The following is a 72089-nucleotide window of genomic DNA, read 5'->3' on the forward strand; positions in this document are numbered from 1 at the left end:
CAGAGACTCTAGAAGGAAGCAAATCATCTTCCTTCTTTTTTTTTTTTTCTAATTCTGCCTGTACAGCTGGCTGGTCACCTACGGCTGGCAGTCACAAATACACCACTCTGCTGTGCTTTCTCACAGGGATGATTGCATTCTTCATGGTGAGTTACTCAAAATGCACAAAATTTTTCTTTACCTTGGTGATAAGGATACATTCCCTACTTTAGACAATCATATTCAAGGATATGTTGACAAAAATTAATCTTCCTACACATATCCGGTCTTTCCCCATGCTATAACTAGTCTGAAGTCCTCCTTTTTCCTAGCAACAGTAATATTTTCAGGCTAAATTCTGCTCCTGTTGCTATGGGTGCATGTATCCAAGAGGTGTTTCGTGTTCATCATGTTTTTTAACAAGGAAACTGATCCTTGGGTTTCAAAGTGTGCCTAGGAGTCAGCAGTTGCCACTTGCTCATGGTCAGAAGTTATTGTATAAGACAGCTGGAGTCAATGGAAAGTCACATTGCTTTTTCGTGGTACTGTGTGTACATTACGCTTTTTGTGCGAGCAGGAATAACTCTGCTCAAGAAGGTGATGTGAACAGCTTTGCATTTAAAAATGTACTGACTCTCTTTTACGAAGGCATCCTTCCTATTTTGCCATTTTCTGTAATTTTTGGTGGAAGTTTGGAGTGTGAGACATCTGGTGCCTTGCAGAGGGTGTTTTTCCAGATTATTATGCTCAGCTTTTGATTTTTTCTTTCTGATGTATTTTTTGTCTATGAACAAATATAATAGCAGATGATGTGTGAAAAATACGTTAGTGGCATTTGTAGAGTAAACAACTTTAGAAATTAAGAAAATTCTATTGCTGTTTTCATCTGTAATGTTTTCCTGAATTTTTATCAGTGTTTTTTTATCCTAAAATTTGCATGACTGAAGCAAGGCATAGTACCCTGTGGCGACTTTTCCTAATCCAAAATAAATAACACTATCAAATTAAAATTCCCAACTGTGTTTATTCCATGTACCAGCTTTCAGTAAACCTCTCCATTAACCTGGCTTTTTAGCTCAGTAGGGAAGGTAATTGAGTGGAAGTACTTGTGTCTATACTGTTTCTAAACCAAATAATCTATGATACAGATTTGGTGAATCTATTTGGGTAGCTTCATAACACAGTACACTCCCACAAATATAAACGTGCTAGGAGCAGCCTTTCCCTGTTGAAACAGAGTTCCTGTAGATGGTCATCTTTGTGAGGAAGAGGGAGTTTTGTGGCGGGAGGTGGTACAGAGACACATGTACTGCTGATAGGCTCTCTTATGCTTATCCAGTGGTCTTTCAGTAAACCAAGCACAGCAGCTTTTTTCCCTCTGGCTGGAAGCATGCAGATGACATTTTTGCCACTGAGGCAGGTGTTATAGGAACAGATTGCGATCACACTCGACATGGGACTTAACACAGTTCCTCAGAGCAAACAGAAACTATAGGAGTCATTTGCAGGGAGTATCTTGATGGCAGAAATACCATGTGCAAGTCAAAGAAAAGGGGTAAGCCACTGCTGTCATTCACACATTCATGTACCTGGGCATAGATGATTATTTTTATGTAAATCAAAGTCTTTCCATTGATTTTAATGAACAAGTGATGACGTGGCCTTGTATCTAACAAATGCCAGTTCTTCTTACAGTGATCAGAATGTGAGAGGCCAGTACAGAAATTATTAATAAAATGATTAAGTGGAAAGATACACTCTCATTTTTGTCTATTAAAAGCTCACAGAATCGTAGAATCATAGAATATCCCGAGTTGGAAGGGACCCACAAGGATCATCAAGTCCAACTCCTGGCAAGGCACAGGTCTACCCAAAAGTTTAGACCATGTGATTAAGTGAACAGTCCAATCGCTTCTTAAGTTAAGACAGGCTTGGTGCAGTGACTATGTCACTGGGGAGCCTGTTCCAGTGTGCAACCACCCCCTCGGTGAAGAACCTCTTCTTGATGTCCAGCCTAAACTTCCCCTGCCTCAGCTTAACACTGTTCCCATGGGTCCTATCGCTGCTGATAACAGAGAACAGGTCACCTGCCTCTCCACTCCCCCTCGCGAGGAAGTTGTAGACCGCGGTGAGGTCTCCCCTCAGCCTCCTCTTCTCCAGGCTGAACAGGCCCAGTGACCTCAGCCGTTCCTCATACATCTTCCCCTCTAGGCCCTTCACCATCTTTGTTGCCCTCCTCTGGACACTCTCAAACAGTTTAATGTCCTTTTTGTACTGTGGTGCCCAGAACTGCACACAGTACTCGAGGTGAGGCCGCACCAGCGTGGAGTAGAGCGGGACAATCACTTCCCTCAACCGACTAGCAATGCAGTGCTTGATGCACCCCAGGATACGGTTGGCCCTCCTGGCTGCCAGGGCACACTGCTGGCTCATATTCAACTTACTGTCAACCACAACCCCCAGATCCCTCTCTGCGGGGCTGCTCTCCAACGTCTCATCGTCCAGACTGTATGTATAGCCAGGGTTGCCGCGTCCCAGGTGCAGGACCCAGCACTTGCTTTTGTTAAACTTCATGTGGTTGGTGATTGCCCGGATCTCCAATCTGTCCAGATCTCTCTGCAAGGCCTTTCCACCCTCACCCGAGTCCACAACTCCTCCAAGTTTGGTGTCATCCGCAAATCTGCTCAAAACACCTTCTAGTCCTACATCCGAAACATTTATAAAAACGTTGAAGAGGACTGGCCCTAAAATGGAGCCTTGAGGGACCACACTGGTGACCATCTGCCAGCCAGATGTGGCCCCATTTACCACAACCCTTTGAGCCCTGCCCGTCAGCCAATTGCTCACCCATCATATGATGCTTTTGTTAAGTTGTACGCTGGACATTTTGTCCAGTAGGATCCTATGGGAAACCGTGTCAAAAGCTTTGCTGAAGTCCAAAAAGATCACATCAGCTGGTTTCCCTTGATCGACTAGATGGGTGATCTTCTCATAAAAGGAAATCAAATTTGTTAGGCAGGACCTACCCCTCATGAACCCATGTTGGCTGGGACCTATGACTGCATTGTCCCCCAGGTGCGCTTCAATAACTTCAAGGATCATCCTCTCCATAATTTTACCAGGCACTGAGGTGAGACTGACAGGCCGGTAATTGCTATGGTCTTCTTTCTTACCCTTCTTAAAAACTGGCACAACATTTGCCAGCTTCCAGTCTACCGGGACCTCTCCAGATTCCCAAGATCGTTGAAAAATAATTGAGAGAGGTCCCACGATGACGTCTGCCAGCTCTTTAAGCACCCTGGGATGAATCCCATCCAGACTCATGGACTTGTATGGATCCAGGTGGAGCAGCAAATCCCGTACACGTTCAGGGTTGGTTGGGAGTTTGTCATTCCCACCGTCATGGTCCTCCAGCTCAGGGCACCCTGGGTCCCGAAGCCCATCATCAATGTTGAAGACAGAGGCGAAGAAGGCGTTAAACGTCTCTGCTTTGCCTATGTCATTGTCTGTGAGGAGATCTTCCCCATCAAGTAGCGGACCTATGTTTTCTTTGGTTCTCCTTTTTCTGTTCACATATCTAAAAAAAACTTTTTTATTGTCTCCCACAGACATGGCCAGCTTCAACTCTAGTTGGGCTTTGGCCACACAAATTTTCCCCTACAAACACGAACAGCATCCCTGTATTCCTTCCTCGTTGCCTGACCCTCCTTCCAGCAGCTGTATACTTTCTTTTTTCGCCTCAGCTCCGGTAAAAGATCCCAGGTCAGCCAGGCTGGCCTTCTGCCCCGCCTGCCTGACTTCTGATATTTTGGAATCACCTGATCTTGTGCTTTTAGGAGGCAGTGCTTAAAGATTGACGAGCAGTGATGGAAGCCAATGCCTTCAAAAGCGGTTTCCCAGGGGACCTTGCTGACTAGTTCCCTGAGCAGCCTGAAGACTGTTTTCCCCATATCCAGGGCTGAAGTTTTGGTGGCAGTTTTCCTTCTGTCACCATAAATTCCAAACTCAACCACTTCATGGTCACTATGACTGAGATGGCCGCCAATTGCCACGTCTCCCACAAGACCCTCTCTGTTCTCCAGCAACAGATCTAGGAGGACACCTTTCCTAGTTGGCTCCCTTAGCACCTGCACCAAGAAGTTATCATCTAGGTGCTTTATGAACCTCCTGGACTTGCTCATGTCGGCTGTGTGGTGATCCCAGTTGGCGTCTGGCAAGTTGAAATCCCCCATAAGGAGAAGGGAAGTTGATCTCAAGGCATCTCTTAGTTCTGCAAAGAATAATTCATCAGCGTTGTTGTCCTGGCCAGGTGGTCTGTAATAGACTCCCACAACGACATCCCCTTTATTTGTTCGTCCCTTAATCCTTACCCAGAGGCTCTCAACTTTGCCATTGCCAACTTGAAGTTCCACACAGTCCAGCCCATGCTTCACATACATCGCCACCCCGCCACTTCGCCTACCCTGCCTGTCCCTCCTGAAGAGCCTGTAACCATCTATTGCAACGCACCAGCCACAGGACTCATCCCACCAGGTTTCGCTTATGCCGATGATGTCGTAGCTGTGGGACTGGGCCACGACTTCTAGCTCATCCATTTTATTCCTCATACTGTGTGTGTTTGTGTAGAAGCACTTCAAATGTGCCACCCTACACGCAGCACTTTGTGGAGCCGACCAAAGGACCTCACTAGCACACAGTCTCTCTGATTCTAGCGCACCATCCCTTAGCTCATCACAGGTGTGCCTGGTTTTTTCCGTTTCCCCCTTCGACTCTAGTTTAAAGCCCTATCTATCAGCCCTGCCAACTCCTGAGCAAAAATCCTTATCCCTCTCTGAGAGAGGCGCGTTCCGTCTGGTGCCAGCAGGCCCGGTGTCGCGTAGACCTTCCCGTGATCGAAAAACCCGAAATTCTGCCGGTTGCACCAGTGTCGAAGCCACGTATTAATGTGATGAGTCTGCTTGTCAGCATCGATCCCCCCTATCACAAGGACAGAGGCAAACACAACCTGTGCCCCTGATCCTTTAAGCAGTCGCCCCAAAGCCCTAAAGTCCCTTTTAATCGCTCTCAGACTTCTCGTTTCTACCTCGTCATTACCAGCCTGAAAGACCATTAGTGTATAGTAGTCGGTGGGCCGTACCAGGCACATGACTTTCTTAGCAAAGTTTCTCACCCGAGCCCCAGGGAGGCAACAGACTTCCCTGTGGGTTGGGTCTGGTCGGCATACTGGGCCCTCTGTCCCTTTCAAAAGGGAGTCCCCCATGACAATAACCCTTCTTTCTTTTTTGACAGCAGATGTAGCAATGCGGGGGGTAGGTTGCCTTGCCTTAGGCACCCTCTCCAACTGGGGCGGGCTTTCGTCTACATCGTTGTTCTGACTGTCGTGTTCTAGACCCTCATACCTGTTATATAAGGGTGGATGGGAAGGTGAGGTGGTCAGGGACAGGGCTCGCCTACACCCCAAACAGGAACCTGCCTCCATTCCCCTCCTTGGCCTAGGTCTCCTCCTACTGCCTGGCAGGATGAGGGAACTTTTGTCTTCTGCGTAGCAGGAGACACCTGTGCTGTGGCAGGCTCGTGAGTCTGTCTCAGAGAGGGTAGAGTACACCTCCACCAGTCAATTTCCCTCTCTGACTCCCTGATGCTCCTGAGCCTGCTCACCTCCTCCCAAAGCTCCGCTACCTGGCTGAGCAGCTCTTCAACCTGGGCACACCTCCCACAGGCATACCCCTCACCGCTGCTGTTGGATACCAACAGAAGACTTGGGCACACCCTTCAGCCCAAGACCTGGACAGCTGTGTGTTTCCCTGAGCCCTCCATCTGAGTAGCCACATCAGTGACTGTGGCTGGAGAGGTTGCAAGAGATGTAGAGGCCATGGTTTTCTGCCTGGTTAATACCATGGCCAGGTTCCTCGCAAGCAGGTTACAAGTGCTGATGGGAAAGACCGCTGCAAAAGAGCAGCGAGGGGCCCTCCCTGCTTGCCCTGCCTGTGCGAACTGCTGCGCAAAGTGCCGCGCCACACCCTTCTGATGCTCCACGCCCTGTTTGCCCATCATGTTCGCCGTGCTCCTGGTCACTTGCGGTCCCTAGGGGCTGCTTTTGAAAGGCTGGGGAGGGGGCACTGCTGGCTCCGCTTACGCCTCATCAGCCTCCCTCGCTAGGGCTGCCGGGTCCTGGCAGCTCTCTCAGCTGCTTTGAGTGGCCTCGATGCTGAAGAAAAGCCCTGCCCACCTCGATCCCCCGCTCCGCTGCAGAACGCGTCTGCCCCGGAGCTGATCGCCTCGGCAAGTGGCTGTCTCTTTTTTAAATAAAAAGATGCTGAATCTTAAATCTGTGTTACCAACACCACCTGACTTTTCTGTATCTACTTTTTTTCTGTGCTTATCAACGGAAGGATTACTGTAGCATTTTATGGGAAGTGAAATAAAATTCCAAATAGGAAATGATATTCTGTTATTAATGTTTCTTTTTCTTTTTTTTTTTTTTAGGTCATAATTTCTACTTAGATTTATCTTTCTTCAAAATAATGTTGCTCATACTTCCCACTTAAATAATTTTAAAGAGTATGTATAATGCTTTAATTCTGTAATTTTCATTATTTTGCATATTGAAGCTATCAAGATCAGAGGCCAGACTTATTCCTACTTCATATTAGTACCATATGTTCTGAAGAACATTTGAGTTACATTTCTGTACTGATAGTCTATCCTGTACTTACTTATTCTTTAAACCTTCAGTGGTAAAATTCAGCATCAAAAATGCTTAATTGGAGGCATATGTATATGTATATGTGTGTATATATATATACATTGTGATATGTAAAGTCATTGAAGTTTGAATATAAAATAACCACAGCGAAGACAGACAGTTTGGTCTGATTTCCTCCTGTTAGGGCTTGGAAATTCCCAGGGCAATAATAATACATCTATTCAGTACATTTATTTAAATGGTTGACTTTCCTGTGTGTGACCTATTTTTTAAGAATGTGAAACAAATTTGTCCCTCTGCCTCTGAAATAGAGTTCTGATTCTGTTCCCAGATTTTCTGAGATTAAAAAAAAGTTTCCTGTGACAGTTCAGTTCTGCATGTGTGTATAAGGCTTATCTTGTCTCTTCCTTGATTTATGCCAGACATTTCTCCCTCAGGAAAGCCTTCCCAAACAGCTGCTGCCAGGTCTGAGGGACTAAGGCCAGTAACTTTCACAATTACTTCTTGTTTCACAAGCTCAATAGCTCAGGATAACTCAAAAGTACAGTAAGCACTAGCAGACGTGTTCAACTTTGAATTATGTTGTCTTATCTATTCTTTTTGAGATTTTTTTTTTCATTTTACAAGTTAATTATTCTGATAAAACCTGCTCTTTATAAGTCCAATTTAATTAGGTTGTCTCTCAGAACTCACTGTAGAGAAATAGCCCCCCAGATAAAGATTTTCAGCTTTTTAGGATGCAGTCACTGGCTGCTGATTTTACAGTTGATAGTCTGTGTTGGGAAGAGAAAGCAGAAACAGGTACTTTACACTTTATGATGAAGTGGTCAGGTAGGTAAAAACAAAACCTGAACTCTGCAAATATTTTTTACTTCTCTTAAAATTATTACTCTGTCAGTAGTAGGCATTTATATTAGCAAAGCTCAGTGGACATAGTAGCAAATAGATATTTGTCTTTGTGCAAACTTAGGATTTCTGAAACATGCATATGTTGACTGAGGAAAGAAGCTGTTCATATTTACCCGTCAATCAAAGGTGTTGCCTTTTCAGGTGAAGGTAGCATAAGCCTATAAAGTGATGGAAGTAATTATAAAAATAACATTTTTTAACTACAGCTGTTCCTTTTGGCTAGAGGGAATGATTGTCTCTTTGGTGATATCTTCCAAGCTTTTCTTCCTATATATGCCTGCTGAAACACCAATGACCTACAAGTAGTCAAATCACTCCAACTTTCTAATTGCAAATCCACATCCTTTTGTAGTAAGAATACAGCTTTTCAAGCATTGAGAGAGGCACAGCTTTGAATAAGCATGAGAAGCAACTGTTAAGCAGAAATCTTTTGTGCACATCTTACTACTTGGAAAAATGCTCTGCATAATTCTGGGTTTTTATGTGTTTTCTTCTCATCCTTTGTGGTTAAAGCCTCAGATTAAACAGGTGGTTTTTAAATGTTGGGGTTTTGGTTCTGGCTGTGATTGTTACATTTGTCAGTTGTCTTCTTCAATGTCTTCTTCTAATTTAATTACAGATCCAGGAATAACATGGTCTTTTGTAATTTTTCTGTAAATAGACATCACTTCTGGAAAGCTGAGGTTTCTGAATGTTCTGATATTACTTGAACATTTGTTTGAAAGTTTATTGTGCTGCAGTTAGAAGTACCACAGTATGTTTTGGGTTTTGTTTTTTCTCAAAAATTTGGAATTAAAATTGCTGCTTAAATTTGTTGGACCAGAAAAATAGTCTTTGATCAGTTAACAGTCACTCTGAAGGTCCCTTCTTTTAGATGGAATAGCACCCATAGTTCTCATACTTTTGCATACACTGATTGAAACTAGAAGGAAGATCATACATCTAGGAGGAGTGACTGCCTTTATTATGCCATTGCGACAGATGTTCAGGCTTTTTATGAACACAAAAACACATTCATATAGACCTCTGGTTTGCCCAAGTATGCACTTTAATAAATTTAAAACTTTTTTGCATGCACACAAAAAGAATGTATGATATCTTGTTCACAATATAATGCGGAATAATTATGGTAATAAAAGGGTATTGCTGTGAGAACCCCTGCCAATATTATTTTCCTTCCAGATTCAGAGTCTTTTCGAAGTTTACTGTGGCTACATTCTCAGCTTCTGAGCGCTAGAATATCTACATGGATCTGGCCTATTCTTTCATGAAGAGTGTTTTAATTACTTCAGATACTCTTGAAACTTATTCCATAGCCATCAAGATTCAGAATTTTGAAAACATTTTGGATTTCCCCAATTCTAACCCAGACTACAAGCTCCCGATGTTTTTTTTTTTTTTTAAAAAAAAAAAAAAAAAAAAAAAAAAAAACAGCTATAGAGCAGGTATTATTAAAAAGTTAATGTCATCATTTTTTATTGCCAAATAAAAAAAAAAAAAAAAAGGAATTGAACTAATGTACTTCTGTCTTACTGGTGAGACACTCTGCTATATATCACTTGTTTTCTTTAAAAAAAAAAAAAAAGCCACTTTTGCAGACTTTTCCATCTAAGTAAATTATTAACCTTGTTAATTATTAACCTAAGTTTACCTTGCAAAAAAAGTTAACAAAATGAAAGTATTTATTTTATTTTATTTTATTTTATTTTATTTTATTTTATTTATTTTTAAATCTCTAGTGTTTTAACTAGTAAATTACTTTATGTACAGAAGCATGGAGGTGTATTATGTGTATCTAGAATTCAGTGAACCTTTTGCACTCTTGGGTTTCAGCCACTTCCAATAGCCTTTAGATTAATTAATTATGTAATTAGTTCTTAATTATTTTTTTTCAGACAAAGTCCTTGTCGGTGTGTTATGCTTGAATTCCTACCAATTGCTAACCTCTTGTCTAATCTTTTAGTGTTTCCTCAGTCAAGACAACTTGGCAATTACTGAAGAACGTGTCTCTTAGTGACTGGGATGAAGTGTCACTGACAGCCCTATGGGCTTCAGTAAGCCTTTACTGAAGTCAGAAAGCCTATACTTGGTTACTCGGTAGGGCTTGAAACCAGCATTGGTAAACTGACTAGGCCAAATGGGGCAGATGGGGATTATTTCATACACAATGCCATCGCAGTACTTGTGGAATAGCTGGAGGCAAACTGGTGTCTCTCTTGGAGTTCTCTAGAGCCTATTTTATTTATTTTATTTATTTTATTTTATTTTATTTTATTTTATTTTATTTTATTTTATTTTATTTTATTTTATTTTATTTTATTTTATTTTATTTTATTTATTTATTTTTAGGCAGAGACTTGAGAAATCCACATGCCAAGCCTGTTGAAAGTCAGAGAAAAATCACCTTAGCTCAAACCCTAGTAGTTTATTGTGCTTCCTTACATATCCAATTAGGTTCGATGTTTTTGCCGTTTAAATATTGAATGCCAAACACACTCCCCTGTTCTGCATAAGCACCGGGTGTGTGCTGCTGCTGAGCCCTGTGCAGGGTTACGAATGCTGTGGGAAGGTGAGGAATGCTGTTGTTCGTATTTTCCTAGTGATTCTGCAGGTTCAAACTAGGAGTGGCTTGAGACACCCACAGGTGTGGTATGGTAACACAGCATGGTAACACACAGTTTTCTCGCATCAACAAAGACTTTTTTGTAGTGATACAACATGCGCTCTGGTATTCCAGCTCTGCAGAGCACTGAAAGTATTCCCATAGCCAATAATTTAATGAGATCCAGATACTTTTAACGTAAGTTTTCTAAAATAGGAAACACATAGTAAGGCTCATAGAAAAAAAAAAAAAAAAAAAAAAGATGTAGACATAAATTTTTATTACAATGCTTTTTTATTAAAGGTTTTAACCACCTGAATATAATTTATTTGTGTACTTGCTATTTAAGTGTATTGTTTTCATTGAACAGAAAAGTAAAACAATAATTTTGGATTTTAAAAATATAAATGGGGGATAAAATCTGTATCAGATTCCAAGGTGTGAAAACCACATTCCTCTTGCTTTTAAAAATTAGGAAAAGAGATTTAAGTGATCTTCCCTAGCTTCCATAACATCTGCAATAGTACAATAGGCCTTTTGCTTAGTGATTTCAAATCAAACCTTGGGAATAAACCTCACTGCTCTCAGCCATCCTCTTCATAACAGTCCCTTTTCAGCACAGGTTTTGCAAATCTGTTCTGCTGTATGTGCAAGCCCAACATAAAGAAGGAAAAAAAAATATTTTAAAGAATTACATAATTAATATTATTAATATTATTAATATTATTAATAATTTTTTTAAATTTAAATATCCAGACTAGCACTAATAATGCAGTTAAAATTCAGCAACTTTGTATGCTGTTGTAAATTTCATAGGTCCTGGTTTTATTAGAGATAGCCTGGGAAACCATGTTTCTAGTTTTCCACCAAATTTTATGGAAATCAGCACTGTCACAGCCAGTATCATCAGCAGATCAACTCCAAAGTTTATTCTTTGAAAAGTTACTGGTGTCTGATTTGTTCTTGTCACCCCGTGTTACTACTAGTTTAGGAAAATGGAAGTTTTACAAAATAGCCTGCCTTTTTAACAAACACCTGACATTGCATCTCTAAGGCATAACTGACCTACTCTGAGGCGTTAGCCACTGTTCAGCAAAAATATATTTTCTACCTTTCAACCTGAAGCAAGACATCTTGTTATGTATGAACATTTGCTGAACTCAGAGTCTTTTCGAAGAATGGCAATTACCTCAAAAATGTATACATTTGTAGAGAAGAAAATGGTCTTTGGTAGATAATTTATTGGCCAGTTAAAAAACAAGCATCACTTAAATACGCTGTATTCAGTTTCTAAAAAAAAGTAATACAATAGAACTTCCATGATATTGGCTTTTTGAGAAACTCCAAAATAGTCATCAAGTGACGAAAACATGCACACACAAAAACTAATATGAGCTGGTAAGAGTCCACACTGGCTTTTTCAATCCACAACAGTGAAGGTCAATTATGAAGTCTACCTGGTTCATATCCTTTCTGGATTTCATAAATCCAATATTAAGTTGACCTCTGTGCATTTCCTATTCTCTGTATTCAAAAATATCAATAACAATGAAGTTCTGTAACATGCTACAAAGAAATACGTCTGGTACCTGACCTTTGAACATAGCAGTGTGTTCATTGTGATCAGTTTGGGTAAGGGGAGGACAGAGGTTTGTCAGACCGACAGATGGATTTTCTGAGGTCCCAGAAAAACAAGGAGACCGGTGGTGTGCTCCAAGCCTTTGTGACAGGACATAACTGCTGCAGATTCCATGAGCATCAGCTGGAAGTCTGCTGGCTGCTGGTATCTGAGCAGCCTCGTGGTGCACTGATGGTCTTCATCCTGCAGAACACCAGGGCACAGCTTCTGGCAGCCCAGTGCCATGAAGCTGATGTCACCAGGTGCCAGGGAGCCAGGTGACCCAATGCACTGCAGAGCCAGCCTGATTATTTCCTTGCTAATTTAGGATTAGTCTTCTTCTCGCTGTCAACATTCCCCTGGCAGAAAAAAAAAAAAAAAAAAAAGAGAGTGTTGGTAGGTGGGGAGCCTCATACCTAATTGCTCTACAATTATGTTTTTTAAGGAGATATATTAATATTTATTATAAAAAAATTTATTCTTTTATTCTTGCTGCTCTAGTTGAGACTTTGTCACAATTTTCACGATGAAACCATGATTTTAGGGATTTAAAACTTTTTTTCCAGCTATCAATATTTGCTTCAGGCTGCAATTTGGCATAACAGTGTTCTAAGCTAAGAAAAAATGTATTGACAAAAAAATTTAAACATCTAGTCTCCTTTCCTTTGATTTATTTTCACGAAATGCAAAAACAATACCCATTTTTGTGTGATCGGTGATATGTGGTATGTGATAATATATGTGTATCATATGTGATATGACACCTATGTGAATTGCTGATGCTTTTTTGCAATTCATGACTTCAAATACTGATGGTGTATTAATCCATCATGGAGTTCAAGTGACCTTTCTAAATAAGACTAATTAATTCTTTTGTTTCTGAAAATGGTAGGAACTTCTTAACTGATCCTTATAAACTAAAAATCTTTTTTTTTTATACATCCATGATCATCTTTTGATCTTTCTGAAGCTCCAAAAACTGAATGAGAAATTCTATCAGAAACCTTTCATACTAAAAGTATTGCAGATCTGTCATTCTCCAGTCAGAAAATCACACAAATTTTGTACTAAAATTTCTGTTTATAGGTTTTAATCAAAAGCATGGTAGCTGAAGTGGGTTTCTCTTTGTCTCTTATAGACAGACGGTGACTTCTTTTTACCAATCTTCTCTTAGGTAGAATTCAGTAGTTCCCATTAAAAAAAAAAATTGTGACAAAGGTTGCAAGGCTCTTTAATGAAATGTCAAATTTCAATGAAATGTCATTGAAGAGATTGTTATTTGCTCTGGGATGCTGTGACGTGTTGTTTCTCTGGGCTCATCCATGCTATTACAATAGAATGTCTTAGCAGCTCAATAGCAGACTCTATCTGCTGTGCATATGTAGTCTGAATATCCCCACTCTTCCTTTTCTAAAACTGTTTCCAGTTAAAATTAGGGTATTAATTCTTTTTCTTCTTTATCTAACTAATTATTTTGAAGTCAGATTCATAACTCACTATTTGCTTTATTAATTTTCTATAAAAAAATAGATATGGAGATTGATGTAAAGTTATTGTCAACTAAAATAAAACATTATTATTAACTTGCTTAGCAAACTAATTTGTTCTTGATGTATTTACAAGCAATGTCCATGAAAATCTTCCACAAGTACTGTCTGATGCTATCAACTGATGCTATCAAATACCAGTGTTTTATCTATGAAGAGTGACAGAATTCCTGAGGTGCTGAAAATGCAGATGGTCTTCATATGTTATTAATAAAATCAGAGGTTTCCTCCCATGAACTATCATGAATACAAAACTCATGGATATAACACAAAACACATACAATTTGCATATGTGACAACTCCACTTGTAACTGAACAGACACTTGACCGGACAATACTGAAAGATACAGATTTTCATTTATTTTTACTGTGATCAAATGCCACCTTAAAACTGGCATGAATTCTTGAAAGGGAGTCATGTAGCAATTACTAGCTTCCCTTTCACCAAGCTGGGGGTGTTATGGATAACTTCACAGATATGGTATCCCAACTGGTGTCTCACAACCTTTAATTTGTAGGGAAGAAAAACTGTATTTTCATGATTATTTCAGGCTGACACAATAGTCACCTCTGCTGAAAGGTTTAGATCATTACCCATTTAGAGATCAAGTTAATGAAATGGTTGTGGAGAGAAAAAGTCTATTTGATTTAAGCATCATCTCCATTATATATATAATATATATATATATACATGGAATTAATAGTGTGATTAATAGTGAGGTGGGGTGAGAGAAAGCTAACATCAAGTTTAGTGACTTTTTTTTTTTTTGCTAGGATTTACAATTAAAATAAAACTCAGTGTGTTACTCTTTCTTCCATATTTATTACAGCATGAATGAACATTCATCAGTGTTCTTGAATTGCCAGGAAGATAGCTAATCATACATTTCTTCATTCTTTCCAGCAGCCATGCAAGATGGTACTCAACTGGAAAAGATAGCTAATCATATATTTCTTCATTCTTTCCAGCAGCCGTGCAAGATGGTACTCAACTGGAAATAAACTTAAAAATTATAAAGTGCTCTCTGATTAGTGGGAATTAATGTGAATTGAGAGCTTAAGAGCCGTCCAACAGATTGCAGTACAAAATGTTTTCAAATTGAACCTGATGTCTGACTGGAGAAAAAGACATGATGGATGGTAAGCCTCGTAGTGCCTTTGCAGTAGGATCTTCCAGTCTTGGAGACGTAGGAGATGTCTGTCTTGTTTTCTCTCCTTCCCTGGGGCTTTAGGAGAGACCTCAGGTGTAGATTCCCAAACTGTGTGTCATACCCAGAAGGGCTTTTGAGGACAGAGCCCTGGAGATCCTAGCTCAGCTGTGTGTATATTCCTGCATCATGAGAGGCTTCAGAGTTTAGATTACCTATGGTAGTCAGACAAACTGGACTACCTTGTTTATTGCAGTTCACATTTGTAAGAAGAAAATAAGAGAAGACAAAGCTAAACTTGAATTGACTTTGGCCACTGTGGTGTTTTTAATGTGCCGATATTAAGGCACTTTTAAGTATGTCAACAACAAGAGGAGGTCTGAAATAATATTGGATGGATATTTGATGGAGATGGTCAAAATGCTTCCTGAAAACACACCATGTAAAAGTCTGTCATTTGCTTTCAGAGTCTTTTTGTAGCTAGGCTTTTGTCCGGAATTAAGTGCTCCCCTGAGCTCAGTTCTGGAAAAGCTGCCAATTGGACAGGCCAATGTGTGAGATTAAAGAAATATGTTATTGCCTTGTACTACAGTTCTTGGTGAAAAAAACATTAAAAGTAAATCAACAGGGACTAGAAAAGCGTTCATGAAAATACACCCCAGAGTATTAAGCTTGTAATAGATTTTCTTTTCCTAACAACTTTGTATTACACGTGCAAAATGATCATACTAAATTCTGTGACAGATTTTATTTCATTTGCAGCACACATACTTATGACTTAATGGTGTAGTTAACATGGGTGTATTCACATGCCTTAAGCCACCGGCTGCACAGCAGAGGTCATCATATTTTACAGCTGAGCTTGATCAATCCCTGGATTGCCATCGTGGCCCACTGGTGTGCAAGGCAGCGGCTGGTGGAGCTGAAGGCTACTCTGCTCTCAGCCTGGGATCAGCTGAGAAGGATGCAAGCAGGAGAGGACGTGAGCCTCTGGCACATCAGCTACCCTCCAGAACATCTTCATACCTGCCCTGCCCCATGTGAAATGGCAGCAGCTGAGCCTGGGAGGGGATGGTATGAACTTGTTCAGGGGTGCCTGGGGCTGGCAGCAGGCATGGGAAGTGGAAAGCTGGCGTGGTGCAATTACATGTCTTGCCCTGCCTGGAGCTTACACCTGTGAGTTCCACCACTGGCCCATGTGCAAAGAAGAGCGAGGGCCCTTCCTAATCCCTGCTCACCTTGCTCTCCAAACACACTGTTTGGTTAGGTCAACCAGCCCTACCACTGACATGTGGGTTACTTCACTCGAAACTGCTAATCACTTTTGGCATCATTTCTGCCCGTTGGGGTCCAAGTGAGTGGGATTAGGGAGATTCATTTTCCTTACGGACAACTACAAAACCCCCATTTTTTTCCATTTCTTCTTGTTTTCTTTTGTTCAGCTACTTATTTTTTTTTCTTTCTTCTATCAACTTATTTTGCCAATTAATAAAAGAAAAGTCAAATAGTATTCAGAGTGATTTTATTTTGCAGGTCCTCCATTATTTTCCATCTGTGAAAGAAAACACAGAGAAAGAACATTCTGATCCCCCCCAAAATAGTTATTACTTATTCTTTTGCATTTAATACAAACAATCAGGGTGAAAAGATTATAAAATACAATATATACAGAATTTAATAAAAATATAGGTGACCATATTTGTATATACATTGTAATATGGATACAAGGAAAATATGATTTTATTCATGCAGGTATAAGAGGCACATCGCATATGCACATAATGATACAAAATGCCAAATTACTTTTTTATTATCACTATATATTTTATATTATGTGTGTATGTGTCTATACATATATAGATAGATCTGTACAGTGTTCAGTAGCATAGCAAAATAGCTAGAGAGGTAACACATACACATCTTTGTTTTTATAGTATCCTTAGTTTTTCATAGATGATACATTTCATGATACATTTCATTACTACTTGGGGAACTGAGCTCTTTTTGCAAATTCTTATCACTTTAAATGTCTTTTCTGCTTCCAATTTCTGTCTTCTGTTCAGTATAAAATTTGTCTTCAGAGGATACTCTTATTCTTAAAACAGATGAATGTACAGCAAGAGGAACAAAGCTATTTAATAAATTAATCATAAAAAGATGGTTAATTGTCAGACATCATTAGACAATATGTTTGATCTGAGACATTTTTTTCCATGAGATTGTCTTTTTTTTTTTTTTTTCATTAAAAATTTAAATCCCTCCAAAAGAAGGAAAAGATCAAGGTCAGAATTAAAACTTTCATTCAAAATGCAAATGCTGTCTGACCTTTCTGTGCATTCAGTTTGTATCAGGGTAATTTCAGTGACTCAGTTTTACTGTATTTGTTTCAGGATGAAGATGCTGAAGGCGCAGGTGATCCAGGTGGTGGGCTATCTTCACTTGCATATTTCTTTCCCCTCTCCACTGTTTTTAACATAATTTAAATTAAAAGAAATATATTAAATGATAGTCCAAAGGCATGTTAAGGACATAGTTCTGCATATCTAGTACATTGAAATGAGATCTTTCACTTTGTCAGTTGTGATGACTTGCAGCCAGCAACTGATAACTGAGTTTATGTTACATATTTAAGACTGCCAAAAATTAAAGTACCTAGGTGAGCTTTCTAAGTTTATTAGAAGTAGCTGTATTAGTGCTCAAATGATGGGGACTAGTGTATTTTATAAATTGCTACCTACAACATTAAATATCTACAGGAACTAAGGTGTGTCCAAGCCATCTCCTATTTTCTTCCTTTGAATCATGGTATCATCCATTCATGTACTAGCAAATATTGATACCTGATTACAGCTCTCCTTGCTGTTTCTTCAGGTGACAGCACAGAGCCTTAAGGAGCACTGCTGTGTCACACAGCCCAGGGTGGTGTGACAGGTGACATCCAACACTGTGCAGCCCAGGAATGGCAGCCCTGGGCTGGCCTGCCAGGAGACCCAACTCCTTCTTCTCAGTATGTCTCTTGATCAGGTTCTGTTGGTCTGGGGACAACTGACAGTACAGACATAAGTTTGGACAAATACTACTGCTTCTACGACCCCTCTCAAGATGCTGAATTTGCCAGAATATTTAGTCCCTTTTCCTTGCTTGGCATTATTTTCTACCTGCCTTGAGTCCACTCTGAATATTTGTGTAAGAAGAATTTGCCCATTCTTCCTTTTGATTCATTTCTTTCCAGTGTTGTCATTTTCCATTTTTCTCCAAGTCAAACTGCCCTTTTTTCCTGGGTCCTTTAATTGCTCTCTCACTTGTTGCAGAAGGTCTTAAAAACATTTTCTCAGGCCTAGCTGGGGAAGAGGAAAAATTGTTCTGGGGTATCATCATCCTGATTTGCTGAAGTACTGGCATGGAAAGCAACAGATTTCTGAGAGATTTGATTTTATTTCATTTCATTTTATTTTATTTTATTTTATTTTATTTTATTTTATTTTATTTTAAATTAAAGATCCTTTTTGTTTATTGAGCACAGGTAAAGGCCAACAGTATGTAATTGTTTGTGAAAGAGTGTGGTAGTGATTTCCCAACTTTGCAAGTTTGTGGCATTACAGTAGTGTTGTGACTGCACTGAAATATATATGTATACATATATGTATAAAGTAATGGACAGATTTTAGCTTGCATTAGTCCAATTGCTGAACTTTTACTGAGCAAAAGTACCCAAGCCAGTCTGATTAAAAGAGTTGTTTGGATATATTTATATATTTGTTGACACACTGATATATTTACAATACAGTTCAATTGTCTTCTGCTTGAGAATAATTTAACATAACATTTAGATCCTACTGTTTAATAAATCTCAGAGAAATGTTTGCTAAACTCCATGCAGAAATTAACTCTCATTCACTGCAGGGCACTATGTTGCAAATGAAAGTGCTATCATATGCTAGGTGCATGGGCCACAAAGCACACAAAGCATTTTTCAGCACTAGAAATTCAGGTCTTTTTTTTTTTTTTTTTTTTTTCCCCAAATGAGAATATAATCAGTCTTGCTAGCCATTCTGCTTTTTATTTTATTTTACTGAGCCATATTACACACCCAGCATTGTTTCCATATGCTGTTAAATTTCAAGCGGGAATGAGGGGTAATGGTGTATAAAGTGTAAGATTCCTGGCAGAATGCTTAACATCTGTTAAAATAAAATCAATAGCATTTTGAGATGCATGTATACATTTATCAACTATAGGATTTGGAAACTAGCTTTACTCAGGAAGCTGGTGAGGCTACATATGGAGGTCTGTTTGCAGTTCTTCACATTCAACTGTGGAAGAGCTAATACTGTGAAGAGGAAAATAAAGCATATGGCAGTGAGAGATACAGGGACCAGAAGATAATGGATCTTTGCAAAAGCTATAGAAAGTACAGTGACTAGATGTTTCTTGAGAAAGTATGAAACACAGCAGAATCTCAATGAGGTAACAGTACACAAGACTAAGTGGATAGCTGTAAAGCTGGAATGGGCAAGTGCTAAGTAAAGGAAGGAAAAAAAAAGACATTAGGCAACATAGGGTGTAGCAGAAGAGGTGAAACTATTAAGATCAGCAACAGAAATGTCATTTCAAAAGCTTGACAGTGGTAGACGGGCATAGATATTAATAAAGATATAGAACAAGAGAAACGAAAGTGAAAAGGTTTGCTGTGTTTTCCTATTATCCATTAACATTTCCTTCCCTTTGTGGAGAATCTATACGAAAAATATATCTAAAAAATATTTGTATACTAATTGACACATTGAGAAAAACAAAACAGATAAAGACTAATTGTTGAGAACTGCTGTTGAGTTTTGATTTAAAGCAAATTTTATCCCTGAACTCTACAAAACTGCTGTGTCAGTGTTTCTTCTAAGAGGGTGTCAATGGTCTTCTTCTGAGGTCTCTGTATGATTTTCCCACCACTTTTTTTTGAGAAAAACTGCATGTGTTGCCTCTTGGCTTCCTTCTGGCATAGGTGTCTGCACCTAACCATAAAGCAAATGGTGGTCTGCCAGTTTCCTGGTATCTTCTCTCGTGGTTGTTTAAATGCATTATTTCACCTCTGAAAATTTCATATGGCTTAGTTTTAAGAAGCTTAAGCAGCAGAAAACGTTGTTACTTCTGCGTGATCAATATGGCATGGCACAATCTTGTGCTCATTGATGCACACAGACACATTTATGTCCAGGTGCTTCCAGCCAGAGTGCTGTGGTCTCAGAATTCAGGGTTTTGGTTTCCTCTTCCCATGGAGGCCTTTTCTCCCAGCAGTGTTTCTCAGCAGCCTTTAAGTGCATGTTAGGGTTTGTCACAGCATGTCAGTGATTGTCATAACATGTCCCTCAGATGGACTAAGGCTGCTGTGGAGTCAGGACTGTGAAAAGAGTATTTGTCTGGACGGTGGCAGACACTTCTGATCCTTATATGCTGTAGATAGTTCCTAGAAGAACCCACACGTTTGCCAGGACAGACCTGGGATACTGCTTCATTCTTAAAGAAATTCCTTTTTTCTAAAAAAAAAAAGCCAATTTACTTCTGAAAACAACCTCTTCAAAATGATGATATATTACCACACAAGTGGTCTGAATGACAGAATCAGTAAATTCTCTTTCCCTAATCTTCTAAGTATAAAATAGGCCTCTAGCAAACAGAGTTTTTGTTGCTGGTGGTTTCTGGTTTTTATCCAAATTCTGATGCCAAGTGTCCTTGTGTTTTCTTTTGTCATTGTCTGCATCCTTCTTTTGATCTCCTAATTTGTTAAAAGAACTTTGGTACCTTGTGTGAATGCCCAGTGAAATATAGTTTAGCTGACTCCCTGGCTGTGCAGAAACAGAGAAGTATTCATCCTGTTTGCCTGCTTGCAGCCTGTTAAATAAAATTGAACTTAATTGTCCTTTGGTGTAGAACTTTAATTTAGGATAGTTAGCACAAAGAGCGTTGTGGGCTTAAAACGGTTTCCAAAGAGAACAGTGCAAATCTTAGCCATGGAGGAATGAAGCATTAAGGGCTTGCATGAGATGAGTCAAAACTGTGTTTTTGGAGACATGGACAGTCAAATGTGTGAGCTACAGAGACTGTTACAATCCAAAAATAAAGGAGAAACCCCAGCTGCTCAGGGGTATCACTGTTGTTGAGGACAGGAGTCTTCTTTTCCTATGCCAAAGAGAAAGACTACATAACTCTGTGCGTGGAGCTTCACAATTTTGTGATAGTTGCTCTGGTTTCTCTTGCAATTAAAGCTTCTGAAGGATCACAGATTGTCCCCTTTCTCCCTCTGCATGGCTTTTTTCTATCTCAGGCAAGATGCTATTGAATTATTGACACCCTGTATGGTAACACTTCTGTCACAAAACTCAACAAGTCCATTTCTCTTCTCCATTTTCGTTGCTGCTTCTCATGAGTTATTTTAGCAAAGATAGACAACACTAGATAAGAAGTGGAGAATCAGGCCAGAAATTGCCATCACGTGACACAAACATAAAGATATGTCATCAGGCAAGCAAACTTTACAGCTTCTGTTAGCAGGAATATAGACCAGAAAGTAGTTTTCTGTAGTCTGTGCCACAAGCCATGGTGGTAATTCTGGCTCCTTTTGTTTTGAAGGTATGTCACTGAACAGAGTCAAGTTAAAAAAAACTGTGGCACTTTTCCCCTGTTTCTCATTGTGCTTTATACAGCGTTCAGTGTGTTAGCTAGCTGGTAATCAGATTCCAGCTGAGGCATCATGTAAACTGCATGCTGATTATTTTATGCCTGACATGGTAGAACTAATTATTGTCTAAAGCAAGAATATACTCCATTTTTTTCATTTCCTGTTAGCTTTTGGTTATTGTTTGCATGGCTTTGAGGTTCAGCAAACAAGCTGCTTAGCAAGAAAGGATAAAATTGCTTGATTAGACATGTCAGCATTGAAGAGTAAGAAAAATTCCAGGCTATCAATTAGCTGATCTTGAAAGTGATAGTGATATATGATACTTAAAACAAACAAACAAATAAACAAAAAACACATAATTTTGAAATCTACTAATCTATAATTTCATGGGCTTTTCTACTGTATGCTAAAATTTTATGTATGCAATACATAATGAAGGCTACTATTTGCATCTCACTTTTTAGGGCTGAGTCTAAGCAGTACATCACTGAGTTATTTCATGCCTCATTTTGGTTTAGAAACCAGATATATCTAAAGTAGAGAGTGCAGGTCTGGGAGACGGGTCTGCCAGGACTCCTTCTGAGCGGGCCATCAAAAAGATTCATAAAACAAGGTGGCAGTCTTTTACTTTCTTTCACTTTTGTGCATGAGCTTCACTGGAAATGGGAAGATACTTAAAGATTACAAAATGAGAAAAAAGTACGCATTTAATATGTTGTGAGAACTCATCAAAGGCAGCAAGACATAGGCAACTTTTTTTGTGGAAATGACAATCTGTAAATATCAAGGTTTACTTTTTTTTCCCACTTGTTTATGTACATCACTTCAGTATTCTGTGATGCAGGCTGAGATATATCTATATATTAAGAAGCATGATATGCACTGGAGCCCTCTTTTCAGCCAATATTTCTTTGGTTAAGTAACTACAAAAGAAAAAATTAACCAGGCTGGGTGAATACTGGCTGACTGCTAACATTTTTGTTGATGAAGATTTTTATTTGACTTTCAAATTACTTTAAAATAAATAAATAAATAAATAAATAAATGTTGTGCTTTTGTGTGTTTCTTTATTCTTTTTAACTGCAGGTTGAGCCAGCACGTACTGATGCTGAACTGGAAGGTTCCTCCCTTGGTGAGGTTGTCTGTCCTCTAACAGCATTTTGCCACAAGTTCTGGTGTGTCTGCTTTCTCACTGGTTTTCTGCCACTTTGGGGCGAATTTGGCTGCAGGCTTCCTCCATATCATTACTGGCTCTTTAAAAAGAGGACTGTATAGATTTCCTGGTGCTTTAATTGTATTTTGCAGGTTGTAACTCTGCAGGGAGTTGAGTGATGCAGGAAGAGCATCTTTGCTTTCCCCAGGTAACTCTTAAATTCCTTGATCACTCCTTCTCTTGACTACTGCATGGTTTGGGATGTATCATGCATGGTGGATCTCATAAAGGCTGCAAGGACAAAAGACCCCTCTCTCTCTAAAACAGAGAGAACTGGAAAAGGTTACTTGAAGGGCACCAAGGAAAAGGTAACTGACTTTGGACTTCACTTCTGAAACCTTTGGTGCAGTGACCTGTTTGTTCTTCTCACTGGCAACTTGACATAACCAGGGAGCAGGCTTTCCCAGCCATGAGATAAACAATGAACAGGACCATTTTAACAAAATAGTAAACAGTGTTTCTCAAGGCAATCAATTCTGTATTACATAGGGGTCCTTTTTGTATTATTCTTGCAGCATAGAAAGACCTTTCATTTGCATGACCCGAGTTATTCAAAGCTAGTAGATACTTAGTCATAGGCAGGACCAGGTGACCTTTTTTTATTTTTTATTTTTTTGAGCTGTTTTTGTGACCCACAGCTAGCAGTAGTGAAGCACATATTCAACCAGTTCTGAGTTAATCTAGACCAAGAAGATACGAATAAGCTGATATTTGCAGATATTTTGTTCCACATGCTCCTCTTCTGTACAGCAAACTAGAAGAAATTAGTCCTATTGTTTTTCTTTAGCCAGACACGTTAAAACAGGCTTTGACATATTGTACCTGTTTATTAAATTTTCTGAGACAGTAGGGTTAAGATGAGAACTATATTACAGAAACTAATCATGCCTCCCCAGCAGCCCCGGTGTTTGACTTACAACATTTAAAAAACAATGAGCCTTTTCTTTCATCCTAAAATGAGCGATAATGGAATGTTATTTTTTATAATGATCTCCTGCTTAGAACACCTGCAGTGTGAGCTGACTATAGGCATTGATGAGTCAGAGTACAATTCATCTGCAATTACTATTTAAAATGATTGTAAATCAGTTAGCTGTACAGCCAAACTACCTAGACTTTCCATCCTCTTACTAGAGTTTAATTTAATTAGCAATAATATCCAGGATTATTCTGATTTCTGGGATTTTGTGGGTCTCCAGAACCATTTAGGCCAATTTTGAAACAGTTCTCAGTTAGTACGTCTTTTTGTTATTGCAGCAACTCAGAAAATGTACAAGGTTTTGCAGGAGTGTTTTGTTTTGTTTTGTTTTAGTAACACATGTATCACATTTTTATTAATCTTTTGTCTGTATGCCTCTATTTCATTTCTAAAAATACAATAAACTCTCCACCAACTTTTCACTAGAATGGAAACATCACAGAAAAATAAGTAAAGAAATAGCATTCTCTGAGTTATGCAATGGCTTATATGTAAAGAAAATCAAGGAGTTTGATGGAACATTTCTTTCTCGTTTATTTACTTATTTTTATTTCATGACTGCTATCTACTTTTATTTCAGCCAGCCAAGATTGAATATAAAAGCATAGAATCATTAAGGTTGGAAAAGACCTTCAAGGTCATCTGGTCCAACCATTCCCCTACCACGAATACCACCCACTAAACCATGTCCCTAAGCACCATGTCCAACCTTTCCTTAAACACCCTTAGGGACTGTGACCTCCCTAGGCAACCTGCACCAATGCCTGACTACTCTTTCTGAGAAGAAATGTCTCCTAATTTCCAACCTAAACCTCTCGTGGTGCAACTTGAGGCCATTCCCTCTTGCCCTATCAGTAATTATCTGTAAGAAGAGGCTGATCCCCAGCGCCCCACAAGTTCCTTTCGGGTAGTTGTAGGGAGCAATAAATTCTCCCCTAAGCCTTCTCTTCTCCAGACTAAACAACCCTAGTTCCCTTAGCTACTCCTTATAGGACTTTTGTTCCAGACCCTTCACCAGCTCCGCAGCCCTTCTCTGGACACACTTTCTTGTCTTTCCTGTAGTGAGGGCGTTAACAAAACCAAACAAACAAACAAAAAGTTTATTTTCATAAAATACATCTTGTGGGTGATACCTTTTGCTATGAAAGATGGTAAGAGGTTTTGAATATATACTTACTCTTCACACACACACACTAAAAAAAAAGAAGTTTCAGAATGATCTTCACCAGGTCTGTGTTAGGACCCAAGAGGCAATAATTAGCTGTGATTGCCCTGACAAGCCTCAGCTGGGATGTTTATACCTGTCCCAAACTTCCACCCATCTCTCATTCATCATGATAAAAAACATTAGCTCAGTCCTTGACTGAGTTGTACTGTATGTTTACCTGTTTTCTGCCCTGGTCTTCTTTCATACATGAACTCTAGACATGTATTGTAGCCTTTTTTCACGTTCTGTCTCTGGTTGTGTCTTCAGCTACACCTGACTGGATATCTTGGAGGGACCTGGTTCAGCCCCTACGTTTTGTGGTCTTCACAGAAGTAAATTCTATAATGGAGAACATTGAATGAGACAGATATTTGATTGAAAGCATTGCTGTGGAAATTGAGAGCTTATGACTATTTAAAACCAAGAAAGATGTGATCTGAAGCTTGTTAGTTCCTGAAAATTCATAATAGTTTGTTCCCCTGGGATCATAAGGGGGAAAATCTAGAAGACGGAGAAGCTACGTATTGTTGGAGACCTCTGCTGTGATAGGTGTCTCATAATAGTTCTCTTCTGTTGCTACTCTGTTGCTAATGCTGTAGAGGTTGTTATAGCAGTTAGTCTTTGCACACAAGAGTACAAGGGCTGACTGAAAACTTTCCTAGAAAAGGTGTATATATGATGAAAGAATTCAGTAGCATGTTATCTGAACTATTCTAGTGAAACTGAGGGAGTGAAAAACAAATGCAAACTGCTTATACTGTGGTCTTTAAAACTGGGGTTCTTACTCTTGTTTGGAACATTGTGAAAGGGCATATCCTCCTGGGCAAGCTCCAGAAGTGTGGGACCCATTAACGGACAGTGGGGTGGATGGAGAACTGGCTGGGTGGCAGAGCTTGGAGGATGCCGAGTCTAGTTGGAGGCCTGTGGTTAGTGGTGTCCCCCAGGGGTCAGTACTGGGTCAAGTCCTGTTCAACTTATCATCGGTGACCCAGACGAAGGGACAGACTGCACCCTCAGCAAGTTTGTGGACAATACAAAGCTTTCCGGAGTGGCTGACGCACCTGAGGCCTGTGTGGCCATTCAGAGGGACCTGGACAGGCTGGAGAGTTGGGCGGAGAGGAACCTCATGAGGGTCAACAAGTGCAAGTGCAGGGTCCTCCCCACATGGGGGGGAACAACCCCAGGCACCAGTACAGGTTGGGGGCTTACCTGCTGGAGAACAGTTCTGAGGAGAGGGACCTGGGCGTCATGGTGGAAAACAAGTTAACCATGAGCCAGCAGTGTGCCCTTGTGGCCAAGAAGGCCAATGGGATCCTGACCTGCATCAGGAGGAGTGTGGACAGCAGGTCCAGAGAGGTGATCCTCCCCCTCTGCTCAGCCCTGGTGAGGCCACACCTGGAGCATTGTGTGCAATCCTGGGCTCCCCAGTACAAGAGGGACATAGATGTTCTACAGCAGGCCCAGCGTAGAGCCACAGAGATGATTAAGGGATTGGAGCATCTGTCCTATGAGGAAAGACTAAGCGAGCTGGGCCTGTTTAGCCTAGAGAAGAGGAGACTGAGAGGGGATCTTATCAACCTCTACAAATACCAGAGGGGACAATGTAAAGTGGATGGGGCCAAACTCTTCTCAGTGGTGGCCAGTGATAGGACAAGGGGTAATGGGTATAAATTGAACCACAGGAGGTTTCATCACGAGGAAGAACTTCTTTAAGGTTTGGGTGACAGAGCACTGGAACAGGCTGCCCAGAGAGGCTGTGGAGTCTCCTTTTTTGGAGATATTCAAAACCCACCTGGATGCCATCCTCTGTAACATGCTCTAGGTGACCCTGCTTGAGCAGGGGGATTGGACTAGATGATCTCTGGAGGTCTCCCTTCTAACTTCAACCATTCTGTGCTTCTGTAATTTTGTGATTCTGTGACTCTGTGAAAGCCATCAACCTCAAGCTATCACAATTTTTACTAAGTTGACTTTATGCTAATAAGTATATGAGAATTAAAAAAAAAAAAAAAAAAAAAAAGTTGTTTTTGTGGGCATCTGATCCTAAAACTTAATATTTCTCAACTTCTGTAAATTAATTAGCTAAGCAAGCACATTCTGTCAGTTGGTTTTGGTTCAAAACAATGATCATTTTAAGAAAAGGTAGAACTGTTCCTAAACTCTTTTCCAAAAATGGAGGTGTTGATAGCGATGAAACATATTCAGTGTGAAAGGCTGATTCTGCTCATCTACCCCAAATTTGATTGTTCTTTTTCTGGTACTCGTGACAAAGTGTATTTAATGAAAATAAACTTTTTTTTTTTTTTATCACCTAAAAACAGTAGTAATGGATCAGAAACTAACAATGTTAATGATTTTGAAAGAATCATAACAATTTCATAATATAAACCTCTCTGAATTTTTGATAATGAGGTGGGAAAACTACTGGAAGCAATCTGTAGGTTATAAGCTTTTAGTTGCAGGTCCAGTGACCTTGTGTCATTGTAATGTAGCAGAATCTGTCCATGAATGGGAGCTCAATCTCTCTGTTGATAAAACTAGAAGAAGATATGGGAAGATATGGAAGTATTTAGAAGTTGCAAATTACAGGGAAGGAAATAGTGTAAAGAAATGTTCATAAAGGCATGAAATTGTCATTGCCAAAACTGGTAAGTTTTTTCCATTTATGAATTTGAGTGGCTCACGTGGCCACAATGTTGGCCTCCAGTTGAGAAGTGAAAATGTGGAATCTCTGAGGAACTCCGGTGGTTATAATCATCTGTGATATCCTGAAGCATAAAACTAAGATTGGTTTACATTGGTACAAAGCCTAACTTTAATTTCTGTAAAGGCCTGGGGAGAGAGAATGACCTTTTTAAAAATCTCCCTATGACTGAACACATCAAAGGATAATAGTCTGGTAATTCTAGAACATGTTCTACTGAAAGTCCCACTTTAGAAATGTTCACTTCTTTCTTGCATACATGACTCTGCAGAGAATTGAGCTCATAATGAAGCCAGCAAGAAGGAGCTCTGAAGAAGTCACCAGTGCTTCGCTGGATGAAGAGATACTTTATTATTATTATTATTAATATTATTATTGTTATTGTTATTATTATTAGTGTCTAATGAAGCAGGCTGTTTGATGAGAAGTGGAATTAATACATCTGTGTCCTGTGATTGAGGGTTTTTGAAAAAAAAGTTGAGCTGTAAGTTTTCCTGTGAGCGAGCAGTAATGAATCTTTATTCTTCTACCTGACCTCTCTTCACAAAAATTTTAGGGAGCAAATCTGTGTGACAGCTGTATCATTTAGTCACATTTGACTCAACACGGATTGAAATAACTGAAAAGAACAAGTACAAGCACAGACATGTGACTGCATGCCAGAGGCTTCTGTGAGAGACCATGCAGAGCAGCCCATACTCTTCACCTCTAAGCAGGCCAGTGGTGTGCTGGACTCGTGGATTTACCAAAGAGGCAGATGTTTGCTGTCAGTGTTAAATCTCTCTGATGAAGGACAGTGTAGCAACAAGAAGTTCAATGTCAGTCCTTTGCTTGACATGTACAAAAAATAATTAAGAAATCCTTGTTCTAAGAGCCTAGTCTTGCCTGGTGCAGGCAGTACTGGAAGGCTGGAGAGGACTTCACCCTTCTATAATCCCTCTCTCCTGCTCCTCCCCACGTTTCTGCAGCAGCTTCTTGGGTTTTCACATCTGAGTATCAGTCAGCAAACCCTCCACAGGACATGGAGTTAACACTGTGCTGCCTGGTGGGTCAGCCCCTCTGATGGTCAAGACAGAGTACCCTATGGGGCACCTTGTGGCCGTTCTCACCCGTAGTCCTCTCTGCCTTCTAAAGTGGTGCAAATGCACATATTGTGTCACTTCTTCCACCTGTTAAGGTAGTGGGACACACAAGAATTTCTTTGTACACATCTACAAGGTCATGCATGTATTTCAGCCTCTGATTGCTTTTTTTGTTTGCTTCTTTCTGTGTCATTAGAGGGGGTTATTTTTTATGAAGTCATAAGTAATTTTTAGGGTGCTACTTTTGCCTGTTAGATATAGTTATATAAAAGCATTATACTGTTCTTCACTGACACCAACAGAAATAAATGGATAATTGATTTGTATAGGTGCTGTATCTCCAGTTGTCATGGAACGTTATCATCTGTTCTTTTTTTAAAGATGAAATGTGTATCTTATTCAAATGCAGCCAGACAATGAGAAACAAATGGTCTCTGAATAGTATTATGCAGCAGATTTCCCTGCCTGCTTTAGCTAGTCTCTGTAAGGGCAATGCCTTTTTGCACAGCAGTGTCTGTGAAATAATGTTGCTGAACAGCACATGAACAGACGATGGCTTGCCAGGGTGATACAAATAGAAACCCAGCTCTGAGGTTATGGATTGGGGTTTATGGCCCTAGATGCCCATTTCTGTGATGTTAGAAATTCTAAACGTTAGACAAGATAGATACCATAAAAGAATTATAAAACAGAGGGGTTTCCATGGTCTGTTATGGTGGCTGGTGAATAAATAAGTTGCAGGAGAGTTGATTCAGAGGACCAGGCAAGTTTGTGTTTTGTCACTTTCTTACTTCCCTGCTTGTAGGTCCCTGCCAGCACAGTGTGTGCCATACATTTGTCCACTGGACCAGATTTCTGTAAAAAGGCTTTGAAATATTTGAAAGCTACTGAGCTACTGTAAAGCACTGAGAAGACCATGATGGAACTGTCATTTGAGGGATGAGAAGTTGCATTTACAACAGAACAGAGGAAAAAAAAATAGCAAGGAACGGAGGAACAAAACATTTAATTAAGGCATATCTTAGAAACAGTCATGCACAGAGAAGTAATAAGTAACAGCAGGAAAACATGCATATTCATATGCACCCCATAGGCATGGTACATGCCTTGGTCTGTCCAGTGGTTAGTTAGCTATATCATAGCTCTATTAGTTAGCTATATCGTAGCACTTCTTATGTGAAGTCCTATTGTAGTTAGTCCTTGTTCTTCCAAAGTTAATGATGCTCTTCCAAGAACTTGATTTGTGTGAAAAACAAACAAACAATAATAATAATAATAATAATAATAATAATTTTAAAAAGACAATAAGTAGTTCATTTGTTTTCACTCTCAGAGCTGCTCAATTAGTACAGCAACCTGAACCAAGTTAGTGTTTTTTTTGCTTTTCATGCCTCAATTTCTGTATCCCTCCACCCCATCGGATGAAGACACTGGAAGGCAATAGTTTTTACAGACAGTGCTGTGACAAGTCTATCTTCAGTTTTAATGTAATTAAATACTTTGCAAATAGGAGAACAGGAAAACATTTGAGGTAGATATTAGCTACTGGATCTAGCTTTAGGGACAGGAAGGAATAAAAAATATAAAAAATATAAAAAATATAAAAAAATAAAAAAAACTTATCTCTATTACAAAAACTGCTCTGTCAAATATGGCAGTTACCAAGTTCCTTAATTTAAATGAACATAAGTAATAAGTACAGCCATTATAAAGGGAGCAATAAATCAAGGTATCAGCCTCTGGTGACAGCCCAGGGAGGGTCCAGGGTGGAGTCTCCCTTGTCTCTGTCGTGGCTCCCCTTCCTGCTGCTCTGTGCTGCTGCGCTCCCTCATGTTCCTGGAGGTGAGCCCTGAGTCCCCAAGACCTTCATTGTTGTAGCACTTCCTTCTACATTAGCAAAAGCTGTCAAGATTTCTCTGGTTAATAGAAATTAGGAGAAAAAGATAATTAATTCTACATCTGTATTTCACATGTGTGTGTGTATATATATATTGTTTCTAACATTAGAATTCTTGTAAAAGTTAAAGGAGTAAGTAAAACAGAGGAATAAACTAGTCAGTTTTAACCTAGACAGGTGGGGAAAATTAGGCATGATAACAGAAGTTAAGAAAAAAAAAAAACAGATTTTCCTTTTTAGACTTTATAACCTGTGCCTAAATCTTATTTTATGGCTCATTTACTAAGGTTTTGAAATTCTGTTTGTGATCAGTGCAGCCTTGCCTTCTATAAATGCAATGGAAGAATACAAAATAACAAACATTTACTAAAAACTTTTGTTCACTAGACTTTCTCTCTGATCATGTGATCCTCACAGATAAACAGATACTGTACATATTTGCAACTCAGACAAAGGGGAAAATGAGGCAGAGTAAAAAGAGTGAATATGATTACACATGATTATAATTGTTCTGATTTTAGGATAGAACAGACTTTAGGTATGAGCAGCATGTCTCTTCAGGAATAGTTACGAATCCTGAGCGTACTGCTGCATATTCTAAACCTAGACAAAACACTTTTGTGCAGAGGATTGATTTTGGTTGATTTATATACTGTGTTGTCTGCGTAACTGAAAAAGATAGTTGTGGACTGATCAGTTTATCTGTCCTTAATTGCCATTTGACAGCAAACCATGTTAATTTCAATACATGCTTTCATTTATGAGTCATAACGGAAAATGCTGTAATTTTTGTTTGTTTTTCAGAGAAAATGAAAGCACCAACTGAATAATGTCTTGAGGTACATCAGAAGTCTTCTTATTGGTAAGGCTGAAATAATATATAGTTAAAACTCTTGATAAAACAGAAGTGAAATGAAACTGGATCATTAGAATAAAGCATAGGGACGTTTCTTCTCTACTAGTATTTCCATATTGTTAGAATTAAATGTTTTAAAAACAAATGAAATGTTAAAGGTGAAATTACTTGATTCATCATTTTCTGTGAGAGACAACATCTTAGTGAGAAAATCTTAATTTTCCATGATTCTTACAGTACTTTTTTCTTTTTTTCCCCCTGGAAAAATGATTCCATCACAGTACTTTAAATTGTCTGCTATATGCATGAGGAACTAGTGGATTAACAGTGATTTATTCAGTAGAATGTGTCTCATAATTTTTCAATATCAACATGTATTTTACATTTTCAGAATAGTTTTCTTGCTGTTTTAAAGCACAACAATATAATGATAATACATATTTGCTTTACTCATGTGTGAGGTTAAAAGAATGTGAAGGTAGACTAAAAAATCAATGTAATTTTTCAGTTAAAACAGAAGGAAAAATGAGGCATAGTGAGGCAGAGGCATAAGACATATGCAATAATTCACAGTGAAAACATATATTTTTTTGAAGATGTTTGCGTGTTTATTTTGACAAGGAATTTAAAAGCATCTCTGTTAAATAATGGGCTCTTTCTCCAGCCAGGTCAGTTTAGGTTTTCTGGACAATAATTTATTCCTGCACAAAATGTCCTGGATGGTAGTTCACACCATTGTGGAATTCATGAGATGAGCAGTGCCTCCAGGTTTTATTATCATGCATTTCTCTGTGGCTTGTAAGAACAGTTGTTCCATCTATGCATGTGTGAATACAAAGCCAGTTTTGTTAGCTACCTGATTAGATTCCCTTTAAGAAACAAATATAAGTTTGTATATTGTTATGTGTTCCATAGCAGTTCAATCAGATTAGACAAGCTGCATTTTTTCCATGGATATTTGCAAGTATTCAATTCAGATCAGTATTTCTTTTTACCTTCTCGCATAAGCTCTAACCATTTTGACAGTACAGATTGAGCCCTATGAGCCATGAAAAGCTGAGGGACAGATTGCCATTTTCTTTTTCTGACAGCAATAAGCTCTTGCCCACAAACAAATAATTTAGTGTGTTGAAGAGCTATGGGAAACATGCAGTATTTGAATGATTGCCATTAAAATTTGTGCTGTGATTTCAAGCTAAAAGTCTTATTCAGGGCAGAAATAGAGGTCTCATTAAAGTAAAGAATGTCTAACATGGTAAATAAAGGTTGTAGCTTTTATTTTCTCCCCCAAAAGTAGAAAGAAAAGCAGCGTTCAGTATGTTATATTTCCCCACAGAGTAGTTTGTGTGCTTGAAGAAAGCAATGCAACTAATCAAATCTCAAGTTGTGCACTTGCTAAAAACAGGCAAATATTGAAAAATCAGCCTGGTAATACAAATGACTTCTTCATGGAAGAATGAAAAAGAAAAATGTAATTATTTTTAAGAGACATTTGGCTAGTATTTATATATATGAGATTTTTAGGTGTGGTCACCCTGGGGTGTTCACAGTCAGCACTAGATATCCAATAGAGGAGTCTGAAATAGGAATGTAAATAGAGTCATATTTATGTTGTGAGAGGGTCTACCTTTTAATGTATTCTGCTTAGAGGCAATAAATAGCACTTTTAGTTTGTAAATAGATGTGATTGGAATTTTGTATGTTTCAGAAAAATAGGACTTGTAGAAAGAAATTCCATTTTTCATCTGCTAGCAAGCTACACTGTATTACAGCCCAAATAATGTATTTGACAAACTAAAACCAGAAGGAACAGAAGGAAAAGAAATGATGCCATACTACTTAGATCTTTATTTTTCTTTTATGCACCTCTAGGAGCTATAAGGAGGAAAGTAACATCAAGGGAGAAAAGCATGTGCTCGCCTGTGTTTAAAACAAATGAATCAGAATAGAAAATCCTAATTGAAATTGCTTACTTGCCCCTCCATCCTGTCCCACTCCTCCCTGCCCCCCCAGCCCCAGTTATGCTGTTAGCATCTATCTACCAAGAGCAAAATTTCTAGATGGTGTGAAATCCACAGATAAACATACTACATACCTGAAAATCTATGGACTCTATTCTATCCTGAAGGGCACTGCTGAAGTTAGTTACTGCTCTTGTTGATTTCACTGGGGCCAGAATTAAGCTCTTCATCAGAATGAAGCTGGTGAAGAGCAGTACAAAACTCTGAGTGATTTGGAACCCCTCAAAATCCCAGTGATTAGGGGAATGTAGTTGTAAACACAGAAACACAAATATTTTAAGAGTTAGGTGATTACAATTAATATATATTATATGAAATACTCTTTGTATTCATGAAGATGTAATCTCATGTTTCTCCCACAGTATTTCCTTTTTTTAAAGTTAAAGGTGTGTCCAAAGAAACACATTGATTAAGTAAGAGAAAAGTGTCTTTGACATGTTTCATGATGTTCATCAGAGAAATAATAAATATATATATATATATATATAGGTCACTGTTCCAGCAGATGACACTGGAGAAACTGAATGTCCCCGACTGATTCTTGTTTTCATGTGACATTTTCTGTATCAGAAATGGCTGTTGATTGTCAGCCTGACAATATATATTTGCAAGAAATTAGTGTGGGAACAGTACCAGGGAAAACTGCTGTCAGTTTGGGATAGTTTCTTCATTAAGTCATGATGATGACAGAGACCCTAGAGTAAGTATGCAAAATAAATTCTTTAAAGAGGAACTGAATAAATGGAAATGTTTGAGTTTCACATGAAACATAATTCTTAGCATAACTTGATTCCCAGATGTGTTCATTACAGCTATGGTAGCAATGAGGGTGCCATTCCTAAGCTGAACTTGTGCATGGAGCTGTCTAAACACTGCACATAGTTCATCTTAACATATTTCACTTTAAATACTTTGCCTGCTTAGTACACTTTCCCTATGAGATGTTTTGGTAACCCAGTTTTAGTGGCAAAAAGTGCTCACAGAAGACAAATTTCAAAGTCATGCATTCCAGTTGTCATGGAAACCGCCCTTTAAATTTTTATGCACAATTATTCTTGATGGAATCATAAGCTAATCTGAGGAAAGGAAAAATGTGTGGATTCTCTGACCTGCCACAAGCTATTAGGCTAGAAACTTGAATACATGCAATGAACCCCTAGGGGTGAAAACAATGAAATAACTATTTAGAAAAGAGGTGTATGCACAGTGAATTGACTGTCAGCTTTGGCTGGGTGAGAATTTGTCATGATGTGCTCCAGAACATGCACTTGTTCTGCTACTGAGGTCACAGTCCTGATGTCAGTGATAATATCTCCTTCCTACAAAGTGCCTCCACTTCTGGGTTGTGTGTCTTAAGTATATGTACAGTCAGTGCTATAGTGAAGGGAAAGTGTCCTTGATCATATTTATATTGCCTCTCTGGCTTAAATTCTGTCTGTGGCTATAATTTTTTAGTTATAATTCATCTATATCTCACAACAACCGACTGTCGTTTTCTTTTTGCCCTTCTCCTGACAACTTACTTTGTACTGTTTTAATGCTATCAGTGCCACTGACTGCCAGCACTGAACTGTGTTCAAATCCTAGGGGGTAGGGGTGATCCAATTCTATGACAAGCCATGGAAAAGCATATTAGATTTCTATTACATGGTGAATATAATTGGAAATTTTGGCTAGAAGATAGAGAATGAAATCTTAGTGTCATTTAAAGATCATTCTCATCTTTTTATTGATCTCTATTAAAACCTGTTAAAACTCTTCTGTAATATAGAAAGAAAAACACCATGGCAACTCAAATAACTTTTATTTGGTGGGAGTGTCAACAGAGAGCATACATGTAAACTATGTGTAAAAGAAAGGATATTTAAAAGTATGACATCATGTGAATCAAAAGCCATTTAGGTTGTTCAGTGTTAAGATGATGTTGCCAGGATGAGAAAAGTGATTTTTACTTTGGAAAAATAAAAAATATCATCCATTACCATGCAAAGGACCTTGTAACTTTCTCCATTGCACTCTTAGACTGCAAGCCCAGGTGCCCATCTCTGCCAGCCTGGGGACAGCTGCTGAAAACTACATTAAATGCTTTTGGATAGTTGCACAAATGCATGGGAAACTTGCAATGCTGATGTGTTTTTTCAACACAGAATACTTCCTCTTTCAATTTCACCATAAGAGGGTGAAGCGTTGTGGTTATCCAGCTTTCACTGTTCACCTGAGAAATGAAATCAAGGGACAAATGCGGCGGTGAGAGCTTGCAGCTCTCCCTCACATACAATGACACAATGTTCCACGCCTACTCCAAAAGGCCACCTGCCATTTGATTCCATGGAGGGACACAGAAATCCCTTCTAGGGGTTGCTGCGTGGTGTCACTGCTGGTCGAGGTTGTCGTGACACCAAGCTGGGTGCTGGCACATGGTGTCTGTGCTTAGTGCAAGGTGCTTAGCACAAGGGGATGTAAGACATGGACAAATTACTCTCAGGGATATAAAATGATGGTGTAGGTTGACCTCACTTTTCCCAAGGCAAACAGTGACCTGGGATGAACTTGCCAAAACTTTTGTCTTGACTCTTTAGTCTTGGTTCTTCAGGCATCAGAGAGTCTGCTCTAAACATCTGGGTTTTGGGTTTGTACTGTTCTTTTCCCTTGTAACCTGTCTGGAAGATAGTGAAGGAAAGATTTTCTGGGTTAGAAAAAATGACCTGATTTTTTTGCTTTAAACTGAGAAACCATTGTCCCAAGATGATATCCAGTCCAGACCTTTTCTAGGTCTGGGGATGAAGGTTGTTTGTGTGGGGGTTAAAAAAGCATTTGTTTTTATGTTACTGTTTCTTAGGGAGCTGCCTAAGAGGTTCAAATTTAATGTAACTGGAGGTATATGGATTGCAAAACTACATCATTTACACATATCTATAAATATATATAAATGTTATAACAGGGGTCTAAAAGACTAAATAAAGTGCCAGAGAGAAAGAAATAAGGAAGCTCAAAGTTCAGAAGTCTTCAGGGAAGAAAAAGTTCCTGACCAGGACAGAGAAATGAGCATTGCCAGTCTTGGAGCAAGGTCAGACATAAGGAGGTGAATTAATTGCCTGAAAAAACAACTTGTTTGGCAAGATGGGGATGGTGCAATCAGTGAGATACAAGTTAAGGAATTGGTGCAGACCTGCTGGAAGCTAGTGACAGCTGTGGAGGAGGAGGAAAATCTGGAGCCGCTGTAGTGGATCCTGGTGTGCAAGCAGCACATGAGATCCACCTGCACTGCATGGTGGTGGGGTGCAGGGGCACAGGCAGGTGCTTGCAGCTCACAGCCGGATTGTTTGCCTGCCAAAAATCTCCTCTGGTGACACCCAAGTTCCATGCGTGGTGCTGTCATCAGCTTAATCCACCTGCACCTGAATTCTGGAAAGAGAAGAAAATTTAATTCTCTCTGAATAAACTTCTGCCTTCCTTTCCTCTCCTTTAACTGCATTTTCAGCCGTCCACAATCTGGTCTCAAAGGGCATGCTTTTACAGTTTTACTCAATTTCCGCACAAATTGGTGGAAAAATTAATGCCCCAAATATTGAACCAGATCCCAGGAAATGTTGATTCCAAGGGAAAGATGTATTCCTCTGCTAATGATTAGGTCAGTTGTGTTTTGGTTATTCTGTCTTTTCTTAATTTTGGTCTTTTTATGTCCCTGCAGTTCCCAAAGCTCCAAGTAGATATATGCATATGTATATAGATATATACATATCTATACATAGATATAGATATATGTATAGATATAACTGCATATGTAATCATGAACTGGAATGTTCATTTGTTTTTCTAAACTTTGTACATTTACAGCTGAGTTCTTTGTGCTGAATTCTGGTCTAATCAAAGAAAAGGACTCAAAAGAATTCCTGCAGTCTTGAAAGAGGCATATCAGTTTTGGCTGTGCTGGTGCACTCACGTCCCTTCCAGTGATGGATGGATGGGTGTACTAGCTGAAATGAGAGTTTCCCAGTCTTTGTTTCATGTACCCAAAACAGGGGACTACAAACTCCATAGCTCTGAATTGGAGACTATCTGTAGTTCTCAATAAGAAGTCTTCAGTTTGTACTGAGAGTAGAGGCTGGGTGGGGTAGACATGGAGATGTAATAACCCCCTTCTAGCTGTCCCAAGTCCCAACACTCCCATACATCCTGTAGATGCTTGCTCTTCAGTTTCTTCCTGGTGTACAAGTACAAAGGTTAGACTTTACCTCTGCATCTAATGAGGTGCATAATGATTGTGCAGAGATACATTCAAATATATATTTTTTCTAATCAGATGTTTTGATTTTCTTAAACAGAGTTTGTTTTTATTTAATAAATGTTCAAAAGATGAGAGGTGTAAAATCAGCAGCGATTTTTGAAAATGTAAGCTGAAATGCACCTTGAAGATTTTGTCCTATATAAAATATTATGGCTGAAGTTAAATATTCCGTTTAACTAAGTAGTGGAAAGATACGTGGAAGTAGCAACTAGAGAGCTTTCATGTCTTTCCATGTGTTGGGGATGTAAAACTTAGCCACACTCCATTCATTGTACGGTTTTCTGAAACAAGGTGGCATGCTTCATTTTTTGACAGTGAATCAGGACACTACTGTGTAATCAGTTCCCATTATTGTACATAATGGTATGAGCAAACAAAACCCCACAGTGAAAAAAAGACATAGCCTGAAAGTCTTTAAGTCAGCGTATAACATGAAAGAAATGAGCGAAGAGTAGTATTGACTTCTTAGTCAATTTATTGAATTATTTGAATAAATATTGAATTTATTGAATATAATGGCTTTAAAGTGATGCAATGTGTCATCAAATCCTGCTCTAGTGAGATCCAGTAGAACTTATCCAGTTAATCTAACTTCATTGTAAAATTCATAGCAGTGTATCTAAAAACAAAACCTCCCAGCCATCAAAACTCAAAAAATTCTCACAATGAGGTCAGTGTGTGAATAATGGCCTGTTTTTTGAGAATGGAAGACATCACTAAGAGGTCTGTTTTGATACCACTATTCTGTTGACCAATTACAAAAACTGAGTTTGTTGCAATTGTGACTAACATAAAGTATTTGTCACCATTTTCAGAAATTTCTGTAAAGCTAAAAAAAAATCAAACTTAGAATGAAAAAGACATACACAGTAATAAATGGTAGATTTACAATCCTCAGGAAGATATTTTTAGCACATTTTTTTAAGCTCAATGTTGTTTTTTTTTTTTCCTTTTTTTTTTTTTTTTTCAGAATTGGAGGAATTCAGAATTCATGAAAGGAAGGATTCAAACCAAAGCATAAATCAATTCATCATCATATTTTGCATGACAGAATGATAGATTATATTTTTTGAAACAAAGTAAAGGTCAACACAATACACATTTCTTTACAGAGGGCAGCATCTACATGCATTCCTTTCACTATTTAAACAACAAGTAACTTATAAAACACACCCTGATATATTGATTTTCTTTGAACTCAGTCAGGTGAGGCTATATGGGGTAACCCGTCTTTTCATATTTTTCATTGCTGGCTGAGAAATTCAGCTTGGTAATTCAGAGGGTGTACTCTGAAAAAAAAAAAAATCACTCTGAAACTAAGACAGATGGAGTTGAAGAGCATTTTCTAAACCCGAGACAAAACATTACCACAAAGTCATCTTAAAATGTCAGTTACTTTAAATTGGCAATGAATTTGCATTCACAACTGTGTCATATGTTGAATAACAGCATTCTCCTCCATCATGTTCTGGGTGAAAATGGTTTGTTTTCCACATCTCTATCTTAGAAGTCTTCCTTCTCTTTGGAGCTACCTAGTGAAAACTTATCCTTATGGCAGCTGTCAAAATGCAACGATTTAAAGAGAAACATTGCCTCTGAGGTGCAAATAAGAGTATTCTGCTTCATCTCCATCTTCTGGGACAACCAGAGTTTCAAAGAGTTTTTTGGATTATTTCATATAATATTTCCTCTTTACTCTTCAGTCCCAGACTCTCAGGACTAAGATCCTGTCATCATATGTTCAGGTAATTAGATAATCACTCTTCTAGTGAGAGGGTTTGAATGTATGAGAAGGACTTAAATCTCAGCTCAGCTCCTTAGGCACTTTTTACAGAAGTAATCTGAATTACAAGTAAACTATAATATCATTGACATTGACAGTGCTCTGAATACTTTGGTGTCTGAGACATGGCACAGTCCCTAAATTCAAGCAGGTGAGCTATAGGTCCTACAGCAAGGTACAAAAAGTCTGTGTCTCCCCCAGCAAATACAATGGAGGCAGGAGTGGAAAGGAACAGCTCTGGTGTGTTGCATGTCCATGTGAGACTTTTAGAGCATTGTACTTCAGGTTTATTATAGTCCTGTCCTGCAGGCTGAAAGTCTGCTAGCAGCTGTAGTGTATTTGGCACACTCCTGAAGTTCATTCTTTGGGTTTCTGTCATCTGGAGGGAAACCAGTTCACCTGCTCTGAGACAGCTTTGTGATGTGAGTGGAGATGATCCAGGGGTTTTCTACAGAAATGTTTTTCTTAGCCAAACAAATATGCCAAGTCTCCTTGCTGGCTTTGTGAAGTTTTGGCTTTGAAATAACTAATGCACATTTGATCTGTGATACTATGCAAGGATTTATCTATACTGTCACCTGAGAATTCCATTCCAGTGTTACTGGCTTGTAAAAATAACAGAATAATCTGGAAGAGTAGCAATAGAAGAAACAAAACAAAACACAAAAAGGCTTATGTAGGCTTAGTAGGAAGTAAGAGGAACAAATCTTTAGGGAGACAAGTCTGAAATGGGACTTTTATGGATAGGATCCGTTCTTTACACACCTAGAAGACTGCCAGTTGTCTTTCAAGTTTGATGTGTTCATGCTCATTCCTTTCAAAAAGTTTTATATGAAGATTTTCATCATCTGTGACAGTTGTTCTATGACATTGTAGTAACTGTTCACATATCTCTGCACATCTGTCTCTGTTCCTCCACACAGAAGTATGCTTTGAATTAGATGGATCCCTGCTTATTCAGTTTTCCCTCTGAAGTACTGGACTAACAACATGAGAGGAGAATGTATAGATATTTTTTTGTAATTTACTCACTAGTTGTACAGAAATTGATGAGGAACACCCCTTAAATTATCCACAAGACCACTTATTGATTAACTGCACCAGTATCCTTATTCATTATTTTTTTATTTATGCATAAATCAAATAAAGATAATTAATTTACTATAAATTAATTTACTATAAAACTAGTGAAGTGAAATAAGTAAATAAAGTATATACTAAACTAAATTACATCCCGGAGTTCACAAACTAGAAAGGAAGATGTGTTCACTAATGTGGAATAAAAATAAAAATAAAAATAAAAATCAGATTCCTATGCTTTACCATCTGCACTACTTTCTAAAGCTTGTAAAGCAAAAGTCTTCAGGCAGATTTTTCTTGAATCATTTTAAGTAATTGTAATGTGAAAAATTAAGAATATATACTTAGTCTTGTTAATCTGGATCTACTGCAGGACAGAATTTTAAACTATGTGGAAATATGTATTTTGTTTACTTGCTTGTTCTTACAGTGCATGCCTTGTCTTACCAGTTTTATACTATCCAAGAGAAGTGGATGACCTTTTTCCAGGTTTATTAGCAATATTATCTTAATGGAAATAAATATATAACATGTTTAGATTCTTACCTTAATAGGAGGTCTTTAAGAACCAGCCACTTGAAAGGATGAGTTTTGTCTCAGGGCTTGTGTACTGTCCTTGAAAAATCTCGTGTCTTGAAGTTACATGTTAACAGAAGAGGCGGCACTTTCTCTCTTCATGATCATGGTATAAGACAGAGAATGTCTATTTAAGCATTGCCTTATATTTTGCATCCAGCTTCCAGAAAATCTTATCTTTCATAACTCTTTTATTATTTCAGTAGAAAATAATAATAAATAATAACAATGATGATAATAACAATAATAACAAAACAATAACAAAACAACAACAATGATAATAATATACAGGAAAGAAAATAACTATGTTTGCTCAAAATCTAGTATTATTTGTTTTGCTGATAACCAACCATGAAAAGGTGTTTGTACAAAAGACTTTTACATCCTGACTTCACTTAAACAGATAAAGTCCTAGTTTTTGTTTGTTTGTTTGTTTGTTTTGTTTTAATAGTAGGGGATTCATACCTGTCCAGACTTGAAAAGTATATTAACAAATACAATTACAGTAGACTTCAGTGGTTGACCAGAGAAATAACATTTTAGCTTGGAATGACCAATAGTATACCAGAGCATTTTTTGTTGTTCATAGTTCTCTCTTTCTATGGATATGTGTTGAACACTGTCCTTTCTACTAATTTAATCTTTCTGTCATATAATAGTGAGTATTTCATGGAACTACATGCATTTAGGTAGGACCCTGGAAACAACAAAATCTGTCATTCAGCCAGAGTTGATTATGATACGACAATTGCCTACTTAGTGGAGTTACCAAAATTCAGAAAATAATTACTTTCTTAACTCCCTCAAAAAGCCATTGAGAATCCAGTTTTGTTATGGCCTTTGACCATAAATTTCCTCTTGGTGTCTTTCCTTTGTGCACTCCGCAGGATGTTGCAACAGTTCAGCATAATTCTGAGGAGCTTTGTAATACAATGATCTCAGAATTGTAGGCTTTCCTGCAAGGATGGAAAGAATTGGAATTTTGAGCTTTCAGGAAGCAGTCCCAGTCAACAAAATGCTCCTACTTGATTAGCTATTTCAGATGCAGTATTTTGGAGGTTCCTTTCAAAATGAGTTTTCACTTAATGATGAAGAAAAATAAACCTTGATGAAATCTTGATAACATTGAGTACTTCTCTTTGTAGCCACTTACACTTCACCCTGATTGTTAAGAGTGTAGAAGGTCAATTTTAGAGTGAAACTAAATCAGTAAACTCCCAAATCTATAGATATACTATTTTTCTGCTATAAATGTATTAAGTATAATTCCTCAAGCATTCACATATATTTTGTTTTCAGAATGTCTGTGCTACAAGGGAGAATTACAGTACATCCAAAACTGTGTTATCAAAAATTAAAGTAAAGAGAGAAATTCCTAATCCTTAAACTCTTATCTAGTTTTGTAATCTCTCAGTATAAAGGTGACATCGACAGAAATTTAAAACTTTGATAATTACTGAAGATTACTGTGAATATAACTCTCCACGTTTTGTGTAAAGGTTGAATACATACTTAATAGTATTTTTAAGAAAAGGGCCATGGTAAGGATTGAGACAAAAAAAAAAAAAAAGGGAAGACTCATAGAGACATTGTATTTTCTTCTGTTTAGAACTCTATTTATTCTAAGACAGATTGAACAAGATCCCTGCTTCACTCCCATTGAAGTTCTTCATATTGGACTGAAGCAGTAGATGGGAAATTGTACTCTTTTGTTGGAGAGATATTTGGCTGAATGGCAAAGGGCCAATGGAAGATTTTAAAACAGGACTAAACCAAGACCTACGATCTCAGTAATAGATCTCCTCTAAATTACCAAGGACTGAAAAGTGGATTGATGTTTTATGGAAAGATGATAACTTTCAAGCAGTGCTTAGGAAACCTTGCTTTATGAATGTTCTCGCTATATGAGGAATAGTAGTGTTCCTTAAAATAGCTGGGCTAACAATAAGTGGAAAATTGTAGAAAGGTCTAATATTACACAGGAAAAAGAGAAAAGTTGTCTACTTATGTATTTCTGATAGTCTCTTATAATAGTTTCAAGATATAAGTTTGTTAATGTCATCACTGGATAATAATCATATTTAATTTTTAGTGTAAAAGCTGTCTTATTGTGAGTTCAAAGTTCCTGTTGTCTTTGATGAAATATAACCCAGGACATCTCTTGGGGATTGCCAAAATTATGTTGTTGAAAGAAAAAAAAAAACAACAGGCATGTGTTGTGGTTTAATCCGGCCGGCAGCTAAATGCTATACAGCTCACCCTCCCCCCTCCCTCTCTGGGATGGGGGAGAGAAACAGGAAAGTGAAGCTTGTGAGTTGAGATAAAAACAGTTTATTAAGACAGGAGAATAATAATGATAACGATAACGATAACAATAACAATAATAATAATAATAATAATAATAATAATAATGTGTATGACACAAGTGATGCACAGTGCAATTACTCACCACCCGCTGACCGATGCCCAATCTATCCCTGAGCAGCTGCCCCCCCCCACCCTGGCTAGCCACTCCTATATATTGTTTAGCATGACGTCGGATGGTATGGAACACCCCTTTGGCCAGTTTGGGTCAGCTGTCCTGGGTCTGTCCCCTCCCAGATCCTGCTGCACTCCTAGCCTGCCCACTGGCAGGACAGAGCAAGAAGCTGAAAAGTCCTTGGCTTGGTATAGGCACTGCTCTGCAACAATTAAAACATCAGCATGTTATCAGCACTCTTCTCATCCTAATCCAAAACATAGCTACCAGCTACTAGGAGGAAAATTAGCTCTATCCTAACTGAAACCAGGACAGCATGAAATATCGTATTATTTTTTTTCCAACTGTGCAAACGTGGCTTCAGTAATTGGTGTAAATGGTAGCTCTCCAAAGAGAATGGTAAGATACTGAAGGGTTGTATGCTTATTTGCATCTTGGACATGTCTGAACATCTTACTGGATATATTAAGACCTCTAACTATGCAGATTTTCTTGCTTTGTCTTACAAAACTAACCACCTTAAATTAGCTTGCCATACACTGATAATCTAAAAATGATTAAATTCCCAATCAATTAAGTAAATATTTAAAATTTAAATCCTGCTTATGGGGGTGATTTATGTTTAATATAAGGGCTGAAAATAAAATTCAATTCCCAGTGCTTCAGGTGAATTATTTTGTGAGTGAGAAGAGCAAAAAAGCTGAATGTAGAAAGGTATTGCTTTTTTTTTTTTTTTTTTTTTTTCTGGCGTAGAGTATTTCATCTGTTGTCCTCATTTCCTTGCAGTAAGGAGCTTTAACATAGATTTGACACATTATGGCAATAACCTCTATGTGTTCACTCATGGAAGCACTGCATGCCTGTATATAGTAGTCTATCTTAAAAATAATTGCTTGGTTTCAGTCAGAATCAAATCCTGTTTCTTCACTCAGGTGTCTCCTTTGACTTCAGTGTAATTGTCCATGTGAGTAAAAATAATTGGGCTTAGCCTCCTATAAGGTTTTGTCTCATGCTGTTGAAGGAAATGAGAAGGTTGCTCAGCTCACAGTTCTGTAGCATACATCACATGTTGCAGTTCTGCTCACTCTCAACTTTATTTGAGCCAATTTTCTGAGCTTCAAATTTCTGTGGTGAAAGGCTTCCTACCATGAATTAGGCCAATTATAGACAGTTCTGTAGCTACTTTCTCTTTACCTCTTCTTTTTTTAACACATGAAAAAGAGGAAATACAGAATCCATAAACACAAGGTGGTTTTAAAAGGCAGCATTGCTACCAGGCAAGAATATTTCATTTGCAGCAAGATATATACAGGACTAAAGGCTTTTATGTTTGTCCACATTTATTTATTTATGTTTGTCCACATTACGCCTCAGGCTATTCAGAGGGCGTAGGTATGCCTGGAAGGGGTGAAGGTACTTTTGTTGTAGTCCTGGCCTCGAAGCTTGCTCTAACTGCTGCTCCTCTTGATCATGAGGACAAAGGACAAAGGACATTTGTGCCTTAGGTCTTCCAGCCTCCATATCAACCTTTATTTTTAAAGAGGGTGTCAAAAGTGAACTTGTTTCTCCTACAGATGATTGTAATGCAATCATGACATATTGCTCAAAAATATTCCCATTCTTTTCTTTCCAAACAGATTCCTGGAAGAAGTCTTCCAAAACTAACTGTCATATCTTTCCTCACAACTATATTCTGGAGTTGAGAAAATTTGTTGCAAAACTCTGCAGTAAATGTTTCCACCAATTAGTATTAGATACGTTTTGACTAAAGAATTTGTTATCCCCTCTATTGTTTGGAATAGTTAAGTTAAAATTAGTCTCGGTATCATAACTTTCAATAAAATAACCTTACTATCATTTTTTACTTTTCCATCATGTTAAGTTTTTTGTCTCATGGTGTAATGTTACCTCAAGAGAAGAACATATTCTTTCAAACATTACACTAGTTGACAGGTTCAAAATCTCAGATATACTATACTATATACAAATATACTATAGACACTTGTTGGTAACTAGTAGAAATAAGGTCAGCACCAGAGTGCTTGAGGCAGGTAACGTTGTCTGAAATCTTTTTTCTATTGTTCCTCACTTTCTTTGTTCTGTTTTCTCTTTCCATCCAGAAGTGGAAACTGTTTCACATGTCTGGATCTCCTGTGAAGATAAAGGCTGGAAATGTTACTATTTTTTTAAATTATCTTTAATTAAATAAAATAAATAAATAATTAAATAAAAAAAATTAATTATTTTTATTTTTTCACTCCCCATCTCACTTGCACATCTTCAGCTACTATAATTGTCCTCATCCCTTCTATGACAGACTTCTCTAAAAATATTATGAAAAAGTGTTTTCTGAATTCTTTCGAAAACCCTGCACTACTACCTTTATTTGCTTCTTTAATTTCTTTGTTTACACCATTAAACTGCTTGCATATGTAAGTACATATATACATAGCTCAGGTCCTCAATAAACATGGCTGTTTATGAGAATAAAATTACAAAACCTTAAGCAGTGTGTGAGAAAAAATACAAATTAGTCAGTTCTGAGGTTTGTATGTAGCCATTAAAATTTAGCTGGCCAGAGTGTGAGTGCGGAAAGATATAGGAAAGGGCCTGAGCCACTTCTTGAGAGAAAAGAAATGCAATGAGTAGCAGAACTTTTTCCCAAGTGGCTCACTAGAACTATACAGGTGATCTTTTTTTCTCCAGGAGTGAAGAAAAGTTTTGTTTTGCTTGTTTGTTTTTCTCCTGCAGCTTGTTTTCAGAAAGCTTGCAGGTAATGTGAAATCTCTGTGCTTCTGCTATGCTTGAATGACAGTGGCCACCCAGCCGAGGATATTTACATAAAAGAGGAAGGAATAAAGGTATCAACTTCCATTCCCTGAAATTTCTGGGTATGTTGACTTCAGTTTGTTTCTTTTGAAGAGGGACTACTAAAAATGCAGTGAAACCTGGCAGCATTCACTTAGACACAGACTTGCAAGATTTGCAGCTTTCAAACCGATACCATATATTGTGAAAATCAGGACAAACATGGTGAGAAATTACAACACTGTGGGATGGAAATGGAAAGTCACAGAAATAAGCACCCAACAAGAAAACAGGTTAGATTGCCTGGAAGAGACTTATAAGAGCAAAAGAGAGCACTGAATTTATAATTTCACACAGTTTCAGTGGAAATTGGTCATCCAATTATTTTTTGTTTTGACACTGGTGCTGTAAGTGCTGAACTAATGAGTATTAATGAGATCCACAGGCTAAATTATTCTCAACTCATTAAAAATACAATCTCTTGAAAAGTGGAGGATTAAAAAGTTTCTTACTTCACCTGATGCCAACTAGGAGGAATTTGTTCCATTTGAACCTGCTGCTCGGGGCAGCCTTCTAATACAGATGAATTGTGTATGCTGGTAGGAAAGCAGGGTAAGAAGTGACAACATCTAGATAAATATCTGAGTGTTGGGCCCTGATGAAGACCATACTATGTGTTGCTTTTTTTGTTTCCTGCTGGGAACTTTGCTGGTGCAGCAAAGAATTCTGTACCTGCAGTAGAGAAATACCTCTCTGTGTCCTGGTAACTGGACACCAGGGACCAGGGATGTCTGCAGTACTGCAATTGCTGTGGAGACTGAACCTGGCACTGATCCCTGTCTTAGGCAGCCCTGCAAAGTCCTCATTCTCCTTTCCTATGTCATATCATCCACAAATAATTCAGTCAAATGTGGATTAATGAAATAATACCCTAAGCCATTGGAGTGACTTTCAAACTGGACTTGGTAGGACCTAGATCCTCCTTTGCAGACATGTTGTTAGACTCCCAAAGTCATACTCAGAACCCCAGCAGCAGTGTTTGAATGCTTGTGCTGCAGCCATAAGAGATCAGAGAGCCACAGGGTTGCTCTGCAAACTAATGGTTGAGACGCCATCTCTCAGAATCTGCATTCTTTGTTATTTTTGTAACACCCTTTGTGAAAAAAAAAAAAAAAAAGGGAACAAAAACTTTTTCATGAATACTTATCAACCTCAGAAGAACAAATTACACTGAGAAAGGAATGTTCATACACAATTCAGAGTCCAGCTGGTTCATATAGCCAGCAACCATTGTGGTGTATATACATTGTGGTGCCTGGAAGTGTTGTCAGTTTTATGTACAATATTTTGGGTACTACTTGACTGATACATCAGGAAGTTTGATGCAGAATGACTTTCTGAGTGTGTACACTGCATTTGGTCAGGCACTGCAGCCCCCGCTGAGCCTCCTAGCTGTGGTACATATAGCAATCAGTGCACCAAATCATGTACATGACATTGCGTTTGAGTAATGACTGTAAAAGACACATTCATTCTTTGCTTCTGGATTTTGTTTTGTAATATCCTAGGTGCATAAAGTACCTGAAATGCCAAGGAACAAGGAAAGGAGCAAGGAAACAAGTTTCTCTTTTTCCTGTTTTGGGCAGAAACACAATAGAAGTTGACCTTGCGTGTTTAACTCTCTTTCCTGTTAAAAGTCCAAAATAGTTTAGTGTAAAGGGTGAAGTACATGTTTGTGGCAAGTTAGTAATAATGACTGAGACTGCACATTTCAGTATTAGCTTTGTTTCTGTATTAATTTTATACATCAAAGACTAGGAATATAGGCTTTACCTTAGGAGGTATTAAAATAATACCATAAAAAACCAGCAACAAAATGGTCCATAGTTCTGGCAGATATTGCATAGATACAGACAAAATATACATATATACATATTATTTCCTTGCAGTATTGTGTGCATTTAATTTAGTCACCTGTATATAATGTTGCTATTTACTTCTGGCTTTTGATCTTGTGTGTCTGTATTACTGACGTATATTTAAATGTCCTTTTCACAGAAATGCCAGTGGCATCCTGGCACGCATTATAAATAGTGTGGCCAGCTTGGATGTGGCACTGGTGAGACTGCATCTCTACTACTGTGTTCAGTTTTGGGTTCCTCACTACAAGAAAGATACTGAGTTGCTGGAACACATTCAGAGAAGAGCAGTGACGCTGGTGGAAGGGACTAGAAAACATGATGTATGAGGAGTGAAGGAGGGAACTGGGGTTGTTTCGCTTGGAGAAAAGAAGTCTGAGGGGAGACCTCAACACTATCTTTCACTACCTGAAAAGATGTTGCAGGAAGGAGGGTGTTGGTCTCTTTTCTCAGGTGACAAGTGATAGGATGTGAGGAAATGGTCTCCAGGTGTGTCAGGGGAGGTTTAGACTGGACATTAGAAAGATTTTTTTCATGGAGAGGGTGGTCAATCATTGGAAAAGTCTGCTCAGATGAGTGGTAGAGTCCCTGTTGGTGGAGGTGTTTAAGGGATGTGTGGACCTGGCATTTAGTGGTGGACATAGGAGGTTAGATTTAGAATAGATATTAAGTAAGAAATTCTTTACTATGAAGGTGGTGAAGCACTAGAACATGGTTGCCCAGAGAAGCTGTGAATCCCTGGAGGTGTTCAAGTCCAGGCTGGATGGGTCTTTGAGAAAACTGATCTAGTAGAAGGTGTCTCTGTCCACGGCAGGAGGCTGGAACTAGGTGATTTTAATGTCCCTTCCAACCCAAACCATTCTATGATTCTACAATTCTATGGTGCTATAACATGGTTTAGTGGTGGACTTCGTAGTGTTAGGTTGATGATTGGACTTGAGGCTCCTAAGGGTCCTTTCCAACCTGAATGATTCTATGAGTCTATTTTGTCTCAATGTTGGTCTGAGCTTCTACAGCCTCAGGTAAAAAGTTGCACCATTTAGTGGTGTGTAGATATATTATGGACAAACAAAATACAAAACAAATGTTCTGGAAAATGGCACTTCCTTGTACTGTATGGGCACAAAGAAAATACATTATATCTTGTAAGAAAATCATTACAGTGAGTGTTTGGACATCTATTGGTTTAAATTATGAATGACCACAAATTATTAGCATAGTTTTTTCTGCTAAATATATTCCAAAGAATTTCTTTGGCCTACTGACTTTAAAAAGCATTTTTAAAATACAGGGAAAATGTTTATATAGTTATTTTGCTTCAATAAATGTACCTAATTTATTTGTCCACTTGCCACAATTATACGTAACAATAGGATCTTTGAATTCTCAGTATGTCTTTATAGTCAAACAGCAACAGACACTAAATTAATGTGAATGTCATACTCATGAAAAATATGGTTGTATAGTATTGCATAGTATAGTATCTTGTAGTATTGTATTGTATAGTAGCTATGCATGAAATGTGAATCTAATTTTTGAGAAAACAGACCTTGGCATACTTGGCCGTGTTCCCCACCTGAGTGTTGCCCAGCCTGTTCTGGCACAGCTAGGCAGATCACGCTCATCCTACACCTCCTGATGTCAGGGCTAGCATGTAATTTCTGCTATGTCAGCTCTCATCCAGGAGTGAGATCATAAGAGACATTAACAGACACTCTGAAGAGTTACCACTCCTACACAGAGCAAAGTGAGCAATGTAAATGAGATGTTGAGAAGACATCTTTGATCTGGGGCATTGCGTAAGCAATAGCAAATGCACACGTTCTCTGCTTTATTTCAGCTTTCTTAATACAACATTACAATTAAAAGCCAACCTGGTTATTCATATTTAATGATACTTTTGTAGTGAAGAAATTACCCGGATGCAATTTCTGTCATAAAAGATGGAGGATTTCTTCCATTCTAGAAACTAGATGAAATTGTTTAATTTTTATTTGCCATCAGTAAAAACCTGACACTAACTTTTACAACATCTCTCTGCTGGGGCTGCACTTTCCTTTATAATTAAAATAATATCTTTGTGAGTGTTTAGTGCTTGTGTACTTTGTTGGTTGTTAATAAGGATCCACATCAGGATAAAACATAGGTTTTAGTACAGCTGTAGCTGTAGAAGACAGGGGAGATGGAGGATTTTTTAATAGAGTATCACCAGTGAAGACACAAGTGACAGTTCTTAAGAATACATGTAATGCTTTTCAGATATAAGGTTCAGATATATGACAGAGAAACATTTCTATTTATCAGGGAGAAGTTGCATCTGGTTAAAAAATTAATTCTACCACTTTTCTGATCAACAAGTAACTGTTGTTTCTGTGAGTATCTCATTAATAAGGGAGATATTCCTCAAAAGGTAGTTTAGGCCATTACTGAATTTTGAGATGAACACTATTGGCCTTTCTTCAGTGGCTGTCATGTGCCAGGGATGAGTCATAAATCTGATGCAATGGCAACCTCCAACATTGCTAAGTAGGCTTCCCATTGCTTCCTGCTCCTCTGCTTCTAAAAGCTTTGTTTTCAGTAATTTTGAGCCAAAGTTCAGTTCAGTCTTGCAGAAAAAAATAGAATTCCTAGACCAGTGAAAACAAAACAAAACCAAAAACAACAGAAGCTTATTGAACTTGTACAAGACAAGAGTGATTGTAATCCTGGCTTAAACAGAGCTGTGGCTAATGTTGTCTCTCCTGATATATTTTAGAAAGCCAGTCCAACATAGGAGGGTTCAACCTGTGAGGACGAGGAAAGGCTAGAGCTTGTGAGACTTGCTCTCTCTGTCTGCCTCCTCTTTAAAAAAAGGAATAATGGCAATACCTTATCTCACAGACTTATGCTAATGAGTCTCATGAACTGGTCTGCTGTGACGATGGTTTCATGATGCTACCAAAGGTGGGGAGGTGTAGCTCTTGTCTAGAGGAACCTTGCTTCTAGAAATAGGACAAAAGTGCAGCTCAGGTGAAAATCCTTCCCTTTTGCTCCTCTGTCTGTTGAAATCTCTGTGAATTTGTGAATATTGCACAAACCAAATACATTTTGTAAACTAGTCTGGATGTAGTATAATCAGAGTTTTTCAGGAAAAAAAAAAAAAAGGGATACTGTTTAGAGGGAAAGTGACGTTAGTTTTAGCTTCAAGCTTTAAGTGAGACATTTGTCACTTTTTATATTAAATGCCATTTACCTGCTTGTGGTTTATGAAATGGTATTTATTTTGTTCTTTTTCCAACAAATGAGTGGAAAAATCTATTTATGTGCCATGCGTTATCCCTAGATATCCCCCTTTTCTCTCTAGCCAGTCTTAAAAAAATAAATAAATAAATAAAAACAAATAACAACAACAAAAACCACCACTACCACCACCAACAAAACATTAAAAGAAGTGCTAAACAAAGAAATGAAATGTCAAAATCTTTGAAAATGTTTAGATTATTTTTATGGTAATATGCTTTATTTAGGGAAAAAAAAAAAAAGAGAGAGAAAAACATTTTCCACATAGCTGCAAAATCTCGCCCCCACCCCCGCCCCACCGCCCTCCCCTCCCCCCCCCCCCCTTTTTTTTTTAATCTTGAGTGATAGCTGTTGGTGAGCATCATTTCAATCTGCAGGAGAGCAAGTTCACGGTTGTATTTCAGAACTGTTAAATGCTTGGAAGTATTCTACGTTAGTTGTCATTTACTCTGTACATTTGATCAGCAGATGGACTGCACTGTTTTGCTCTCAGAGCAGAAATTTTGCCCCTCTTGAAACTGTAGTATAATAAACAAAATATTGCATGCAGTCAATAATGGAAAGTATGCTGCATTTCTTTCCAAATGTTTCCCATTATAAACTGCAAACACCCACAAATTCTTATGAGATAAAAAAACACCAGTGAATATTTTAATATGAGTAAAAACCATTACACATGGCAAAACTGGAAAGGCTATAGGATTTGAATGAGAAAACTTCACTGTTTCAATATGTAGCCATCTTTGCTATTCTAAGAAGGACATATGGAATCTGCTATTTATTTTGTAATTATAGACATGATGCAGAAAACATTGGAGTAGGATATTTAATAGATGGCTTTCCATAAATGATCTGATCATTGGTTTTCTGTAATCCTCAAAATTACAACCCACCTGCTTCTTCAGTGCACTCATTAGGTTTACAGAGGGGTGCATCACACCTGAGAATCAAAAACATAACTTTGCTTAATTATCATAATAAATGATAGATCTTGAAAACATGTTTTTTATCAAGTTCGCTAAATGTTTCAGTATCTCAATTCGTAATGAATGAGTAGGCCAGTGCTTTATGTATTGAACTGTTTATACATTTCCGTTGTTATCACCAGCAGACACTTCAGATATTCCTAGAATAAATATTGACATTTTTGCAGTTTTAAAACAAATTGAAACAAAAATTTCTACCTAGATTGAAAAGCATATTTTAGTCACAAAAAAAAAAAAAAAACAAAAAAAAAAAACTCATGCTAAAGCCTGGAACAGTTACTTGAAATTAAATATTCTATTTTATCAAATAATACTTTATATTTCACTTTCATTAGACGTAGAGCTGTAGAAATGAAAGAAATGAATTTTGAGCATTTTTATTTTTTTTTATTTTTTTATTTTTTTCAGAGGGACTGGGGCAGCAGAAAGAGGAAGAGGGTAATATGCCCTCCTAGGATCTTAGAAAATCCAGTATTGTTCCTCCTTGTGCCTGAAGACACTGAAAACCAAATTTCTTTGAGTACCCTATATGACAATATTTTAGGGTATTTTAAACTGAAGTTCAAGAAATGAAGGCACATTCAAGTTAGAAAGGATCACAAAGAGTTATGCCCAACGAGCATTTGGAAATACTTATGCTATTCAGAAATGTGTTTGGTGCAGCACCTGGACATGACCACCAGATAGTTAGAAACAGGAATTTGGAAAATTGAGCTGTTCCTCAGGTCAGCAACAGACTGTGGAATTTAATTTTCTCCCTTTAGTATACTAGACACAAAATTCATGAATGGAAGAGTGGATTTCTATAGCTTTTTCTGTTGCTACTTGTCACGTTAAGGGGTGTAGCCGATTAACTGTTATGGGTCCGGTCGGATTCAGGGTACTGAACTGTTACAATCACAGATTCACCAATAACACATTAATCGATATGGATTCAGAACACTGAACTACCACGGTGACGGATTCACCAATAACATATAACCGCCCTTACTCTAGTCGCGTTCAATGAGAACCATCACGGCTAGGAACAATGCACAATTTATTACAGCAACAGGTACACAGGTTCTTTGGATTGCCGGCGATAGTTAATGTCTGCAAAAGCAAGCTAGCATGCATGAAATACACAGGTGCGCAGCCTGGAAATTAACGCGTTAAAAGGCACAAAGACTCTATAGAGATTTCTAAGTTTCCGCGGAGACACACAGTATAACCAAGTGTTCAAATCTCACCCAAAGGCGTCCCAATGCTGGGGAAGAGAGGCTCAGCCCGTCGACTGATCCCAGGAGTCAGGAGGTCCTCAGGATGGTGTATTCTCTCAGGATGGTATCTTCCCTTACGATGGTATTTTCCCTAACATCCCCTCTCTCTTAGGCCAACTAATATCATTTTCTATCTTTTAGGTGGTGCTTGAGTGACTCTAGTCAAGCATATCTTAGTTATGACTGGTGAAAAGTTTTCCCGTCTCTGTTTAAAGGTATAGGCACCGAAAAATTCAGTGCTCAGTGAGGGGTGGTCACACCTTGGAGGCAGGTAGCTTTTGGGATGGAGGTGTGTTTTGGTATTATAATGATATTATAATGAGCAAAAGTACACTAGAGTACAGCATTTGTCAAAACATGACAGGTCGTTGGCTCAGGGTAGCAAAAAGTGTGGTTTATCGGTCTTGGTGTGCACAAGAACAATCGATTCCCCACCTGGTCACAGAGCCTAGCCGTGGTGTCTCCACTCCACTCTATGCTCTGTACTGTTCCTTAGAGCTAGCACACCAGGTTCCCCCAGCGCGATAACATCTAAGGTTGGAAGCCTAGGGAATGCTCAGGTAATGCAGCTACGCCCTACCCTGAAAGCCTCTTCAATGCTGTACATTTTCTTTAAAATGTGAATGTTAGTTTTATCTTCCTAGTTACTTTAGGCAATTGCACCACACTACTATTGCTGGCCTGTTCCTTTGCCTTCAAGAAAAGAGTTTGATGACTGAAACCCTTACAAAGGCTGACAGAGGAATCCTGTGTTGTGTGTCTTGGAATTGTTAGCATGTGTGGTGTTTTTTTTGTTGTTGTTTGTTTGTTTGTTTGTTTGTTTTTCCCTTCAGCTTAGCACTGCAGTCTCATGTAAGACAGCTGTTTGTACTGCTCCTTCCCCTGCCTATGGAAACTTCCACTTGTTAACCTGTGCACACTGGGTATGTTCACTCAGCAAATTTAATTACAATGTAGGGAAATCTGAGTTATGCTGAAGGCAGTATTTGTGTAGCAAAATACTTTAAGGGAGAGAAATAATTAGAAATATAATTTCTCATTTCCGATATTGCCCTTAAATAGTAAGGAGAGAGAGCAAGAAAAATTACTGATACCAAATTTAACAAAACTGCGTAACAACATACAAATATGCCACAGCCATCTCTATCCCCAAAGTTGCTTATAAATGTTGTCTGAAGTAGCTTATCTACCATAGCACTGAGACATCAATTTTACATATTTTTCAGACTAATAAAATCAACTACTCCACTCCCTATTAGACATTTAAATTACTTGTTTTCTGTATGGAGAAGAAGCTGCAGTGGTCCCTGGTACAATGACATCCTTCTTTGCCTCCTGACTACCAGGATTATGAATAAAAGCATCCCCTTACAGGTTTCCTTACCAGCCTGGCCCAGTGTCTGACCTGTAAGGTTTGCACCTCTTACACTTAGGCAGTGCTACAATCAATATAGGCATTTACTTGTTCACCCGGTTGTCAGAGAAACATGGGGCTCACAAACCTGGTAGAAATCTGGATACTTCAGGCAGACTCAGGTTACTTCTTCTAAGAGATCTCGAGCTTAGATGTCTAAGCTCATGGGGAGCTGGGTATTGGCTTCTTGCAGTTAACTAGTGACAGGACTAGAGGGAATATCCTCAAGTTGCACCAGGGGAGGTTTAGGTTGGAAATTAGGACATACTTCTTCTCAGAAAGAGTGGTCAGGCATTGGAACAGTTTGCCCAGGGAGGTGGTGGCATCACCATCCCTGGGGCTGTTTAAGGAAAGGTTGGACCTGGTGCTTAGAGACATGGTTTACTGGGTGACATTGGTGGTAGGGATATCATTGGAACAGATGATCTTGGAGGTCTTTTCCAGCCTTAATAATACTATAGTTCTATGATTTAACATGGAGAAATACAGACAACATGACTCGGTTTCTGGTGCACAGGACAAAATTGTAGTGTCCCACAGACTCACTATGCCCAGCTCATCCAGGTCTTCTTTCTTCTTGTTTTAAGAAAAAGAACTCCAAGAGCCCTGGTATAAAAAGGAGTTTTAAAGGTTACAGTTGCTTAATCTTATGCATAACCACCTTGCAGATTTTTTTTGGTCTTTATGTTTAATTCAACATCATTGGAATAAATTCAGTACCACAAAGACTACAGAAGATTACAGCTACTCCTTTCAGCGTGTGCCAGCTCCAAGTGAAAGATTAGCAGATTAGGTACACATGTTTTAGCTACATCTGTGTGGTTTAAAGGTTTTATTTTTTTTCCAGGTTTTCTGGAAAAGTTTCCTGGACTCTGAAAACAATCACGATCACAAAACAAATTGTGGATTTTTCAAAGAGAGGGAAAAATAAATTGTTACATAGAGTGCAAGAACAACACTTTGCCTTTTGTGACCAAGCTGTCAAAGAAATGGTCATTTTCCTCTGTAGGGTCAAAAAAGCAGTTTAAAGAAGTCTATGGTCTGCTTTCCTCAAGTTGTTGAGTATGTGCCAGCCCACTCAGATAAGGCTATATGTGCAAACTTAATTTTTTCTGTGCAATGATATGTCTTGTGTTTCTAGCTTGGGGCAAATGTGAGACACTTTGCTTTAGGTTGTTCCCTTTTAAGCATAGCTACATCACGTGTCATCCCTTACAAAATTCCCAGAACCCAAAGTGGCCCATTTGCCACCTTGCCACTCTTCAACACTTCCTGACCTTCTTTTTACCCCTCCATTTCCACATTTACCATTTAGATCTCACCTCCACTTTTTTTTTTTTTATTATTATTATTATTATTTTATTTAATGCGAAGAGTTAAATCCTCTAGAGTTTTAGGTTCATGTTAAGACTATGATGAATATGTTACTGATTTTTTTCCTAAGGCTAAGTCACATGTTATGGAAAGTTATAAAATTCTGTTTGGTATCGCAACAGCCATACTGTAGTTAGATATCATTTTAACAGATACATATAATAAAAAGCTTAGTCATTGAAGCACACATGACCATTTTGGCACTGATTAATGATCTTATTAGCTGGCATTTCAGAAGGTCCATAAAAACATGTATTGAGCAAGTAACATTGCTCTTTTTGGCACAATTGAAGTAGGCGTTCATTGGCAAATAGGGGATGGCAGATGGTCAGAATAGAGAAGGCAGACCAGTTCTTTTGTCTTTGCCTAGCTTCTGGCTTCATTTTCCCAGGCAGAGCATTTTCTGAGTTAGCTTTCAAAAAGGGTTTAGGCCTTTCAGACTTCCTGGTTTACCCCTTCCCTAGGAGAAACACTTGAATAATCTCCTAATGAGCTATGAGCTTCTGCTTTAAGTGCACCATTACTATTATCTTGTTTCTTGCTTAACTAACTCTTCCAGAATTTTACGTGAAGAACAACAAACAACAACAACAACAAACAAAAAACAAACAGTATCTGTTGGTTACTCATCCTTTCATGCATCTTATTATATCTGAGTGTGTTTGCTGTTTGGGTTTCTTTAACCACAAGTCTCCAAACAGAAATTCTCTACTTTTTCTTTGTGTACAATCTTTTCTTTTCCTTACTGTCTGGAGCAGTCCAACTTTTTCAGTCCTCAAATCAAAGGAAATTTTATATTGCAACCAAATAAATACTTGTTTATCTAATTCTAACCAGGCTCTGATAGCATAGAGAATGTTGCTGAAGTGTTCCTGCAGGGACTTACAGCGCAATGATTCAGTTTTCACACCCACATGAATATTCAGGGTGTAAGCAAGACCATTGATCAGGGTCACCTGTATTTTTGTGTTGACTTATCCTTTCATACACTTCTAGTCTCATTAATGTTGATAAGATATGAATATAATTTGCTATATATGCTTACCATGAATATCACTCTTCCTGTAATTCAAAAAATAGCTTTCCTTTCTTCATTTCAGAATATCTTACCTTTCAGTTTTCATTAACTATGCCCTTTCTAGAAAACTTGAGCACATTTCTTGTAAATTTTCCTCTCATACATATTAAGACTTTTCTTAATCATTTTCAGATCTGGAAGAACTCTTGTATGTCCAGAAGATCATTTATATCCTTGGACATCCATAGCTATCATAGGGCTACTTTGGAAGAGAGAAATCATGGAAAGGCTCTAGGATAAAGTTTGTTACTTAAAAGTTTCTGGAAAAAAAGATTTTTGTTCAAATATTTATGTTTATTTATTTATTTATTTTTAAGTCAAACCATCTTCACAGGCTGACCAGAATATCTCTGATCAAAAGAGCAACTTTTAAATGTATAGGTTCTTTAATGAGAATTGCAGTGCAGTGTGAATATTCCTGTAGTGCTTTAACATGTCTGTGCTATAAGGCAACTGTCCAATTTTAATTATACTGGTATGTGTTTTACAATTCTATATCTTTTGTGTTTTTGTAAAGTAGTAATATGTATGAGAATTAATCTCTTCAAAAGGCAAGCAAAGAGATCCTCATTTGTTTATCCAGAAGTGATAAAATGCCTACACTGGCGTAGATGCAAAAACAATTTACCTCTTCTTTTCACTTCTCATCCAAAAGAATTAAGCACAGTTCAATGCTCAGATAAGTAATAGTAAATAGGTGAATAAAAAGGCTCAGTACAATTTTATTCAGCTCTGTTGCTGGAGAAGAGAGAGAGAGTGTCAGATAAGAGATGCTGCAAGCTGCTGTCCAAATGCTCCAAAATTTCTGAGAGATTTATCTCAATAGGTTTTGGTTTTGTGGCTAAATGAAAACCCATTTGAGTTGTTATGGGTCCTGGACATTTAAAATTACTTTGAAGTTATTTCAAAATCAGTTGGTAGATAAAGTTGCTTATATTATTATTATTATTATTATTATTATTATTATTATTAGTTTATGTGAGTTTAAGCTCTTTCTTGGGACTACATACATCTAAATACACTGTTGCAAGGTTTATTTTTCTTTTGAACATTTGGGAGTCTAGTGGTACAGAAGCCTGAGACTTTTGGTGTAATCTATTCATTGTTTGACTGTTTATTTGTTTATTTTTTAAGAGCAACCACAAAAAAATCAAGCCACTGTTAAGATGACAGCCAGCTTTCATATTTGCAAGTATTTAAGGATTTTGTTTGATCAGCCACGTGCTTGGGACAGACTCATGGCAATGGTAGAACTCATCTAAGGATGAAGCAAGTGTACATCTATGCTAAAATTGAAGTAAATATACAGCAGTTACAGTAAAACTACAGTCTGAACACATGCTATAATATACATGCTTTTTGAGGACACCTAATAGAACAGAATTGCTACCTCACTTATTGTTCATAACAAAATCCCTCTCAATAAAAACAAGGAAGAAAATTAGTATAACAATATTTCTATGGATTCTTTAAGCCTATACACCCTGCCTTGGCTAAATGCCTCCTGAGGTCAGTGAAGAACAGAATCCTGTCCCTGCTGAGTTCCCTTTGAAGGTCAAGAATAGATGGTCAGAACTGTGAAATGTTTTGATTATACAATAATGGTGGGCATCTACAAACAAGACAGAAAATACAAAAATGAATTTTTGGTTTCTGAGGTTAGCTGTATATCCACTGATAATACAGTAATTTCACACCTGCTGTATATTTCTTTACTATAGCAGATCTCTACTGGCAACTATCTTCATGTTACTGGTGTTACAGGAGATGGCCCTCCTAGTCCTTCCAGTACTCCTTTCAGACAAGGTAGACATTCCTCTGTAGATTATGGAAGCCTGTTCATTTTAGTAACAGGAAGAAGAATTTAGGTACAATTAATTTTCTTGACAGATTAATTTTAAGAATGCTTATGACTAAGTCTGAAGAAGAGTTAGAAGTAGGACTTATGCATCTTTAGACGTAGAAAGTGTATGTTGAGATGTTTTTCTTGCCCACTCTGGCATTTGAGAATTCTCGATGTTAAGTGTTGATATTCCTGGTTTCCGATCTAAATGGCCATCCTGTGAAATTTTCCTTCTGCCATTGAGCACTGGGAACTAAGCTGGCTGCAGGTAGAATGAGACTTGTGTTTTCATAGCTTCTCTCAGAGTGAAGAGTGTTAGTCCCATGAAATGGCCTGGTCTTTCACTAGCAAAAGTCTCCAAAATAACTTTGAGAACCTCACTCCAAACACCACAAGTGTATATACCACCTTGCAAAGGAGCTGCAGTTGTTGAACCACCCATTTAATTGCTACCCATTTATCCAATTATGTAAAATAAGTCTGTCTGAATTTATATCTTCTCTCAGATGGAGCAGAGTATTTAATCATACTATAAATACTTTGCCTATGCATCTGGGGCAAATGATGCAAATGCTAATTACATAGTCTTCAGGCAGCCTGGAAGGGACTGATTTTAATTTCTAGTGAAATATGAACATTTCCAGTTTATCAGGGATAGAGAGGCTGTTCTGCCAGTCTGCCAATCAGGGAATTCCTTCCAAATTACCTGAGTGTACAAGGAAAACTGCAGTCAGAATCTTTAAAAATATCTTCTTCCACCATGTCATTTGAAAAACATGAAGTGTCAGATATTGACTTTGGCTCTTCCCCTCTTCCTCTGCTGCTGTCCAGCTTCATGCCCTGCACAGACACAAGCTGTGGTGGTAGTCAGGGTGCTATGTGCTGATCAGTGACTTCTCCCTTGCTAATACAGATGGTAGGGTGGTGGAGCCACTGCTGGTGGTGTTGAAGCAAGACTGGCATGCTGATGTTTTCAGAATACACCATCCTTTCTGACAGTGTATTCTCAGGCAGCGTGAGATGAATCCAGGCTCTCCTGCATTAAATGGTCACTGCAAGTGCAGGAAAGTCTGGAAGGGATTTGCTACTTTGTGCTAACAGCTGTGCATGCACAACTGTGGAGAAAACAGACTGTGCCTTTCCTGAACATTGTCCAAGGATAATATGACCAGAGCTGAGCGGTGAGATGTGCTCCTCTGGGAACTGACATTATTCACAGTCCCTCTGCTGTTATGAGGCCAGACCTTTCAGTGATATTTCAGGTGTGTTTGATCCTGTTTAATTACAGGTGTTGGGCTGTAAATGATCTCTTGGGACCCTCCCCAGTTGTGCTTCCTTCAGAGACAGTGTAAGATGCTCTCTTTATTGTCACATGCATCCTGACTGTGCTCCAGCTCAGTCAGTAAACTATATTACTTTAAATATATATCTGTATTATATTCTTAGATTGGCAAACGAAGACGTTTACAAATAATCAATGTTTCGTTTTGTTTTTCTTTCCACAGTCCTTTCTGCACAGACACAGCCTGAGATATTTCCAAATTTTTGCCTTCTGCAGCAAGCACAACTGAGCAGCTTCACAAGTCAGTCATTTTATACTAGCCCCAATGGGACTTATAGTGTCCTACTTGACAGCAGTGTCAGATAGTGGAGTTTTGCACAAAATACAGTGAGAGGTTTTTCCATCAGAGAACATCAAAACATCGATTTAGCAGTTCCAGATAATATCTTTGCTGCAGTGAAAGCCTAAGCAAAAAATGTGACTTATTCTTGTCACATCTTGAGAGACCAATATCTTGAGAGATATTTCCTCTTCTCTAACCCTTCCTTTCTTTGCTGCATTTACAGACTCAAATTGAAGCCCCCCTCTACTTTTAGCCTATCTTGCCACAAGATGTGTGTGAACTCATCCACTCTGCTTCACTACTTTGTCTTAACGGGGGTTGGAAGTGGGGTGGGGGCAATCTAGGGCCGAGAGAAGAACTCTAAGTGGCCAGCCCACAGAATGTTTTACTTTGTTGATGTCATCTTGTTGAGCTGACTTCCAGACAAGCACCAGTGGTGGCTGTGCTCCAAAAACTTATCCATGCCTGAATCCAAAGCAAGAGACGCAGGTCTGCTTGTGCTTCTGTAGCACTTTCAAGCTTGGATCACCTTTTTGAGACCTCTGCTTATTCTGCATATCAGTGTTGTAGTGGGATCATAGGGCTGCCATCTCCAGATGCTGCAGACATACTTTTCCTGGGCTGTTACCACCTGGCTCCTCCTGTAGGACCAGAACAGAATTTGCTGGTCAGTGCAATAGGGTTTGTTACAGGAGCTCTTGACCCTTCTCGCTTGTATTTTTTCTCTTTTTTTTTTTGTTTTTTGGGGGGGGGGGGGGGGGGGCTCTTCCTTTGGTATATTCGACACTTTTTTTTGTTTGTTTTGTTTTCTTTTGCTTTGTTTTTTTCCATCCTCCTCCACACATTTCATAAATGGGAAGGGACACATTAGAAAAATCTGTATATATTAAAAGGCACCTCCTGACCTCTTCTGTCGGTATCCGACAGCAGCCGTGAGGGGTATGCCTGTGGGAGGTGTGCCCAGGTTGAAGAGCTGCTCAAAGAGGTAGCGGAGCTTCAGGAAGAGGTGAGCAGGCTCAGGAGCATCAGGGAGTCAGAGGGGGAAATTGACTGGTGGAGGTGTACTCTACCCTCTCTGAGACAGACTCACGAGCCTGCCACAGCACAGGTGTCTCCTGCTACGCAGAAGACAAAAGTTCCCTCATCCTGCCAGGCAGTAGGAGGAGACCTAGGCCAAGGAGGGGAATGGAGGCAGGTTCCTGTTTGGGGTGTAGGCGAGCCCTGTCCCTGACCACCTCACCTTCCCATCCACCCTTATATAACAGGTATGAGGGTCTAGAACACGACAGTCAGAACAATGATGTAGACGAAAGCCTGCCCCAGTTGGAGAGGGTGCCTAAGGCAAGGCAACCTACCCCCCACATTGCTACATCTGCTGTCAAAAAAGAAAGAAGGGTTATTGTCATGGGGGACTCCCTTTTGAAAGGGACAGAGGGCCCAGTATGCCGAACAGACCCTACCCACAGGGAAGTCTGTTGCCTCCCTGGGGCTCGGGTGAGAGACTTTGCTAAGAAAGTCATGCGCCTGGTACGGCCCACCGACTACTATACACTAATGGTCTTTCAGGCTGGTAATGACAAGGTAGAAACGAGAAGTCTGAGAGCGATTAAAAGGGACTTTAGGGCTTTGGGGCGACTGCTTAAAGGATCAGGGGCACAGGTTGTGTTTGCCTCTGTCCTTGTGATAGGGGGGATCGATGCTGACAAGCAGACTCATCACATTAATACGTGGCTTCAACACTGGTGCAACCGGTAGAATTTCGGGTTTTTCAATCACAGGAAGGTCTACGCAACACCGGGCCTGCTGGCACCAGACGGAATGCGCCTCTCTCAGAGAGGGATAAGGATTTTTGCTCAGGAGTTGGCAGGGCTGATAGATAGGGCTTTAAACTAGAGTCGAAGGGGGAAACGGAAAAAACCAGGCACACCTGTGATGAGCTAAGGGATGATGAGCTAGAATCAGAGAGACTGTGTGCTAGTGAGGTCCTCTGGTCAGCTCCACAAAGTGCTGCATGTAGGGTGGCACATTTGAAGTGCTTCTACACAAACACACACAGTATGAGGAATAAAATGGATGAGCTAGAAGTCGTGGCCCAGTCCCACAGCTACGACATCATCGGCATAAGCGAAACCTGGTGGGATGAGTCCTGTGGCTGGTGCGTTGCAATAGATGGTTACAGGCTCTTCAGAAGGGACAGGCAGGGTAGGCGAAGTGGCGGGGTGGCGATGTATGTGAAGCATGGGCTGGACTGTGTGGAACTTCAAGTTGGCGATGGCAAAGTTGAGAGCCTCTGGGTAAGGATTAAGGGACGAACAAATAAAGGGGATGTCGTTGTGGGAGTCTATTACAGACCACCTGGCCAGGACAACAACGCTGATGAATTATTCTTTGCAGAACTAAGAGATGCCTTGAGATCAACTTCCCTTCTCCTTATGGGGGATTTCAACTTGCCAGACGTCAACTGGGATCACCACACAGCCGACATGAGCAAGTCCAGGAGGTTCATAAAGCACCTAGATGATAACTTCTTGGTGCAGGTGCTAAGGGAGCCAACTAGGAAAGGTGTCCTCCTAGATCTGTTGCTGGAGAACAGAGAGGGTCTTGTGGGAGACGTGGCAATTGGCGGCCATCTCAGTCATAGTGACCATGAAGTGGTTGAGTTTGGAATTTATGGTGACAGAAGGAAAACTGCCACCAAAACTTCAGCCCTGGATATGGGGAAAACAGTCTTCAGGCTGCTCAGGGAACTAGTCAGCAAGGTCCCCTGGGAAACCGCTTTTGAAGGCATTGGCTTCCATCACTGCTCGTCAATCTTTAAGCACTGCCTCCTAAAAGCACAAGATCAGGTGATTCCAAAATATCAGAAGTCAGGCAGGTGGGGCAGAAGGCCGGCGTGGCAGACAAGGGATCTTCTACCGGAGCTTAGGCAAAAAAAGAAAGTATACAGCTGCTGGAAGGAGGGTCAGGCAACGAGGAAGGAATACAGGGATGCTGTTCGTGTTTGTAGGGGAAAATTTGTGTGGCCAAAGCCCAACTAGAGTTGAAGCTGGCCATGTCTGTGGGAGACAATAAAAAAGTTTTTTTTAGATATGTGAACAGAAAAAGGAGAACCAAAGAAAACATAGGTCCGCTACTTGATGGGGAAGATCTCCTCACAGACAATGACATAGGCAAAGCAGAGACGTTTAACACCTTCTTCGCCTCTGTCTTCAACATTGATGATGGGCTTCGGGACCCAGGGTGCCCTGAGCTGGAGGACCATGACGGTGGGAGTGACAAACTCCCAACCAACCCTGAACGTGTACGGGATTTGCTGCTCCACCTGGATCCATACAAGTCCATGAGTCTGGATGGGATTCATCCCAGGGTGCTTAAAGAGCTGGCAGACGTCATCGTGGGACCTCTCTCAATTATTTTTCAACGATCTTGGGAATCTGGAGAGGTCCCGGTAGACTGGAAGCTGGCAAATGTTGTGCCAGTTTTTAAGAAGGGTAAGAAAGAAGACCATAGCAATTACCGGCCTGTCAGTCTCACCTCAGTGCCTGGTAAAATTATGGAGAGGATGATCCTTGAAGTTATTGAAGCGCACCTGGGGTACAATGCAGTCATAGGTCCCAGCCAACATGGGTTCATGAGGGGTAGGTCCTGCCTAACAAATTTGATTTCCTTTTATGAGAAGATCACCCATCTAGTCGATCAAGGGAAACCAGCTGATGTGATCTTTTTGGACTTCAGCAAAGCTTTTGACACGGTTTCCCATAGGATCCTACTGGACAAAATGTCCAGCGTACAACTTAACAAAAGCATCATATGATGGGTGAGCAATTGGCTGACGGGCAGGGCTCAAAGGGTTGTGGTAAATGGGGCCACATCTGGCTGGCAGATGGTCACCAGTGTGGTCCCTCAAGGCTCCATTTTAGGGCCAGTCCTCTTCAACGTTTTTATAAACGTTTCGGATGTAGGACTAGAAGGTGTTTTGAGCAGATTTGCCGATGACACCAAACTTGGAGGAGTTGTGGACTCGGGTGAGGGTGGAAAGGCCTTGCAGAGAGATCTGGACAGATTGGAGAGCTGGGCAATCACCAACCACATGAAGTTTAACAAAAGCAAGTGCTGGGTCCTGCACCTGGGACGCGGCAACCCTGGCTATACATACAGTCTGGACGACGAGACGCTGGAGAGCAGCCCCGCAGAGAGGGATCTGGGGGTTGTGGTTGACAGTAAGTTGAATATGAGCCAGCAGTGTGCCCTGGCAGCCAGGAGGGCCAACCGTATCCTGGGGTGCATCAAGCACGGCATTGCTAGTCGGTTGAGGGAAGTGATTGTCCCACTCTACTCCACGCTGGTGCGGCCTCACCTCGAGTACTGTGTGCAGTTCTGGGCACCACAGTACAAAAAGGACATTAAACTGTTTGAGAGTGTACAGAGGAGGGCAACGAAGATGGTGAAGGGCCTAGAGGGGAAGATGTATGAGGAACGGCTGAGGTCACTGGGCCTGTTCAGCCTGGAGAAGAGGAGGCTGAGGGGAGACCTCATCACAGTCTACAACTTCCTTGTAAGGGGGTGTCGAGAGGCAGGAGACCTTTTCTCCATTAACACCAGTGACAGGACCCACGGGAACGGGGTTAAGCTGAGGCAGGGGAAATTTAGGCTCGACATCAGGAGGGGGTTCTTCACAGAGAGGGTGGTTGCACACTGGAACAGGCTCCCCAGGGAAGTGGTCACTGCACCGAGCCTGTCTGAATTTAAGAAGAGATTGGACTGTGCACTTAGTCACATGGTCTAAACTTTTGGGTAGACCTGTGCGGTGCCAGGAGTTGGACTTGATGATCCTTATGGGTCCCTTCCAACTCAGGATATTCTATGATTCTATGACTACTTCCCCCTTCGCCTCTCCGCCCCCCCCCCCCCCCCCCAACTCAAGTGGATGCCAGTTCTGCTTCCGCTTTATCGAACCCAGAAAACCAGAGACTACTTCATTTGTCTCTGACTGCATTGCCTAATGCTAGACTTATAATTCCCTCTTCTGGTATCAGAGCATGTTATTGAACAACTTAAACAAAGAGCTTAAAAATACCATCTGAATGTATGCAACTTGGTAAAACAAAATAGGATTATTTTCACTAGTTGCTTTTGTCAGATACCTGCCATGCCATGATTGGAGGTACAGGTAGTAGAAATACAGTTTACTTATGGCAGTGGGAAGATCTATATTTCTTTTGAAAATAGTGGTAATTATATTGACTCAGAAAGTGGATGTTTCTGGCAGGTGATCAAAGCTTGGTCATATAGCATGTAGTTTTATCACAGTTTCATTGGAGTAAAAGCTTTCTTTGCCAAGTTTCTAACTTAGTTGGCAAAATGAGCTGTTTTTTTTTTGAACCCCCATTTGTGTCATCTTGTCTTCTTCTGTAATAGTGAAACAGAGTAAGGGGAGGGGAATGGGTCCATTCGACCACAGGGAGTTAGCCGGCCCGCACTTGTAGCAGTTTTTATAAGGCGGGCTTTCTTCCTCAGAACAATTGCATTCAATCCTATCAACTCCCCATTCACTCCAGCAATCATAACATGGAAATTCCTTTAAGTCTTTCCCACATTATTAAGTATTGTATTAAGCATTATTATATATTATTTATATATTATTATATTATTAATTATTATATTAATTATTATATATTAAGTATAAGTATTAAGTATTTCGCACAGTCTGGGCAATCTTCCCTCATTCTTATAATTCTTATACTCATTAATGCTGCCCTTTTTGCCTCCTGATCTGCTAGATTATTACCCCTAACCTGAGGGGTGAGGCCTTTTTGATGCCCTTTTATATGTACTACGGCAATTTCTTTGGGCTCTCTGATAGCTTGTAAAACCTGGGTAATCAATTCCTGATGTATTAAACCCTTTTCTTGTGAACTGATGAGCCCCCTTTCTTCCCATATTTTACCAAATGTATGTACTACCCCATAAGCATATTTTGAATCTGTATATATTGTACCGCTTTTATTTTTCAACAATTTTAGGGCCCGCAATATGGCATATAGCTCGCAAGCTTGGGCAGACCAGCTAGGGCTCAAAGGTCCAGATTCCACTATCTCAAATGTTTTCCCGTTTACTAACGCGTATCCTGATTTTTGCTTTCCCTCGACTACTCTCGAGGAACCATTCACATATATCTGTTCACCGATGGGTAATTCCACCTCCTCTAGATCAGGTCTCAATTTCGTTTGCTCTTCTATATTTCGGAGGCAATCATGTCCTAAGGACTCATTTGGTTCCCCATAAAGAAATTGAGCAGGGTTTTGTAGGGAGGTTGTTTCTAATGTTAATTTTGGAGAGGAAATCAAAATTCCTTCATATTTTAATAATCTGGCATCAGTGATCCATTTCTCTGCCTTCTGTTGCAGTACCCAGCGTATATTGTGTAGAGATATTACCTTGATTTCCCCCCCAAAAGTGATCTTCTGTGCTTCTTCCACTAACAAGGCAGCAGCTACCACTACCTGCAAACAGTTTGGTCAACCCCAGCTAACCGGATCCAATAATTTAGACAAATAGGCCACAGGTTTTTTACTCCCTGCCCATTCTTGGGCCAGCACTCCGTATGCCGTGCCTTCTGCGCTGTTCACAAAACAAAACGGCCTCCTTAAATCTGGTAAGCTTAATACTGGGGGGCGTACTAGTTCCTCCTTTAACTTGTTCAGTCGTTCCTCATCTTCTTTTGTCCATTTGAGTAATCCATCCTTATTCAGCTTGTTATATAAAAATTTAACCTTTCCACTGTAATCTTCTATCCACTGCCTACAGTATCCGGTCAACCCTAACAGTTGCCGTACCTGCCTTTTAGTTCACGGGGACGCTAAAACCAATATTCCACTGATTCTGCCCAGGTCTAACTTCTTAGTCCCCTTACTTAACTGGTGACCCAGGTACTTTATCTCTTGCTCCACAATTTGTAATTTGTTTTTTTTATTATTTTATTTTATTTTATTTTATTTTATTTATTTTATTTTATTTTATTTTATTTTATTTTATTTTATTTTATTTTATTTTATTTTATTTTATTTTTAAAGCTATTTTCAATATTATCACTGGGCAACAAACTGGTATTGTAATTGTACCTCAGTCCTAAGGGAATGTGAAGCCCAGCAATGCCAGTATTGCAGCAGTGTATGAGATAGCGCGCTATTGCTTCCTTCTTTTTTCACAGTCTGGCTTTGTCGCACTCCGTCCAGCCCTGTTACACCTTTATATCTTCTCCTCATTCTCAGAACTGGGTCCAACAGGCTCCCTGTGTGGCTTCTTGATTTTGAGGGTAAAAAGAGGAGGGAAGAGAACGTGGTGGTGGGCTGTGCTGGTTGTCACTGTCAAGATGATCTTTTTTTGGGTATTGTAACTTAGTGGATCTAGATTAAAACTGCCACCAGCAGGTTGACACCTTCATCATGCTGTACAGGCATTCCATAGGAGTGGAAGATACAGTTCTTTGTTCTGATAGTCTTTGGCCCAGATGCAAAACCCTGTTTTAATTCTAGACAAAGCAGAATTCAGAACTTTGATCATAACCTGAGAAATTCATACTGATGGAGATAAACTGGTACCTCTCTCTTCTTGACTGTAAATGCTTTTCAATACCTTTGTTGAAGTAGATATATTCTTTCAGGAAAGTAATTCAAATAAATGTAAATTTTGCAGTGGGGGAAAAAAATTCTTTGTTGTAGCTCAAAACTAATTTTCATTGTTTTTTTCTTACAGGAATATTCTGAAAGAAATGTATTTGCCTTGCTTTGCCTTGTTGCATAGCACAGATGTGTAAACTGGAGGTATCACACTTCAGATTGGTCTCACTTCTTAGATGAATTGCAGAGAGTCCGCATGATGCCATCAGTTACTTCACTAAAGACTCTTTCAGACAGATGAATACACAATATCACTGCAAAATTGAGTCCCTAGCTTTGAATCTGTATCTGTAGCAAAACACAGGCCCCTGACACATTAAAATACATTAATCAAGATAGAATTTGAACCCAATAAAAAACATTGACCATGTAAAATATTTGATGTCAATAAAAACATTGGCCTAGAATACAAATATAAGCATACTGAAAACGTGTAACCAGAAGCAGTGTGTAAGTATTTAGTAACATTGTGATGCCATAGTCAGGAAAATATACAAGTATTTTAAATAAGTGACCAAGTTGTAAGCTAAGATATGCATAGTGCTTTTGGGAAGCATGCCATCAAAAGGGTTGTGTAGTAAAGAGCAACACATGTACAAGAGACCACAAATAGGCAGGACATCCTGGTGAATACAAAAGGAAGGTGACAAAATGCAAAACAAGGTAAACACTGGGAGCAGATTAAATGCCCTCTGGGAGTGAGGTGGCCCAGCAATAAAAAACAGTAAGTAAAGGCAAGGAAAGATGGGGCAGAAGAAAGTTGTCTCTTCTTTTATCAAGAAGCTCTTGAGCCTGAACACCTTCACTGTAGTGATGCTGTCCTTGCAGCGATGACCACTGAGGACTGAGATCAGCAGCACTTCCTGTACCACTTTGGCTTCATGGTTTTGTAGACCCACAGACAGCTGAGCATGCACGTTGAAAGACAAGCACTTGTATATGAATAGTAAAAAGTGGCAAGAAGGTGTGGATGCAGACCATTAGCAATAAATGTGTGGTTAATAAGTACATGCAGTAAAGGTTTTCTTTAGAGTTCAGAATGTGACCTGATCTGCCAGCCTTCTAAACATTCCCATCACTACCATCTCCAGACCCCTGACTGATAAATGTGGGGATATAGAGGTCTATATGTCTACAAAAGCAGAGAGAGAGAGAGAGAGTTATTCCATTGGAACAATCTACTGTAAAATTACACCTTTGCCCAGGTAAGTGTGCCTTAAAGGTAAATAGACAAAAATGTTATTTTACAATTCCTCTGTGCTGTCAAAATGTAAAAAAAAAAAATGAGAGTCAGGTTTACTGTGTTAAATTTCTTTTCATTAACAAAGTTGCACTTGGTAAACTCCAAGTTTTTAAGTTTTAAGTAGAAGTTTAACAAAGCATTTAATGCTTTACTGAAAGTTTGATCAATTAAGCTTCATCCAAGAGGTAAATTAAATTGTGGCCTGGCAACCAAATCTAGTACATGATTTAGAAAAAAAAAAAAAAAAAGTATACCTAAAGCTGAAAAATGACAACAAAAACAACAAAAAGAAATACACAGCACTTTCCACTTTCTTTTCTTTGCTTTTTTGTTGTTGTTGTTTTCTTTTTAATTGAATACATTTCCTCAAATGGTTGATTGCAAGGTTGAAACGTCATTTCTTTTTAGACGTAAAAATAACTGGTTATATTTTCCTTTAAAGAATAGTTGCATGCCTTTTAGAAAACTACTGCCTAATTTTTTTCCTGAACAGACTGGAAAACATTACCTGAAATCTGTATGCACTGCCCCATCTTATTTTAAAGGAACTTTTGTGTTTTTTTTTTCTAAAAAAGAGTAGTTTTATTTATTACCTTAAAGTTTTTAAATCAGTAGCTTTTATCCTCCATGATACTTAAGTATCCTTTGTGATCTTGTTATAATTTTTTTCAAATAATAATATTTTGAAATGTTGATGAAACCCAGAAGTGAAAACTTCACAGTGCATAAGGAAGCTGAATTTGTCCTGGTGATCATATATACAATTTCTGTTAAATATGGACTAAGTGGTAGTTTCTGTTAATTTGGGAAAGATGATACTCGAAGATGGGAAGGAATTGATTGTTAAAAAGTCTGAATTTCATTCGTCACTCCACGGTAACAATTTCTCCTGTGTGTGACAGGAAAATAATGTGGGGGAAAGAGACCTTCATTCATGTTTCACAATTTTACTCACTTATCTGAACCATCAAGTGTCAGTGAACTGCGATCTACTAAAATTAGCTGTCTGGGAAGCAATGACAGCATTTCGTCTTCAGTGTGGAGATAACTGAGGTGCTTCTGGAGCGTAACTGAGCTCTCTTAGGGCCCGCATTCTCTCTGGGAGTGCCTCCCTCCTCCCCTTCACTGCAGAAGGAGCCAAACACCTCAGTGACATGCCTGAACTTTAGAGGTTAATCTGGACTGTAGTGCCTTGGGAACCATAGAACAAAAACACAGTGGGCTGGCCAGGAGCTGAACAAACATTTGATAGACACAAACCAGAGGAACGTATGTGACACTCCTCTGTCCTTCTGGCTTTGCAACAAGAGTTGTACACCAGGGCCATGACTTGGAAATGATGGGATTACTTGCTAGCATAAAATCCCAGCATAAAATCTGGCCATATTTTTCTCAGCAAAGAAGCAATGGAGACTGGAAAGAAGGCAGTTTTATGATTTATATTCCTTCTAAGTGTATCAGAACTCAGAAGTCTATATTCTGTTTGCTTCCATCTGTCTTCTTCCAGTAAAAAGTTAGTTTGACTTCATTGCTTCTTTGTTCTGTTTCTTTATTTTGGAAAACTATTTTTTATGTACTATGCCAGCTGTGGAAATCTTTTAATCTGTTGCAGTGCAAGGAACTCCACATACATGTGGTGAACAGCTAAGTGAACAGCTAAGATCCATGGTGTAAGATAAATACAAGACTGGAGAGGGAAGCTCAAAAAACCAAGCAATTTATAGCAAACATTAACACGGCCTCTGTTTTTACCTCCTTAGAGAAGGTTAGTCTGTTTTCTGAGTCCCTGCCAACTCCTAAACTCTTTTTATATGTAAGATCAATACCAAGGGAGAAAAACAATATTTTCGTCTGGTGTTTCCTGATACGGATATGGCAGATACGGGAGAACATAAGGTAATAAAGCCTCCTTTTTGCTTCTCCATGAATTGCAGTACTCTTGGACTTACAGCTTAAAGCAATAGATTTCTATCCTCCAAGTTCACTTCTGTGATTTTAATCTTCTTCTTTTTTCTTAACATTCTTCCCTCTTACCTTGAAGAGTTATCTTTTTGTATGGTAAAAAGTCTAAAAGCTAATTTAAGATCTCATTCTTCCATCTTTTTATAGATATTACTAAGTTTGCTAACAGATTCGTATACTTATTATTTTTAATAATAACACGTTCTCTCATGTTAGTGAGAGAACAAAATCTATCAAGTTTTTCTATGTTAAAAAAAATAAATAAACTGTCTC

Source organism: Anser anser (assembly GCF_964211835.1).
Source record: "Anser anser genome assembly, chromosome: Z".
NCBI lineage: Eukaryota > Metazoa > Chordata > Aves > Anseriformes > Anatidae > Anser > Anser anser.